This window comes from Solanum stenotomum, chromosome 9, assembly GCF_019186545.1.
Source record: "Solanum stenotomum isolate F172 chromosome 9, ASM1918654v1, whole genome shotgun sequence".
Classification (NCBI taxonomy): Eukaryota; Viridiplantae; Streptophyta; class Magnoliopsida; order Solanales; family Solanaceae; genus Solanum; species Solanum stenotomum.
Genome location: NC_064290.1, coordinates 36,649,992 through 36,722,080, shown reverse-complemented (window position 1 = coordinate 36,722,080; position 72,089 = coordinate 36,649,992). Strand labels below are relative to the sequence as shown.

Below are 72,089 nucleotides of genomic sequence, written 5' to 3'. Positions count from 1 at the left end.
TATTAATGTCAAGTGCTTAAAAGCATCAAGCCACCAATAGTATGTCTAGCGGTCAATAACAAATCAATGGTTTCTAGATAATCCCAAAAAACATGGCAGGAGGCTTTAGTGACCAACTTCCAAACATCAATAGCAAAAACATATAGTTGGCCAACATCATTCTTCAACGATATCACCATATACATGAATAAAAGAACAATATAATCAAATTTAAACTTTTAGATGAATTGACATAAAAGGAATAACATAAGGACAAGAACCACAGAGCAAGGGAGAAATTGTCGTATTTAATAATTTCATCAATGTAAAACAGTAAACATCACCAACAATTATTTAAGGAAAAATAGAGTAATAAAAAGTTGCAGCATGATACATATGCTCTGCAACAAATTTCAAATTGGCATTCTATCGAAATATAGTTTGACGATTGAAAGCCTATACTATTTTCAAGTTTGTTAACACAACAATTACAAGAGTTCAGATAAAATGGAACGAAAAATTCAAGAATGGGGGGTGAGAAGGAAATATTTTCTTGGCGTAAACACATAATCTACAATGCACATCCCAGGTGGAGCCTTTAAACTTATGAGTTTTTTCAAGTTCCATTCTAATCTAAATAATTTATACATATTTAATAATTTTTTTAATATAAATACAAGGTTTGGACTAATGCTACAATAGTAACTTAGACCTAAGCTTGAATAGTACTTTCCTTGTGAGTGCTAAAGCGTTAATGAAATAGCGGACTTTATGACACATAGGTTGTTGGAGTATTAGTAGAATAGTAGATATTCTAACACCTCGGCTCATGTTAGTAACTCTATATATCGCTCATTCGTATTTTGTAGTTCGTGGTTGTTTACATCCCTACTTTATTCAAATAAGGCAAAACATCCTTGTAACTCAAAAAATAATCAATTAATTCAATTTTAAAAGAATTTTAAGAATAAACGAATTTTAAAGGAGTCGCACCTAATTTTAGGAAAAACTAGTAAACCAATTAATTAGTTAACTAAAAGAATATCTACGAAACCAATAGATTCTAGATAAGGGGTTCAAGTTATTTCGAAGGGAAGGTGTTAGGCATCATTCGAAATCCACAATTATAGGTTCTGACTGAGTTTATTTTCCCAATTTGGGGAGGAGATAAAAATATTATACAAGTATAATAAACATGCAATATACACAAGTAATAAAATAAAAATAATAATATAAGAAACGGCCTAAGGTTTCCCTAACATCGAGATATACAAAATAATGAATAAAGACTATAATTCGAACTTTATTCGAATAGCTTCAACGGAAAGCAACTATGTGTACCTATAAAGACACTTAGTAAAAGTATTAGTAATAAATAAATATGAATAAAAATAAATGAATTACATAATAGCTTAAAAATAAAAATCCGTCTTATTAACATGGCAGGCCTTGGAATTCAACAGTAATTTTTTTATCGGCCAATATAAACAAACAAAATATATAAACTTAAACTAAATTTCTGTCTTTAATAATGGAGAGACGTCCAAAACCGAGGGAGAGATTTTTTTTTCATTGGCCAATTTTAATATGTGCAACAATAAAAACAACTATTAAAAGATAAAGTGGTAAAATAACAATTTGAGAATTCATGACCAGGGAAACAATAATATTCAACATGATGACAATTAACAATAACAACAAGTAAAAAAAAAACTAGCAGAAAGAGGTGTATAAGTAATAAAAACTTAACAATAATTAAAACCAACATGAAATTTATTGAAATAAATGTTCAAATCACTATCAACACTAGAACCCAACAAAAGATATATGAAATTAATAATAATACAACCGAAAACTAAACAGAAACCAACGCTTGTTACCCATTATTGGAACATTGAAAATTGAACACATTTTATTCTATCAAATCAACTAAACTCTTACGATAACAATAATCAAAACTAATTAAGAAGAAAAAACAGTAAAACAATCAACCAAAATATTAGCAAAAAAAGGAAACAATACACAAATAGTTCCAATAATAAGAAAATAGTATAATAGTAACATTTCAAAATTAAAAGGTAAAAATTGGAGACAAAACAGTGATGTCTTACCGGAGCTTGGTGTTCACCGATGGTGATTTCGCTTCCGATCTGGAGCTAGTTCGAACTGGAGCTCGGAGCTCATCTAGTCATCGGGTTTCGCCCAAAAAATGCAGATCTGATCGTATTTAGACACATGCAAAATAAGAAAAAAATCGTAAAGGAAAAAGAGGATGGGGATTAATTCGTTTTGGGTCTTGTTTGGAGCTGTTTTTACCGGAGCTTTGTATTTCGTGGTGGTGTCTTTAGTTGCTATCATTTCTAGGTTCTTTCTGGTGGTTGTTTTGGTCGGAGAAGAGGTGGAGGAAGAAGGGTAAAGGGGTTTTGATGGTGAAACTTAAGGATGATCTAGTGGTGTGAGCTTCGAGCTCGTTTTTCGATTGTTTCAGGGTCATTTTCTGTCGGGATTTGGCTGGAGTTGTTGGCTGTGTTTGGAGTTGGGAGCTGCTGGTTGTTTGAGGTTGAAGTTAGCTCACTGGTTCGCTGTTGTTGTTGTTGGTTTGATGGAGAACATGGAAATGTGGTTGTTTCCGGTAGCTTTTGGTCGGGGTTTTGGTGGTTTTAGGTGATTTCTCCGGTGGATTTCTTTGGAGCTGCTGGTTGCTATTATTGTTGCTGCTGGCAGCAAATAAAGAGAGAGGGGAAGGATGCTTGGGTTTTTGGGTCAGGGTTTTGCCGAAGCTTCACCGGATTCCGGGGTGGTGATAGCCGAAAATTTAATGAATAGTGAAACCCTTTATGAATAAAATCTGAAAATTTCCAAACCTAATATAAAAATATTTCACCACCCCTAACTTAATCACTAAGAAATAACTTAGATAGAAAATTGAAAACCACCTATAGTACAATACCACTATCTTAAAATCATGGGCCAAAACCACTAGCTAATAAAATATCTGTGTATGAAATCTTATTCATATTCGAATTAATTTCTACACGGTATAAAATATCAAAATGAATATGAACAAATGTAACAAGAAAATGAATATTAAAAAATGTAATTAACGTAACTAATGACATGTAAAAAATGCAATTTAACAGAACTAATATATAATCAAAATGAATAAATATTTGAACGTAGTCAATCAGTTGTGACAAAAAATAATGTAATTAAAATTAACTGATAAAAATTCTAAAATTTCCACAAATAAGGATAAATATTGATAAACTTTTTGAAAAATTATAAAAAATGTATTGTGAACTATTGAATAAATAAAACTTAAAAGTTACGAATTTTGAAAATGTTAGACCAAAATTGGGTGTCAGTAGTGGCCATCAGGTATGATGCTTCAAGCTGATCTACAATGTAAATCAAAAGTAATATGTAGTCTAGCCAAGCTATTGGGATACCCGGAATGGTACCTAGAACTGATAAGAGTATATGTAGCTAACAGGTGCAATAAATCAAGTAAAAGGGCCTTTTTACCACTTTTATGCAATAGTATTCTCAAGGAATTTCAACTCATTAAGAATAACCCCTTTTGGTAGATTTGCACTCATTTAAGATCCATTTAGCTCAATAATTGATGTCCTCAATGCCTAAATTTGTCCTTCTCTAATCAAATGTTGATGATTTGCAGCTATGAAGGCAATTGGACAAGGCAAGGACTAAAGTTTGAAAAATGGCCAAAAGATACAAATAGAAGTGCAAAGTGAACATTGTTGATCTCCTAACATGAATGGCTAATCGCCCATTGAGCATGACTTCACCTAAGCTGACAATGTATTAATTCATCCTTCAAGATTTTAGTGATATAAGAAGGGGTATTTGTTAGGATTTTAATGATCGTGAAAACATAAACAATCTAAACATTCATAAATCCTATCAATTATTCAGGATCGTAGAACTATATGATTTCCACATAAATTTATTACTATAATAATTCAGTCAAAAATACATACCCGAATCAGCCATAGTGTTTTTCGAGAATCTTCACTTGAATTGAGCGAATGTTTTTTCTTTGTTGTACTTCAGAAGTTGTTTCTCTCTCTTGTCTTACATCTTATGAATAGCTTTGATGGATAAAACTATAACTTTATGGCAGAGAAAGAACCTTTTAAATAAGAAATTTTTTTAAACATTATTCCCACTTTCCATCATGGTGAGTAGTGGAGATAATGGGTAGTTTTAAAACTACCAAGTAACTCCCAACTAAAGGGTAGTTGGAAGACTTAATGGGTAAATTACTTAATTAAGAGTGGAAAAAATTATTACAGAATGCAGATTTTAATTCATTTGATTTTAAAATATAGCAGAAAAGTGATCACAGATGGAAAAATATTTTAAAACAGTGAACATATTTTATTTAATTATTAGCTCAGATCAGTCAAGAATAGGGGCACATATTTTTAAAGATTTAATTGGTAATTATTCTCAACATGGATAGACTAAAATATGCAAAAAAATAGTTATTTTAAGTGGCAGAACAGTGTACAAAATGCAGAAAATAATTATATCAAGCAGATTTTATTTCAGATTTAAGTTCATGAGTTTACTATGTTGGTTTCTATTAAATATGCAGAAAACAGTCATATATGTTAATTTTATTTAGTTATGACATGGTGGGAATAGTTCGCTAATTTTATTTTAAGTGGCACAAAATGAATGTAGTACAAAAATAATTTAACAGTGGGTAAAACATATTTGCAGATTCATCTTATTTTCTAGACATGCTGAAAATTATTTAATAACTCCTATGAACATGATTTCTAGGTGATTAATATACTGACAAATATAAAATAAATGATTAACATGCTGCAATTTATTAGATCCGATTAATTAAGTCATATATGCATAATCTCTAAGTAAGGACACAAAATCTACAACCTATAGGCATGTTTTCTACAGCAGAATAATATATTAAAAATTATTTTAACCTGTAGACACGTAATTTTTGACCGAATTTAAGGTATTACACCATTTTTAGTACATAAATATTGTTTTTATATATAAATTAAATATTTTATTTTTCATCGTATTTTAGTAAGTTTATTTTAAAATATTGAAAAACTACAAAAAATATATGTTTTCTTCTAATTTTAATAAATAAGCTAGTATTTCTTAATTATATTTTTAGACTAGCTATTTGACTTTTCTCATATTTTATTAATTCAAAATAATTAATTAATATTTTTATTATTATGGTTAATATATATATATATATATATATATTTAATTTAATAAATATAACAACCTAAATTACACACACTACCTCACTAGCCCCACTACACCTACCCTAAACCCACATACTCCTCCACTACACCACTCTTNCCCCCCCCCCACATCCACACACACTACACACCTACGTACTACAACACCCATATATACATACATTTATATACTACCTACACTGGCCATAGAGACATAGAGATACGGAAGGAAAAGAAAAAAAAAACATTTTTCATCCCAAAAACAAAAACACACGAGCAAACAAAAAAAAAAAAAAACCTTCGCATCTCTTTTATTTTCTTTTAAAAATACATCAATTCATCCAGATTTTTGTTTTCTTTCTCATTTCTTTCATATAAATACAACACATATACCACTACATACAATCTATAAAAAGGTTCGTGGGTATTCTAATCGAGGTTCGATCAAGATTTTGCGGTACTTATTCTCTTTATTTAAGGTTCAACTTTGCCTTATTTATTTAATTTATTCATGGAATTTGATGTAATTTTATGACAAATTTTATTATATTTTGTTTCATTCATGAATTTGATAGAAATGATTCATTTGTTAGTTGCTATATCTCTATTTCATGAATGAAGTTAGCTTTAATTGATGATTTTTATTTATTTATTTATTTTTATTTGTTAGTTGTGATCTCTTAAAAATGAACAGGTCATAACATTGTTCTTGTCTTGATTTAGATAATAATGATAAAGCAGGTATAGTTAGGCTAAAAAATAAATATAAATAAATTATTGTTGTTTTATTTTATCAAACAAAAAATGAAATTTATTTTTTGCAATTCGATATTGTTTTCTTTGATTAGAAAGTGTACACTTAATTTTGACATCAACTTTAAGAAATTGTAAAAAATAAAAACATATGTAAAATAATCAAAAAAATTTATTCTAGAAGTTCAGTATTTTACTTTATTTGTTATTTTTAGGAATACATATTTTCTTTTAATGTTAGATCAAACACTTAAATAAATTAAAAAAATATTTGTTCCAATTAAGAATGTGGTTACACATCTTTTTTGAGATATTAAAATAAACTCAATGATGCGGTGACGCACCTTGTCCACTAATATAATTAGTTTTATTAATTTAAGGTAGTGATTTATAAAAATAAGGTTATTAAGTGTGATGCAAAGAAGACAGTTATGTCTTTAAAATGTCAAGATCGAGAATGCAGTTATGCATCCGATTTAAGACTAATAAAATTCAACAATTAAAAAATAAGTGAACCAGGGCTGTAGACACAAATTATCCAAAAACATATTAAAATAAGTATAAGTCAATAAAAGCGACCGTGCTAGAACCACGGGACTCGAGGGATGCCTAATACCTTCCCCTCGGTCAACAGAATTTCTTACCCGAATTTCTAGTTCGTAGACCAAAACTAAAATAGCCATTTCCTATTGATTAGGGATTCGAAAAGGTTACTTAGAACACCATAACTCAATTCCAAGTGGCGACTCTGAAACAATAAAATATAATCCCTTAATCAATACCGTTGCTTAAATTGGAAAAACCCTATCTTCCCACCGCCGTGCGCGAAAAGGGGTGTGACATCTATGGCGACTCCACCGGGGAATAACCAGAATTCGAGCCTTGTATATTTGACTTTTACTTTATTCTATTATATTATTTCATTGGATATATTGTTTTGATGACCTAATGTGCTACTTGTTGCTCATTTATCGCTTTGATATTGTTGAATTGTATATAATTTGTCTTCTCGTACACTATCTAAGTCTCTAAAAATAGGGTAGTAGGGAATGCAATTATGCATCCCAATTTTTTTTGAGATAAAGCTAGAGTGTCTAGGCACCCAGTGAAGGATTTTAGTCACACATGTTAGGCAAGGGTGGACCAGCAATGAAGTTGGAATAGCGTTACTACCAATAAGTTGCCCCTCCTTGGCTCGAGTTGTCTACTCGGGTAAGCTAGTCTAGATACCTATCATATTCCGGTTTGAACCTAGTAAAACTAGAACATAGACATGGTTATCCCTAGAAGACTCCGATTCATGTGACTTAGTAAGCCTCAAAACAAGAGTTGGGTTCGTCCAGGACAAGTATCCCTCTCTTACTTGACCACTTAACTCATTTTATGTGTTACCTGAAAAATGCATTTATTTGAAAGTTTCTATAAGTTGATTCATTTTAGTATGACTAATGCAATGAAATTTTTTATTTTCTTTTGATCTTATTTAAAAAAAAAAAAAAAGAAGAGAAAACACGAAAATATTTCTTCTTTTAAAAGTTATTATACATTTCTTAAAATAAAATAAAAAATTTGCATTACTTAATGAAAAGAATAATAATATTTTTATTTAGATTTTTTTCATAAAGTTTGTAAAAAGAAAATTCAAAATATTTTACTTTCATAATACTTTGAAAAGTTACATTTGTCAAAATAAAAAATAAAAATTTAATATCTTAAAGTTTTTTTTTACTGTCCAATCTGGACAAACTACGCACACCTGATCCTCACATCAATGAGATACGTAGGCAACTCTCTTTGGGTTCGGTGATATTTATTCAAAAAATAAAAAATAAAAAATCGTTTTTCAAAAGTTCAAAAAAAAATGGAAAACAAGAAGCTTTAATTTTTATCAAAAATAAGTTTTTATTAATTTTCTTTTAATAATTCAAATTTAAAAAAAAAAACTGAAGAATTTTATCTCAAAGTTCTAAAAAAGAAAAGCTTAGTTATTGAGTTTTTGAAAAAATATGCAAAGATCTTTGCAAGCGTGTTACGTATGCAATCTCAAACGGATTTGATCAATGCATTATTAAAAAAAAAATTATAACTGAAGAAGGTCTAACCCTAACAAGAATTATTATCTATGCACAGTTAAATTAAGGTGGTTGATTTGTGGTTAAGCTGGCATCTCATCCCTATAATACAAGGTCAAAAGGGAAAAAGAAAATGACTCACAAAGACGGAAATGAGTCGGACAATGATGAGGTCCAGAACCAGATGATGTCACAAGAAACAGTGTGAGCCGAAGAGATAATGATACTAAGACAGCAAATGACGGAGATGTACGAAGCTTGGATGAGTGGACAAGCTCCACCGCCTTCAATCCGTGACTATGTAAATACAAATATGTCACCCCCTGTCCAAGTATCGATAAGTGATTCAATTTATTCACCTGGATTCGGTCCCGCATCCAATGTAGTTGGAACTTCTACGGTGCACCCTTTGAGTACGCCTATGACAAATAATCCATTATTCATTTCAACTACGCCGACTAATGTCGTTCAACAACCTATAATGGAGCCAAAATCCAACAACAATCCTCTACCCAAAGTTCAATATGATCGAGATTATACTCCTGAATTGACTTTTAAAATTCCAAGCTCTTACCCTCACACTCATCAGTATAGTTCACATGTTGAAGCTGAAAAAGTTGTTAAGAACGAGGAACATGAAGAGATGGCCAGAAAAATGAAAAGTTTGGAACAGAGTGTAAGAGATATGCAAGGATTGGGAGGTCACAAAAGTGTCTCGTTCAATGATTTGTGCATGTTTCCCCACGTTCATCTCCCCATCGATTTTAAAACTCCAAAGTTTGAGAAATATGATGGACATGGAGATCCTGTAGCTCATTTAAAGAGATATTGTAATCAATTGAGAGGGACTGGAAGCAAAGTAGAATTTCTCATGCCTTATTTTGGGGAAGGTTTGATGGGAATTGCCTTAGAATGGTTCATAGACCAAGATACTTCTAACTGGTATACATGGGATGATTTGGCTCGATTATTGTTCAACAATTTCAATATAACATTGACATAGTTCCAAATCGCACTTCACTTGTCAACATGAAGAAGAAGACCATTGAAAATTTTTGTGACTATGCTATTAGGTGGAGGGAGCAAGCTGTTAGGGTTAAGCCGCCAATGAAAGAGTCTGAAATGATCGATATTTTCCTTCAAGCTCAAGAACCAGATTACTTTCATTATTTACTTTCCGTTGTTGGAAAAAAATTTGCTGAAGTTATTAAGATTGGTGAAATGGTGGAAAATGGCATCAAATCTAGAAAAATTGTAAATCAAGCTGCCTTGAAAGCTACAACACAGGTGATTAAAAATGGATCAGGAAATTTTTGAGGAAAGAAACTGAAGAAGGATGTAGCAAATGTTGTGTCAGGCACACAAAAAGGTCCAAGGGGTCCACTTTATCAATCTGCACCACCTCAATACCATCACTATCTCCCTAGGCAAGAAACTCAATATTCTGTTGTTCCACCTCAATATGCGGTTTACAATGCACAACAATATGCATACCCACCAAACTATCCTCAATGGCGAGCGCCAACATATCAAAATGTTCATCCTTCTTCTCAAAATTTTCGAGCACCTTATAATCTTTGTCCGAGACAGGGATTTGAAGGAGGTCAAAGGCCTAGAAACAATTTCACACCAATTAGAGAGTCTTACACAAGTTTATTTAACAAGTTGAAACATTTGAAGATAATAGAGCCGATTCCTCAAAATTATGTGGATCCACATGCAAAGGGTTTCAATTCTACAGCACGATGTGCATACCATTCTGATGCTCCAGGGCACAGTATTGAACATTGTCGTAATTTTAAAAAAAAGGTGGAAGAGATGATTCAAACAAAGATGATTGTGGTTCAAAATGATGACCCCCCAAATGTTACTAAGAATCATCTACCGGCGCATAGTGATGTACACTTTATCGAGATGATATGTGATGACAAAGAATGTGACAATTCTGAAGAAAAGACAATTGAAATTGGTAGAGCTTTTACGAAGGCTAACGTGCAAAGCAGTGGCTAAGAAGTTCAGCTTGGTGATTGAGAGACACTCTTCTTTTCTCTAAAAAGAGTGTATAGATAGTTTGTTTTGTCATCATTTCTGCTATACAATCATTTTTATTTTTAATTAAGTCAAATCTTTCTATCATTTCTCTTATGCGTTTGTTTTTTTAGTTTTGTCGTAGTTTGAGTTATTATAGAGTTGTGACCTAAATTTATTTTGTTGTCTTGTCACCAAGTTTTTTTTTTAAATCTTTAATATAATCTTTATTCTATGTCACTTTGATCCGTTCTATTTGGCATTACACATATACATCTCTTTTCAGTTCAATTTTGTGACATGATATGCAAAAGGATTTGGTCAGATCTTAAGATTATATCTAATCATAAAATGAATACATCAAAGAATTTTTTTTTTTTTTGAGGAAATGAATAAAGGACTTAGACACCTTGATACTTCCTTTAGTATCAACAAAAAAAATAAAAATCATATGACTTGACATGTCATTTGTTGTCAAGAAGGTATTGCTCTCAGCTGACAAACATGCAACAAAATGATATATATATATTCATCAATACATATGTTGCAAAGAAATATTGTATGATTTTCACTCCACATCTTAAAGGGAATTGCTTGTATTTGACATTTTTAATAATTGATATGACGAACAAATTTCATTCTACTATCCAAACACCGTGTAATCCTTTGATATCCCTTTTGAGCCTTAATTTTATTTTATTTCATACCCCTCTTTTGGAATCAAAATACAGTAAAAAAAAAAGCCAAGAAAAGAGAAAAGTGAAAAAGAGAAAAAAGAAAAAGAAAAAAAAAAGAGAGAGAGAAAAGAAAAGTTGGAGTGAAAAATAAAAATAAAAATCCAATAACGACAAAAAACAAAATTCATGAACTACGTTTGACCTGATTCTTGTTTCGATAAGATACGTAGGCAACCCTGGCGTGGGGTTCGGTCTAAACCAAATAAAAAATCCAAAATTCCATGTTTGTAAAAAACTGGGGTAAAAGTCATTTTATTTATTTATTTTTTTTTTTTTTTTTTTCTATCCCAAAGCTAAAGTCAATATCATCATTTAAAGGCGTATTTGAGCCTTCATCTTGTCATTTCTTTCTAACCTTGTATAAAAGTTGTGTTTCAATTAAAGAAAGACCTTTGGATCAACCTTTGAAATGTCAAGAGTAAGTATGATAAGGGTACAAATGATGAAACCATGAGAGAGTCTCATTGGTGAAAACCCTAACTAGGCATCATAAGGCGAATAAGAGTTTGAAATTAGTTATGACTCCGTCAAATAGTTGGAACTCCACATCAAGATTAGATGATCAATAATGGTCGATGAATAGATTGGATGGACAAATCAGGTAATCAATTCAAACTGCATGTCATGATCAGTAGAGTCGGCTACCACACTCAGATAAGTTTTTCTTTCTTTCTCTTTCTAAAAGAGAATCTTCATCGAATCATTTTCTGCTATTCTCGTGTAGTATATATTTTTCTTTCACTTTTCATCGCTTTGTTTCATATGTCCTTGAGTCGAGTTTATGTCAAGAAAGTAAGAAAGGATTTCGAGACTTGTTATCATCTGTTGGCAAGTTTTGGATTCAAAAGAAGTCCATGATTTGATGAAGGGTAAACAATGCGTGTCATGACATAAAGGCAGATATTGGATTTAAGTCCATCAAAATGAGCAAATTTGGGTGAAATTACAATCAATCAATAACGAGCATTGGGTGTTCGGAAAAAAGTAAAACACGATGAGTACTTGAGCAATCCTCGTCAAAAGGCAGAACCACAAACCAACCACCACGTTTTTAAACTCACAAATTTTCTTTGTTGAAGCAGGGGCACAAGTTATTTCGAGATCAAAGATCCAAAAACCTAAATGTTCAATTTAGTTTGGGAAGAGCTAAATGGCAACATTGCACACGAATTATAGTCCATATTGGATAAGTGTTTGTTTGCCTTATTAGTCTATGGAACATAGTGTAGCAAGGACCCTCCTAAAAAATTGGGACGTAGTGTAGCAAGGACCCTCCTGAATAATAGGACGTAGTATAGCAATGACCCTTCTGAATAATGGGACGTAGTATACCAAGGACCCTCCTGAATAATGGGACGTAGTATAGCAAGGACCCTCCTGAATAATGGGACGTAGTATCGCAAGGACCCTTCTGAATAATGGGACGTAGTATAGCAAGGACCCTCCTGAATAATGGGACGTAAATTAGCAGGATCCTCCTACATAATGGGATTACCAGGACCCTCCTACATAATGAGATTTCGATTAGCAGGACCCTCCTACATAATGAGATTTCGATTAGCAGGACCCTCCTACATAATGGGATTAGCAGGACCCTCATACATAACGGGGTTAGCAGGACCCTCCTACATTGTTGACACCCAATTTTGACCGACCTTTAACACCATTTTTGAGAATGCTATTCGATTTAATACGTATTTTAAAATATATCGCGAGTTTAAAATTGTAGTCAATTTTATCTTAAAATTACATATTTTAGTATGCACGATTTTTAAATTATTGTAATTATCATCAAAATTATTTTATTAAATTTTATTTATCGACAGTTAAACTCAAAATAATTACCTTATTTAAATGTTTTAAGAAACTTAGATGTGTATAATATATATGAAAATATTTTAACATGTATAGTATTTTATTAATTTGATAGCATTTCTTAAAATTTCCTCAAAGTCATTTAAATTATAGCCCATTTTATTCTAATTCATTCCAATTCTAGCCTATTCGATTTCAATTTTATTTCAATTATAGTCGTCTTTTCATTTCAATTATAGCCATTCTATTTCAATTCTAGCCATTACAACTCCTCAATTCAATCTGATTTTAATTTTCAGCATTTAATCTTGACCGTCCATCCTTTAAGTTAAATTCTAGATCGAATCCTAGCCACTCATCTAAAATAATCTAATGGTCCAGATTTATTAAACCCTCCTTTCCTATTTCAACTAAAAGACTAAACCCTAAATCTATTCACTTCACTCCTCCTCTTCTCCCTTGAAGAGCAGCCGCCGCCCCCACCCTCTCATTCTCCGGTGAGAACGACGGAGAAGCTAGCTCCACCGGTGAGCAGCCGGCAAGAACCGACCAGCTGACCCTGGCGAACCCTTTTCTCCCTTTCCTCTCTAAAAATCTGTCGTCTCATCCTTTCCGTCTTTCGGCGAGAATCGCCATCTCCGGCGCCACTTCTCTATCCTCTCTTCTCCTTCTCCGCCTCCTTTTTCTCTTCATTTTTGACCAGCAGCCACCAACGCAACCAGCAGCACTGGACAGCAGTGCCTGGCGAGGCACACAACACCAGCAGCTAACAGCAACAGCGGCAGCTCCGGCGAAGCGCGAAGTCAGCAACTCCAGCGAGCTCCGGCGGCAGCAGCAGCTCTGGCTGGATAGAAACCAGCAGCCAGCACCGAACAAGTCTGGCCAAACTCCAGTAGCAAACAACTCTGATGACCAGCAGCCATCGAGAGCTCCGACCAACAGCTTGGAAAAGCGAGCAGCAGCAGCCGACGACAACGCCAGCATCAACAGCAGCAGCTCCGCACAACCAACAGCGAGCTCCGACAAAAACTTTCAAGTTGTGTATAGACAGATCTTCAGCAGATCTGTCCAGGTTAGTTTAAATTGATTCCTAGGTCTGTTGAGCCTATTATTTGTTCTTATTTAACCGTTGTGATTTGAGTAGTTGGAACTACAAACATTGTATGATTTTCTTTGATATTGAAATGCTGCAACTTGTTAGTTAGGGCTGCCAGATGTCTTTGCTTTTTATGAAATATCTCTGTTAATTTTCTACTCTACGTGTTAATCATAAGAGACGAATCGTCATAGTTGTTGAATCATTTTTGTGTGCTTGCTGGAACTTAAAACTACAACCCAATTAGTATTCAATTGCTTTGTATTTGTGGTTATTCACTGATTTGAGGGGGTGTTCATTGTCTTGATTTGATCCTGCCAGGTCGGGTATGTGTTTTAATTTTAGTCTAAGTGGTTTCAATTATTTGAAATACCCAATTTTAGGATTACTAATGGTATATACAGATCTTTGTTCACTGTGATTTGACTTGTGGTGTGAGAATTAATTAATTGTGGTAAGTGCTTTTATCAAGGGAAATCACGTGATATTTTAGTGAATATTGTATCATGTTCACTTCTTTTCTATGACTCAAACAACAACCCTTTTCTTTTCCATATTTATGATATAGTGTAATTTGTTTAGTATGATTGTATTAATTTGTAGGTATTATCTATTATTATTGTTGGCTCACTTTTGAGCTATTACCTTATTTAAGTTATACAGATCCTTACTAATTTCAATTTTGGCAAAACCTTAAGTGATTTTGGTAAGAAACCTTTACTGATTTCGTGTCTTTTTAAGAGAAAAGTGATTCCTTGATTGGCTAAATTATTTCTTTACTTAATCATTTACTTGCTCAAGATCATTTTGAATTTAAACCGTGATTTAGTTGCCATAGATTGTGTGTTTGACTTACTCTACATATAGTAAGATTTTTAATTTAATAAGCAAAATGATGATCCGTAATTTAGTGTGATAATTATTTGTCTTTTACGGAATTCTTTGTTTCATATTATTATTTGATGGATTGCTTAATTGATTTAGTTTTGACAGATTTCTTACTTGATTACTTATGGTATTCTAGCAATAAGTGACTATTTGATTTGGGTGATTATCTCTTTCCTTATGCATGTTGGCCGGTTCGTACTTTATTATTGCAACTCTTTTATTCCCTTGTCTTATTTAGTTGCTCACATTTTTGGTAAAAAATATAAAAAAATAAGTCTGATTTTGGCTCTCCTTTAAAATAAGAAAAACTTATTAATTGACTCCTTACTTATTTCTTTTCCTTATGGTAGTGCCCCCTCACCTAGTATAAATAGGAGCCCTCCCTTCATTCATTCACACTCTCATCCGGACATCTCTACACATTCATACATTTACTCACATCCGAACCTGCTCACGCCTTACTCTTGAATATTTTAAAAAATATTGCTCTCCACTCTTAAAAAGAATTAAGATTCCGGTGAACATTCTAAGTATTTTTTACTCGGTATTGCTATGTTCGGATCTCGATTAAGTGTGGATCTTCATTGCTGATATTTTGTTTGCTTAACTGGTTAGTATTCTTATTTAGCACTTTTACTATTTTGCATCCATACATTTATATAAGTTGTAATGATAATGTAAGTCCCTCTACCCGCTCCTATGTGTATGCCATTTATTGTTCGTTGATATTGTATGCATTTGCCCTTCTTTGATTTAACTTGTATTGTTAATATGTGAAATTTATGTTATATTTACTGGTCATATTTGTGGAATGTTGCCTTCTTGGTTTAACAGGTTTGAACTTGAAGGTTCAAGATTTAGAAGAGTTGCCAGACAAGCCGAATTTACTCAATTTATATTTGTTTATATTTTTGTATATTATTATTTTTGCAATAATTTGTATAAACTCCTAACTCTAACTCTATATATATATAAAATATAACTTGGGGATCGTCTAAGGGGGGAGGGAATTTACGTGCTACGTGTTTATTTTATTGCTATTTGGTTGTGTTAGAAAGCATGTTGATAGTTTATGTCCGCCCATTAGCTCACTGATTTGATATTTCTCTGTGTAGACTAATTGGTTTTTTCTTAATTTTGATTTAAATACATGTCGTTTTCCTGTTGCATATATGAACATATATTATTGACATTTAGCATAAAACAAATGATAAAACAAAAATATAATATTGTAATTAATCATCTATTTAATCTTTTATTTATAGTTCAAAGACGATCGTGTCTTAATTGCTCACTATAATATGCTTTTGAATTAACTTTTAACCAACTTCTTAATTATTAACAATTAAAACATTGATACATGTCTACTCCTTTGTTCCATTTAATTAAACTGGCCCCCTTTTATATAAAAATGAATAAATTGTGAACTTCGGCATAATTCATTTAAAAATATATTTTCTGCCATTTTTCTTAGAAACCACATCTATATGTTTAAATAACTAAATAAATGATTTATATGTTCTCAAAAATTGTAAACCTTTCCAATAAATTGGTTATAGAATTCATGCTCATAGGATCTTCAAATAATTAAATTTGTATCTAAATTAGAATTTACGTGTTGAAATAATTTGTTAATTGTTTTATTTGTTATATGAAATTTAGAAATCATGCCTATAGGAGCTATAATATTTTCAATCACGTAGAAATCACGTCTATAGAGTTTAATGAATAAGATCATCATGTTAAGTAACTTGAGTCTTGAATTAATGATAACGTGTTAATAATCATGCTTAATAATGACGTGTTTTCACTTAGAAGTCATACCTATTTTTTTTTTAGCATTGTTCACATAGTAACCATGTTGATAGAATTTAACAAATAAGATCATCGGTTTAATTAAAAACAGCCTGCTATAATCTTTTCTTAGCACGTTAAATAATTAAAATAATTGTGCTGCATATTTCTGTCATTGCTAACATTTCTGTGATATAATTTGCTCCGCCATTTAAGAATAAACTTATATTCATTTGCCCGCATTCTATAATCTACCCCATTTAGATAAAAATAAAATTAAATCAATTTTGCTTGTAATGTGATTGTTTTAAAATCTGCTCAACTTAGCTAATTTTCTGTATCAGCTACTTGCTGCCCCGAATAAGATCTTGCTTGAATTAATTAATTTCTGCACCGTTTTACTACCTAAAATCAGCTATTAAATTAGTTTTTCTACATCCCAATTAAATCTATTCTGTCACTTGCTTAATTCAAGATTTTCCATTTAAAATCTGCCCTATATGAATTTGTTTAATCTAATTAATTAGTCATTGTTTTCCTAATAATATCCATGCTTGCTCGAATAACTGTCAATACTTGTTCTTTGTTTATATGCCACACTTAACACGGGACCTTTCATTTTATGTGTGTTTGCTAGCATGTTAATTAAAACCTAGAGACCAATTTGGAGACTGTATGTGCTAAATGTCGTCCTAATTGTTTGACTTGGTGTCTAGGTGGGCCTATTAAGAATTTTATTTTGTCTAAAACCACCTTATTAGTAGTCCAACGCCTCTTGGACCTTACGTGGGGACGCTAGACACCTTTTAGAGACGAAAGCATGCGGTGGTGGGGTAGGGGTAGTTTAGGCCCTATGGAGATGATGACATCGACTCTATCTAAATGACAAACCTTGGTTTTGTCTGTCCCTGCGAGAAACCGATCGAAATAAAGAAAAGTCGAGTGCTGATCCTAAAGTCCTTTAGAGTCTCACTTTCCTTTTCCCCCTTTACTTGTTATAATTATTTGGGGTAGTTTAATAAATATAAAAGTGTTTATTCTATCTAATTGTGCAAATTTCTATCCCCTCGCTTATCTTTTTATTTATTGCGTAATATTTATTTATTATTTTATCACTTAGTCTCGCATGCCTATCTAATTAACTAAAATAATGAAAGTGCCTTTAAATGCTTAATATTGTTATCACCTAGTTTTCGCATGCTTAATTCATTAAATATATAATTAAAATGGCTTTAACTGTTTAATAGTTTTTATCACTTAGTAACCATGCTAATTAAATAAATAATAAATGAAGTGACCAAATTTGCTACTTGTAACCCCCACATATTGCATGAGATACGGCCGGGACCCACATTTGTGGACCTCGAGAGATGCCTAACACCTTCCCCTCGAGGTAATTTGAACTCTTACCCTGATCTCTGGTTCGTTGACCTTAGCTAGACTTAGTTAGGTTAGATAAGTGCCCTAACGCGCCTTAATTCATTAGGTGGCGACTCTTCAATCACCCAAAGCCCTAAAGAGTTGTTAGGTCGTGCACCAGAACCCGTTTTGAGAAAAACAGGGCGCGACATACATAATGAGATATAGATTAACAGGCCCTCCTACATAATGGGATTAGCAGGACCCTCCTATATAATGGGATTTCGATTAGCAAGACCCTCATACATAATGAGATTTAGATTAGCAGGACCCTCCTACATAATGAAATTTAGATTAGTAGGACCCTCCTACATAATGAGATTTAAATTAGCAGGACCCTCCTACATAATGGAATTAGCAAGACCCTCCTACATAATGAGATTTAGATTAACAGGACCCTCCTACATAATGAGATTAGCAGGACCCTCCTACATAATGGGATTTTGATTAGCAGGACCCTCCTACATAATGGGATAACCAGGACCCTCATACATAATGAGATTTAGATTAGCAGGACCCTTCTACATAATGGGATTAGCAGGACCCTCCTATATAATGTGATTTAGATTAGCAAGACCCTCCTACATAATGAATTTAGATTAGCAGGACCCTCCTACATAATGGGATTAGCATGACCCTCTTACATAGTAGGATTTAGTTATTTTCTCCTAGGTAAACACTTCTTACTCGGAGACATTATTTTTTTTTCTCCTAGGATAAACGCTTCCCAGTCTGAGTTTATTTTTGAAAATTTACATTTGCTAATAACTCACAAAATTTTTCCAATGAAAACTGGGGCAAAAATTTTGTTTATTTCTTCTGTTTGTGATGGTTTTCAGGGTTCTTCAAGCGAAACATGGATTTGAAATTCAAGAACAAAGTTTCAACTCTTTTTCAGAATGATCAATTTCGTGATAGTCAGAATCAGCTTCTTCAATGCATATAACAGCCTGACTTCCTGACATCTATTTTTATTCAGCTTCTGATTAAGAAAACATGCAGTCATTCAAGAACATATTCAAATTGTCATTTTGAAGAGTACCAAAAACTCACTCTAAGCGGCAAGCTAAGCCTCAATTCAATTCAAGAACAAGATACTCACCCAAAAATCAAGGTGATATCTGAAAATAAAGACACAAGTGAAGACTCAAGAGAAGCTGTATATATAGGAGCTTGTACTTTTATTTTCTCTTTGACTATTAGCTTTCATTATTTTTATGTAAGGATAGGAACCGCAACTTGGAGCCTCGATAAAATCTCACTTAACTTCAAACTCATCACCTCATCTCTTTGAACTACATGTGACCTGATTCCCCTATAACCCGGAATATGTAGGATGTCCAAAACTAAGACTCGGTCGCATATTTTTCTATTCGAATAAGAGTCCATTCAAAACTTGTCACGTTGTCTACTTCTTTGTCTGAAAACTCTTCGCGTTTCCAGTCAAAAAGGGGCAAACTGTAGACACGTAATTTTTGACCGAATTTAAGGTATTACACCATTTTTAGTACATAAATATTGCTTTTATATATAAATTAAATATTTTATTTTACATCGTATTTTAGTAAGTTCATTTTAAAAGATTGAAAAACTACAAAAAATATATGTTTTCTTTCAATTTTAATAAATAAGCTAGTATTTCTTAATTATATTTTTAGACTAGCTATTTGACTTTTCTCATATTTTATTAATTCAAAATAATTAATTAATATTTTTATTATTATGGTTTTTATATATATATATATATATATATATATTTAATTTAATAAATATAATAACCTAAACTACCCACACTACCTCACTACCCCCACTACACCTACCCTCACCCCACATACTCCTCCACTACCCCACTCTTCCCCCCCACATCCACACACACTACACACCTATGTACTACAACACCCATATATACATACATTTATATACTACCTACACTGGCCATAGAGACATAGAGATACGGAAGGAAAAGAAGAAAAAAACATTTTTCATCCCAAAAACAAAAGCACACGAGCAAACAAAAAAAAACCTTCACATCTCTTTTATTTTATTTTAAAAATACATCAATTCATCCAGATCTTTGTTTTCTTTCTCATTTCTTTCGTATAAATACAACACATATACCACTACATACAATCTATAAAAAGGTTCGTGGGTATTCTAATCGAGGTTCGATCAAGATTTTGCGGTACTTATTCTCTTTATTTAAGGTTCAACTTTGCCTTATTTATTTAATTTATTTATGGAATTTGATGTAATTTTATGAAAAAATTTATTATATTTTGTTTCATTCATGAATTTGATAGAAATAATTCATTTGTTAGTTGTTATATCTCTATTTCATGAATGAAGGTAACTTTAATTAATGATTTTTATTTATTTATTTATTTTTATTTGTTAGTTGTGATCTCTTAAAAATGAACAGGTCATAACATTGTTCTTGTCTTAATTTAGATAATAATGATAAAGCAGGTATAGTTAGGCTAAAAAATAAATATAAATAAATTATTGTTGTTTTATTTTATTAAACAAAAAATGAAATTTATTTTTTGCAATTCGATATTGTTTTCTTTGATTAGAAAGTGTACACTTAATTTTGACATCAACTTTAAGAAATTGCAAAAAATAAAAACATATGTAAAATAATCAAAAAAAATTTATTCTAGAAGTTTAGTATTTTACTTTATTTGTTTTTTTTTAGGAATACATATTTTCTTTTAATGTTAGATCAAACACTTAAATAAATTAAAAAATATTTGTTCCAATTAAGAATGTAGTTACACATCTTTTTTGATATATTAAAATAAACTCAATGATGCGGTGACGCACCTTGTCCACTAATATAATTAGTTTTATTAATTTAAGGTAGTGACTTATAAAAATAAGGTTATTAAGTGTGATGCAAAGAAGACAGTTATGTCTTTAAAATATCAAGATCGAGAATGCAGTTATGCATCCGATTAAAGACTAATAAAATTCAACAATTAAAAAAATAAGCGAACAAGGGCCGTAGACACAAATTATCCAAAAACATATTAAATTAAGTATAAGTCAATAAAAGCGACCGTGCTAGAACCACGGGACTCTAGAGATGCCTAATACCTTCCCCTCGGTCAACAGAATTCCTTACCCGAATTTCTAGTTCATAGACCAAAACTAAAAGAGTGATTTCCTATTGATTAGTGATTCGAAAAGGCGACTTGGAACACCATAACTCAATTTCAAGTGGCGACTTTGAAACAATAAAATATAATCCCTTAATCAATACTGTCGCTTAAATTGGAAAAACCCTATCTTCCCGCCGCCGTGCGCGAAAAGGGGTGTGACAGCTATGGCGACTCCGCCGGGGAATAACCATAATTCGAGCTTTGTATATTTGACTTTTACTTTATTTTATTATATTATTTCATTGGATATATTGTTTTGATGACCTAATGTGCTACTTGCTGCTCATTTATCGCTTTGATATTGTTGAATTGTATATAATTTGTCGTCTCGTACACCATCTGAGTCTCTAAAAATAGGGTAGTAGGGAATGCAATTATGCATCCCAATTTTTTTTTAGATAAAGCTGGAGTGTCTGGGCACCCAGTGAAGGATTTTAGTCACACATGTTAGGCAAGGGTGGACCAGCAATGAAGTCGGAATAGAGCTACTACCAATAAGTTGCCCTTTCTTGGCTCGAGTTGTCTACTCGGGTAAGCTAGTCTAGATACCTATCATATTCCGGTTTGAACCTAGTAAAACTAGAACATAGACATGGTTATCCCTAGAAAACTCCGATTCATCTGACTTAGTAAGCCTCAAAACAAGAGTTGGGTCCGTCCAGGACAAGTATCCCTCTCTTACTTCACCACTTAGCTCATTTTATGTGTTAAATGAAAATGCATTTATTTGAAAGTTTCTATAAGTTGACTAATTTTAGTATGACTAATGCAATGAATTTTATTTTTTTATCTTTTGATCTTATTTTTTTTAAAAAAAGAGAGAGAACACGAAAATATTTCTTCTTTTAGAAGTTATTATACATTTCTTAAAATAAAATAAAAAATTTGCATTACTTAATGAAAAGAATAATAATATTTTTATTTAGATTTTTTTCATAAAGTTTGTAAAAAGAAAATTCAAAATATTTTACTTCCATAATACTTTGAAAAGTTACATTTGTCAAAATAAAAAATAAAAATTTAAAATCTTAAAGTTTTTTTTCACTGTCCAATATGGATGAACTACGCACACCTAATTCTCACATCAATGAGACACGTAGGCAACCCTCTTTGGGTTCGGTGATCTTTATTCAAAAAATAAAAAATAAAAAATAATTTTTCAACAGTTCAAAAAAAATGGAAAACAAGAAGCTTTAATTTTTATCAAAAATAAGTTTTTATTAATTTTCTTTTAAAAATTCAAATTAAAAAAAAAACCTGAAGAATTTTATCTCAAAGTTCTAAAAAAGGAAAACTTAGTTATTGAGTTTTTGAAAAAATATGCAAAGATCTTTGCAAGCGTGTTACGTATGCAATCTCAAACGGATTTGAGCAATGTATTATTAAAAATAAAAATTATAACTGAAGAAGGTCTAACCCTAACAAACATTATTATTTATGCACAGTTAAATTAAGGTGGTTGATTTGTGGTTAAGCTGGCATCTCATCCCTATAATACAAGGTCAAAAGGGAAAAAGAAAATGACTCACAAAGACGGAAATGAGTCGGACAATGATGAGGTCCAGAACCAGATGATGTCACAAGAAACAGTGTGAGCCGAAGAGATAATGATACTAAGACAGCAAATAACGGAGATGTACGAAGCTTGGATAAGTGGACAAGCTCCACCGCCTTCAATCCGTGACTATGTAAATACAAATATGTCACCCCCTGTCCAAGTATCGATAAGTGATTCAATTTATTCACCTGGATTCGGTCCCGCATCCAATGTAGCTGGAACTTCTACGGTGCACCCTTTGAGTACGCCTATGACAAATAATCCATTATTCATTTCAACTGCGCCGACTAATGTCGTTCAACAACCTATAATGGAGCCAAAATCCAACAACGATCCTCTACCCAAAGTTCAATATGATCGAGATTATACTCCTGAATTGACTTTTAAAATTCCAAGCTCTTACCCTCACACTCATCAGTATAGTTCACATGTTGAAGCTGAAAAAGTTGTTAAGAACGAGGAACATGAAGAGATGGCCAGAAAAATGAAAAGTTTGGAACAGAGTGTAAGAGATATGCAAGGATTGGGAGGTCACAAAAGTGTCTCGTTCAATCATTTGTGCATGTTTCCCCACGTTCATCTGCCCATCGGTTTTAAAACTCCAAAGTTTGAGAAATATGACGGACATGGAGATCCTGTAGCTCATTTAAAGAGATATTGTAATCAATTGAGAGGGACTGGAAGCAAAGTAGAATTGCTCATGGCTTATTTTGGGGAAAGTTTGACGGAAATTGCCTCAGAATGATTCATATACCAAGATACTTCTAACTGGCATACATGGGATAATTTGGCTCGATGTTTTGTTCAACAATTTCAATATAACATTGACACAGTTCCAGATCGCACTTCACTTGTCAACATGAGGAAGAAGACCACTGAAAATTTTCGTGAATATGCTATTAGGTGGAGGGAGCAAGCTGCTAGGGTTAAGCCGCCAATGAAAGAGTCTGCAATGATCGATGTTTTCTTTCAAGCTCAAGAACCAAATTACTTTCATTATTTACTTTCCGTTGTTGGAAAAAAAATTGCTGAAGTTATTAAGATTGGTGAAATGGTGGAAAATGGCATCAAATCTAGAAAAATTGTAAGTCAAGCTGCCTTGAAAGCTACAACACAGGTGATTAAAAATGGATCAGGAAAGTTTTAGGGAAAGAAAATGAAGGAGGATGTAGCAAATGTTGTGTCAGACACACAAAAAGGTCCAAGGGGTCCACTTTATCAATCTGCACCACCTCAATACCATCACTATCTCCCTTGGCAAGACACACAATATTCTGTTGTTCCACCTCAATATGCGGTTTACAATGCACAACAATATGCATACCCACCAAACTATCCTCAATGGCGAGCACCAACATATCAAAATGTTCATCCTTCTTCTCAAAATTTTCGAGCACCTTATAATCTTTGTCCGAGACAGGGATTTGAAGGAGGTCAAAGGCCTAGAAACAATTTCACACCAATTGGAGAGTCTTACACAAGTTTATTTAACAAGTTGAAACATTTGAAGATAATAGAATCGATTCCTCAAAATTATGTGGATCCACATGCAAAGGGTTTCAATCCTATAGCACGATGTGCATACCATTCTGATGCTCCAAGGCACAGTATTGAAGATTGTCATAATTTTTTAAAAAAAGGTGGAAGTGATGATTCAAACAAAGATAATTGTGGTTCAAAATGATAACCCCCCAAATGTTACTAAGAATCATCTACCGGCGCATAGTGATGTACACTTTATCGAGATGATAAGTGATGACAAAGAATGTGACAATTCTGAAGAAAAGACAATTGAAATTAGTAGAGCTTTTACGAAGGCTAACGTGCAAAGCAGTGGCTAAGAAATTCAGCTTGGTGATTGAGAGACACTCTTCTTTTCTCTAAAAAGAGTGTATAGATAGTTTATTTTGTCATCATTTCTGCTATACAATCATTTTTATTTTTAGTAAGTCAAATCTTTCTATCATTTCTCTTATGCGTTTGTTTGTTGAGTCTTGTCGTAGTTTGAGTTATTATAGAGTTGTGACCTAAATTTAGTTTGTTGTCTTGTCACCAAGTTTTTTTTAAATCTTTAATATAATCTTTATTCTGTGTCACTTTGATCCGTTCTATTTGGCATTACATATATACATCTCTTTTCAGTTCAATTTTGTGACATGATATGCAAAAGGATTTGGTTAGATCTTAAGATTATATCTAATCATGAAATGAATACATCAAAGAAATTTTTTTTTTTTTTTGAGGAAATGAATAAAGGACTTAGACACCTTGATACTTCCTTTAGTATCAACAAAAAAAATAAAAATCATATGACTTGACATGTCATTTGTTGTCAAGAAGGTATTACTCTCAGCTGACAAACATGCAACAAAATGATATACATATTCATCAATACATATGTTGCAAAGAAATACTGTATGATTTTCACTCCACATCTTAAAGGGAATTGCTTGTATTTGACATTTTTAATAATTGATATGACGAACGCATTTCATTCTACTATCCAAACACCGTGTAATCCTTTGCTATCCTTTTTGAGCCTTCATTTTATTTTCTTTCATACCCCTCTTTTGGATTCAAAAAGAGAAAAGTGAAACAGAGAAAAAAAAAGAAAAAAAAAAAGAGAGAGAGAAAAGAAAAGTTGGAGTGAAAAATAAAAATAAAAATCCAATAACGACAAAAAACAAAATTCATAAACTACGTTTGACCTAATTCTTGTTTCGATAAGATACGTAGGCAACCCTGGCTTGGGGTTCGGTCTAACGAAATAAAAAATCCAAAATTCCATGTTTGTAAAAAATTGGGGCAAAAGTCATTTTATTTATTTATTTATTTATTTTCTTTTTTTTTCTATCCCAAAGCTAAAGTCAATCTCATCATTTAAAGTCGTATTTAAGCCTTCATCTTGTCATTTCTTTCAAACCTTATATAAAAGTTGTGTTTCAATCAAAGAAAGACCTTTCGATCAACCTTTGAAATGTCAAGAGTAAGTATGATAAGGGCACAAATGATGAAACCATGAGAGAGTCTTCTTGGTGAAAACCCTAACTGGGCATCATAAGGGGAATGTGAGTTGAGAGAAATAAAATGAGAGAGTTTTATTGGTGAAAACCCTAACGGGCACCATGAGACGAATGTGAGTTGAAGGATTCAAAGTGAAGGAGTTTTAGTGGCAAAAAAAAAACTCTCGTGGACATCATAAGACGAATAAGAGTTTGAAATTAGTTATGACTCCGTCAAATAGTTGGAACTCCACATCAAGATTAGATGATCAATAATGGTCGATGAATAGATTGGATGGACAAATCAAGTAATCAATTCAAATTGCATGTCATGATCAGTAGAGTCGGCTACCACACTCAGATAAGTTTTTCTTTCTTTCTCTTTCTAAAAGAGAGTCTTCATCGAATCATTTTCTGCTATTCTCGTGTAGTATATATTTTTCTTTCACTTTTCATCGCTTTGTTTCATATGTCCTTGAGTCGAGTTTATGTCAAGAAAGTAAGAAAGGATTTCAAGACTTGTTACCAATTCTAAATTTGTACAATGCAAAGCATCAGTCCAATGAGTTATCATCTGTCGGCAAGTTTTGGATTCAGAAGTAGTCCATGATTTGATGAAGGGTAAACAATGAGTGTCATGACATAAAGGCAGATATTGGATTTAAGTCCTCAAAATGAGCAAATTTGGGTGAAAATACAATCAATCAATAACGAGCACTGGGTGTTTGGAAAAAAGTAAAACACGATGAGTACTTGAGCAATCCTCGTCAAAAGGCAAAACCACAAATCAACCACCACATTTTTAAACTCACAAATTTTCTTTGTTGAAGCAGGGGCACAAGTTATTTCGAGATCAAAGATCCAAAAACCTAGATGTTCAATTTAGTCTACGAAGAGCTAAATGGCAACATTGCACACGAATTATAGTCCATATTGGGTAAGTGTTTGTTTGTCTTATTAGTCTATGGAACATAGTGTAGCAAGGACCCTCCTGAATAATGGGACGTAGTGTAGCAAGGACCCTTCTGAATAATGGGACGTAGTATAGCAAGGACTCTCCTGAATAATGAGACGTAGTATAGCAAGGACCCTTCTGAATAATGGGACGTAGTATAGCAAAGACCCTTCTGAATAATGGAACGTAGTATAGCAAGGACCCACCTGAATAATGGGACGTAGTATAGCAAGGATCCTCCTGAATAATGGGACGTAAATTAGCAGGACCCTCCTACATAATGGGATTTCGATTAGCAGGACCCTCCTACATAATGGGATTAGCAGGACCCTCCTACATAATGGGATTTCGATTAGCAGGACCCTCCTACATAATGGGATTAGCAGAACCCTCATACATAATGGGGTTAGCAGGGCTCTCTTACATAATGGGATTTAGATTAGCAGGACCCTCCAACATAATGGGATTAGCAGGACCCTCCTACATAATGAGATTTCGATTAGCAAGACCCTCATACATAATGGAATTTAGATTAGTAGGACCCTCCTACATAATGGAATTTAGATTAGCAGGACTCTTCTACATAATGAGATTTAGATTAGCAGGACCCTCCTACATAATGGGATTAGCAAGACCCTCCTACATAATGGGATTTAGATTAGCAGGACCCTCCTACATAATGGGATTTAGATTAGCAGGATCCTCCTACATAATGAGATTAGCAGGACCCTCCTACATAATGGGATAACCAGGACCCTCATACATAATGGGATTTAGATTAGCAGGACCCTCCTACATAATGGGATTATCAGGACCCTCTTACATAGTAGGATTTAGTTATTTTCTCCTAGGTAAACACTTATTACCCGGAGACATTTTTTTTTTCTCCTAGGATAAATGCTTCCTAGTCTGAGTTTATTTTTGAAAATTTATATTTGCTAATAACTCACAAAATTTTTCCAGTGAAAACTGGGGCAAAAATTTTGTTTATTTCTTTTGTTTGTGATGGTTTTCAGGGTTCTTCAAGCGAAACATGGTTTGGAAATTCAAGAACAAAGTTTCAACTCTTTTTCAGAATGATCAATTTCATGATAGTCAGAATCAGCTTTTTCAATGCATATAACAGCCTGACTTCCTGACATCTATTTTTATTCAGCTTCTTATCAAGAAAACATGCAGTCATTCAAGAACATATTCAAATTGTCATTTTGAAGAGTGCCAAAAACTCACTCTAAGTGGCAAGTTAAGCCTCAATCCAATTCAAGATCAAGATACTCACCCAAAAATCAAGGTGATATCTGAAAATAAAGACACAAGTGAAGACTCAAGAGAAGATGTATAGATAGGAGCTTGTACTTTTATTTTCTTTTTGACTATTAGCTTTCATTAATTTTATTAATTTTATGCAAGGATAGGAACCGCAACTTAGAGCCTCGATAAAATCTCACTTAACTTCAAACTCATCACCTCATCTCTTTGAACTACATGTGACATGATTCCCCTATAACCCGGAACATGTAGGATGTCCAAAACTAGGACTCGGTCGCATATTTTTCTTTTCGAATAAGAGTCCGTTCAAAACTTGTCACGTTGTCTACTTCTTTGTCTGAAAACTCTTCGTGTTTCCAGTCAAAGAGGGGCAAATTGTAGACACGTAATTTTTGACCGAATTTAAGGTATTACACCATTTTTAGTACATAAATATTGCTTTTATTTATAAATTAAATATTTATTTTTCATCGTATTTTAGTAAGTTTATTTTAAAAGATTGAAAAACTACAAAAAATATATGTTTTCTTTTAATTTTAATAAATAAGCTAGTATTTCTTAATTATATTTTTAGACTAGCTATTTGACTTTTCTCATATTTTATTAATTCAAAATAATTAATTAATATTTTTATTATTATGGTTTTTATATATATATATTTAGTTTAATAAATATAATAACCTAAACTACCCACACTACCCCACTACATTACCCCCACTCACCTCACATTTTCCTCCACGACCCCCACCACAATTTCACACCCTACACCTATATACTTCTACACTTACACAATCAGAAAGAGGAGGANAAAAAAAAAAAAACCTTCACATCTCTTTTATTTTCTTTTAAAAATACATCAATTCATCCAGATCTTTGTTTTCTTTCTCATTTCTTTCATATAAATACAACACATATACCACTACATACAATCTATAAAAAGGTTCGTGGGTATTCTAATCGAGGTTCGATCAAGATTTTGCGGTACTTATTCTCTTTATTTAAGGTTCAACTTTGCCTTATTTATTTAATTTATTCATGGAATTTGATGTAATTTTATGACAAATTTTATTATATTTTGTTTCATTCATGAATTTGATAGAAATGATTCATTTGTTAGTTGTTATATCTCTATTTCATGAATGAAGGTAGCTTTAATTGATGATTTTTATTTATTTATTTATTTTTATTTGTTAGTTGTGATCTCTTAAAAATGAACAGGTCATAACATTGTTCTTGTCTTGATTTAGATAATAATGATAAAGCAGGTATAGTTAGGCTAAAAAATTAATATAAATAAATTGTTGTTGTTTTATTTTATTAAACAAACAATGAAATTTATTTTTTGCAATTCGATATTGTTTTCTTTGATTAGAAAGTGTACACTTAATTTTGACATCAACTTTAAGAAATTGCAAAAAATAAAAACATATGTAAATAATCAAAAAAAATTATTCTAGAAGTTTAGTATTTTACTTTATTTGTTTTTTTTAGGAATACATATTTTCTTTTAATGTTAGATCAAACACTTAAATAAATTAAAAAATATTTGTTCCAATTAAGAATGTGGTTACACATCTTTTTTGAGATATTAAAATAAACTCAATGATGCGGTGACACACCTTGTCCACTAATATAATTAGTTTTATTAATTTAAGGTAGTGACTTATAAAAATAAGGTTATTAAGTGTGATGCAAAGAAGACAGTTATGTCTTTAAAATGTCAAGATCGAAAATGCAGTTATGCATCCGATTTAAGACTAATAAAATTCAACAATTAAAAAAATAAGCGAACCAGGTCCATAGACACAAATTATCCAAAAACATATTAAAATAAGTATAAGTCAATAAAAGCGACCGTGCTAGAACCACGGGACTCTAGAGATGCCTACTACCTTCCCCTCGGTCAACAGAATTCCTTACCCGAATTTCTAGTTCGTAGACCAAAACTAAAAGAGTCATTTCCTATTGATTAGGGATTCGAAAAGGCGACTTGGAACACCATAACTCAATTCCAAGTGGCGACTCTGAAACAATAAAATATAATCCCTTAATCAATACCGTCACTTAAATTGGAAAAACCTTATCTTCCCGCCGCCGTGCGCGAAAAGGGGTGTGACATAACCCCTATAGGCATGATATCTAAAATGGGCGAACATTCCAATACAAAACAAATTATGATAATATTTAAATATTCATTCTTTTTATATAAAAGGAGCTTTTGTTGAATTAGATGAAACAAGGAGCAAATATATTATCTATTGTTATCATATAGAAGGTGGTCACAACACTCCAGTAATATGCACAATCAACTTTAAACTATAATTAGATAATATTAAACAGGTGATTAATGGCGATAGTGACTTATTTTATTTTTTAGACAGATCTCGAATGAGTATTATAAGAATAAGAACGATAAAACAAATCACAATCCTATAGGCATGCTTTTCTAACACAAATAAGTTGAGATAAAGTAACAAGTAGCACGTATATCCCCTCCCCCGTTTAGATGATTCTCCGAGTTATATCATATATATCTAGAGAGTTAGAGTTATACAAATAATATTACAATACCAAAAATGAAACAATACAAATATAACCAACAATAAAAGCAGAATCTCATCCGGAAACCCATCCTAGGCGACTCTTCACGTCTTGAATCTTTAAATTCAAAAACATGTTAAACAAAGGACTGCCAACACACATGTAATATACCAAAGACAAGATTATACAATAGTTATATACGTAAAACATAAAAAGTCATTTTGATCAATCACACGAACTTCAAACAAGTCACAACACATATAATACCACACATTGAGAAAGAAAGTGATAAAGAAACTAACCCGGATGCTTCCTTTTATTTATTTCAAACATACAACCATGCAACATTGCAAAACAAAATTACACTAATGAAGAGAACTAACCAATTAAGTAGAATATATTTGAGCAATGAAGTATTAGCAGCTTCAATCGAAACAACAACACAACAAATAAAACACACTTTGAGAATTGCAACAAACTCCTTTTATGAACATAGTACTTTTTAATGAGTTTTTTTTAAAAAAAGTGTTAAACTATCCCAATAATGAAAGGGGTCATCTGTTTATATAACAAATAAGAGAGTATATAGCCAGAAAGGGGATAGAATCAATTAGAACCAATCAAGAAATATTATTTTCCTTTAAGAAAAGGAAGAACCAAATCAGTAAAAGTCAATTTTCAACCGAGTAAAGATATCACCAAGTATGTAAGAATCTTCCAAGTTTTAATGAAGGTAAAGAGATCAATCAAGAAGTCACTATATACGGTTTCAGAGACTAATTAATTTCAACATAGCTAACAAACATGCATCATTTAAGGAAACCAATCAACATAAAATCAGTTTATCAAAACAAGGAAAGTAAAACAGGAATTTGACTAATATTTATAGCAAGGTCAAATTAACACAATCAACTAATAAGCATTATTCCCATTAATCAAGGAACCATCAATAAAGGAATCCATTATAACATACAAGACTGTTAATAATGCTACAAGTAATATCATTAGTAAAGGGAAATTAGCAAGCATTTAGGGGGTCAAAACAGAGCAATTAGCACAAGAAAAGTTAAATTCTAAACAACACAATTGTTAGGGGGACAATTAAGCTAATGGGTGAACATGGCAATCAAAAGTCAGAATAGTTCATATTAAAACGAGAATTACAACGATTATCGACTTTTCTCAAGAGCATGCTATAAGTTTAACTAATCATGCTAAGAATCAAATAAAAATCAATACGGGAGAACGAACCTGGATGAATCTTGTTGTGCAAAATTTCAAAAATTCGAGCCTCGCCGAAGATGAGAGGAATGGAAACTCGAGGATCTTGCTGGTTCCTTGTTGTCGTTGCTGATGACCAGGTTCTCGCCTGGCTACTTGTTGGTGTCGATCGGTGTTAGAGCCTTAAGGCTGCTTCACCCGAGCTACTGTTGCTGCTGCTTTTATCCGGTGGCTGCAGCTACAGGTGGGGTTCGCCGATCGGAGTTGTTGTCTAGTTTTGCCGGAACTTAGAGGAGAAAAGAGGAAACGAGGGCGGCGCTCGCCGGTGGTGTCGGGTGGTTGTTGTCCCCGTGCAGCTATTGCTGCTTCGCGCTAGAAAGAGGGAAGAGAAGGGAGAAACGATGGCAACCAACAGCTGCTGGCTTCACCGGCGATGGCGATTCTCGCCGGAAGACAGAGAGGATAAAGGGGAAGGGGAGAAGAAGAGGCGGCAGAGTTTTTAGAGGAGAAGAGAATGAAAATAATTTGGGGTTTTGGGGTCTTTTGATATTAAAAAAAGAAGGGAAAAGGCTCAAAATGCCCTTAACGTATTAGAAATGGTTCAAAAATGCCCTTAACATTTGTTTAGGTTCAAAAATACCTTTAAGTTAATAGAAATATGACATGGAATTTAACAAAACAAATGATCAATTTTCATTGGTCCACATCATTTTTTTCAAATAAAAAGACCCAGCCAATTAGCTAAACCCAAATCCTTTTTTATTAGTCTTTGCATCTTTTACCCGTTCCTTGAGGGATTGTGTTTTGTTTTTCGAAATTGGGGAATTAGAATTTGAATAGTGTCGGAACAAAGAGTGAAAGAATGAGTGAGGTGGAAATTAGGTGGATGAAGCAAAAAACGATTTCGGTGCTTTGGCAAAGAGATGAGAAGACTATTTCTTGATTAAGCCTGATTATTAGTGGATTTCATTGACCTCTTTTTCAGTTTTCGTAGTAACTTTATCACAGATGCTTTAGTAAATCTATTAATTGCTTGTGATATAGCTACAACATCAGTTTTCTTGTATGAATTTGCTAAATTTTAGCTACACCATTAGTAGCTGGGTTCGAGATCAACTTCGCTTGTATGTTGCTGGCAGAGATTCATGAGAGGGCGTTCAAGACCTCCACTACTTACCCTTTTTCGTGCCTCATTTTTCAGCTATGCAGGGACTCTGGAGTGCCGATCTGGCATTGTGACAAATTGATACAAGCAATGGGGACCCTAGATATTCGCCTGATTCGGGACGATGCAAATGTGGCAGCACCACACAGAGGGTCGCAGATCGATGTGCCATTGGGTATTGCTTTAGTACAGATGCAGAGCGATGAGCCTGCCCTTCCAGCCCACACTGATGATTCCTCGGCCTCCTCTTCTCAGGCCGCTAGTCATTCCCCAAGCTCATCTAGATTCACCCCGCCTTCTGGAGCCTTTGTTGTGCCGTTAGCTCGAGTTCAGAAATTGGAGGCGCAGATGGCCACACTGCTTCACCATGTGAAGCCATGGATGCAGAAGTCCATTGCAGAGTTTGAGGCTAGGATGGAGAAGAGGATGGGAACCATGGTGGATCAGAATGTTCAGGCCGTTCATAAGCGCCTGGATGCCTTCGAGTTGAGAGTACTCGCACGGCCATCCCTCGTCACAGATTTTTCCTCCATTTGGACTGAGTTGGACAGTCTTCGGGCCGACATTGATTCCATCATTGCTATGCCCACAGATGAGCCAGAGTCTGCACCTAATGTATTAGCCGATGATACTTGGAGCTTTATTCAGTGAGGACATAGCACAGCCCGAGCCCACCCATGCTCGTGGGAAGAGGCACCGCTCCAGCCACAATTCTGACACTACTAAGGATGCTCGAGCAAAGAAGTGGGAGCGCCAGTAGACTGAATAGGCTCGAAAAGCCTCTATTATAGATGAGGATTTGCGCCAGCAAAAGGTTAGTGAGAGTGCGCTTGAGGCTTCGAGTTCTGTGCCCGTTGTCGAGGTTCTGACTGTTGAGAGGGAAGATGTGAGCACCACTGATGGTGTGGTGAGCGTGATTGATAGCACTACTGAGAGTGCTAGGCTACATGATGTGGACGCTACTGAGGATGACCCAAGTGTTGTTCCAGCGGGCTTCAGGAAATCGGACCCACCCGCTTGTTGATAGTTCGTCGGCGCTATGCGCCACAGGTTTGCTTCACCCAATCCATTACTTTTTATTGTTTTTGTGTGCATTGGGGACAATTGCACCTATTTTTTGTTGGGGATGGGGTAATCGGATTGTGAGTGATAGGGTGACGTCTGAGTAACCCAACTCATAATCCTCTCTTGGGGTTTTCTTGCATATGTTCTTTTCCCCCAAGAGACTTTAATTTTTGTTGAACCGACATGTGTTAGGACTGTATGTGTAGAAGCATGAGAAATAATGAAGCATGATGGCAAAAGCTTTTTGAAAAAAAATTAAAAAAATGATACCCGTTGAAAATTTGTGATATGTGCTAAAATCTGTAGACTAGAATGAGTTGAATGTGTTGGCTTTGAGTATGACATGATAATGAACCAACTTGATGGCATGACTTAAGCTAAAAATTGAACTGGGTAATCTGATAATCTGATAATGAAACTATGTGCCAAGAGTGTGTGAGAATAGTTGATTGTTCAAACAATCTTTGTGCCAATCTAGAACTTGCCCAATTAGTCCTGCTAAGATAATCTACTCTAGAGGCTATGAAATGATCATAGGCCCTTGTTCTGATAAGTCCACAAATTGCCTAAAAAGAATCCAACCAAATGAAATTAATGCTCCCTTTGATACAAATGTTTTGAGCCTAAATTAGACCATTTCTTTCTAAACCCCTAACTCACCTTCCCATAATCTATTGTGTTGACCCCGATCCCTCCTTGAACATGTGCACCTCGAAGCCTAAGTTGAGGATGGCTAATGTAAAAAGTGACCTCAATCTTGGTCCTGATCCGACATCGGGTATTGTGCACCTCAACCAATGGAAAATCTATAAGTTGAGCGTGGCTATGAAAGAGGAAACCGAAAGAAAAATGGGTATAAAAAGAGTTTGGTGTTGAAAAAGAGAAGAAAAAAAAAGAGGAGAGGATGTGGCTTTGTGCAAAAGAAAGCAAACAAAAGTGTTGAAAGCTAAAGAAGAGAATAAAATGCAAGAAAAAGAAGGAAGGGAAAAATAAAGAGCTACAAAATCGAAAGCCACATCCATGGTTGAATAGAATCAAGGGAAAGAAGAAAAATGGTAGGATGTCAAAAATAGGGCAAAAAGAGGTAGAAAGCCTAATGTAATGCCAAGGACTCACAAATGAAGAAAAAATAGAGACCAAAGAAAAGAAAATAATAATTGTAGTTCTTGGTCAAAAAGATATATCACTAAAGTATTTTATATTTTAAATTTTAACAAAAATAAATATGATAAGATGAAAAAAAAATATGTTGCTTTAATTTTTGTAATTTCAACAAATAACTTTACATTTTTTTCTATGGACTCTGATCATAACACTGTTATATCAATTGTTCTATTTGTAATTTTTAGATTGATACAAATTTTTAAAAATGTAATATTTAAGCAATAAATCAAAATATACACTTGTTTTTAATATATATTGATTTCACTTCTATCTATTTTCTTGTGTATTATAAGTTATATCTTAATTTAATAATGAATTTAGAAAATGCCACTCTTTTTTATATGAAAGAAAAATATTAAAAGAACATGTTTTTAGCATTATATAATTTCACACACTTTCATAGTATATCTCTCACTATATATTTTAGGTGGAACTTATTAAAATTATAGATAATTAAAAATAATTCAATGAATACATAGGAATAAAAATGTAAAACTAAAATTAAATGTATAATTATTCAATGAGTGTGTGTCTATATATATATAAAAAAAATAAACAAATAAAAGGTTAACTTCTTATTTTTACAATAATAAGATAATTTTATTTATCTTTTTCATCAAATTTCAGTCATATCTTCCAAAAATTAAATGGATATATCATGAAAATTATATTCAAATAGGAGTTTGTAAAATTAGCAAGTCAAGTATTTCATTTTTGATGGATATATAACAAAGAACTATAATAATTTTACTTGTATAAACTTTAATAAGACAATGTACCAGAATAAAAGAACTTAGGACAAATATCAAATTTTATCTCTAGGTAGATGCTGCTTTGTTTAAGAATTTCATCTTCCTCTCTGTAGGAACGCCAAGTGAGCAAACATGGTGTAGAGGAAATTGAAAAATAAATAACTTTATAAGATAATAATATTTTGACAAAAAGAAATATCATTTACATATTTATGATCAAAATAAACAATAACAATAAAAATAAAATAAAGCCAAATATTGTTCTCAATTTGAGTATTGAATCCTTCTTCATAACCTTTATGTTGCAAATCTAGTTGGTGGCCTTGGAATAAATGGCATAAAACTATATTTGCTTCCTTCAAATCATAATTAGAAAAAGAAGAATACATATCATTATGATTACCTTCTCCTATGTTTTGAATTTGTGGAAAAAGATTGCAGAATATATGGATGGTTAAGTTGAATGATTGAGAAGTAATTAAAGGGGTTTAATGAGTTTAAATGAGATATAAGTTACAATTGAGGGAGAAGAAGATGTGTAATTAAAAGAATTCAGTGGGTAACTTTTCATTAATTTTGCAATTAGAAAAAAAAATATTGAACTTCCGTAATTAGTACAAATTTTTAGTCAATCAATTATGTTGAAATAGCAAAATTAACATTCATATTCTAGTTACTGTCATTTTCATTGAGTTAATTAATCAATGACTTAATTTTAATATTATTTAACAACAATTTTATTGAAGAAATTATGTTTATGATGTATCCTAATTGTACCATTATTTATTTTGCCGTTACACAATTTCTTAATTATTATGTTTATGATGTATCCTAATTGTACCATTATTTATTTAGCCGTTACACAATTTTTTAATTATAGGAGTTAAAATTCTTTTTCTTATATCATGAATACAATTTTAATTTGTAATTAAAAATAAGATAAAAGCTCAAAAAATTGACAAAATAGATAAATACTAATAGAGGTCATGGGGAGGTGCCACATTAGTGTTTTCATATGATATCCTTCTTCATAACCTTTATGTTGCAAATCTAGACATTTTTTTATTGGTGGCCTTGGAATAAATGACATAAAACTATATTTGCTTCCTTCAAATCATAATCAGAAAAAGAAGAATGCATATCATTATGATTACCTTCTCCCATATTTTGAATTTGTGGAAAAAGATTGCAGAATATATGAATGGTTAAGTTGAATGATTGGGGAGTAATTAAAGGGGTTTAATGGGTTTAAATGAGATGTAAGTTACAATTGAGGGAGAAGAAGAGGTGTAATTAAAAGAATTAAGTGGGTAACTTTTCATTAATTTCGCAATTAGAAAAAAAATATTGAACTTCCGTAATTAGTACAAATTTTTAGTCAATCAATTATGTTGAAATAGCAAAATTAACATTCATATTCTAGTTACTGCCATTTTCATTGAGTTAATTAATCGATGACTTAATTTCAATATTATTTAACAACAATTTTATTGAAGAAATTATGTTTATGATGTATCCTAATTGTACCATTATTTATTTAGCCGTTACACAATTTCTTAATTATTATGTTTATGATGTATCCTAATTGTACCATCATTTATTTAGCTGTTACACAATTTTTTAATTGTAGGAGTTAAATTTCTTTTTCTTATATCATGAATACAATTTTAATTTGTAATTAAAAATCAGATTAAAGCTCAAAAAATTGACAAAATAGATAAATACTAATAGAGGCCATTGGGAGGTGCCACATCAGCATTTACATATTTGGCTATATATATATATATATAGACTGTACCATCAATTATTTAGCTGTTACACAATTTTTTAATTATAGGAGTTAGATTTCTTTTTCTTATATCATGAATACAATTTTAATTTGTAATTAAAAATAAGATTAAAGCTCAAAAGATTGATAAAATAGATAAATACTAATAGAGACCATTGGGAGGTGCTACATCAACATTTACATATTTGGCTTTATATATATAGAGAGAGAGAGATTGACAAAATAGATAAATAATAGAGGCCATTGGAAGGTGCCACATCAACGTTTTCATATTTGGCTTTATATATATAAAGATTTTTTTAATTATTTAATTTCTTAATTAAAAGTAAGATTCGAAATCTTAATTATTATCTATGATAAACTTAACTAAATTTGATGTATATATATATATATATATATATATATATATACACGTTCAATAAGAGTGAGTAAAATCATCAAAAATTATATTGTAGAATTTTTTTGTCACCCTTAATTGAATCACCTAGGTAGGTGAGAGGGTAAATTGTAATAATCCCAGTATATTACGCAGACAGTCATCTAACGGTGGAAAAGAGAAGTTTAGATGCTTCTATGAATTTGAGCCGTCTGTTTAACTGTGGCGATAAATACCGTAGGATGAGATTTGCGTACCATAATTACCAATTGAATTTCAAAAGGTAGAGAGGGAGGAGCGAGACCCAGGCTAGTTCAGTTGCTGCTTCTTCTCTATACATACAGCGAGGATTTATACGCAACACATATGTATCTGTCATCTGTGAATCTCACTGTTTGATATAGCTTCTGTTCTCGGTTTTTGAATTTCTTGAATTTGCCGTCAGAATTTCTCTGGTGAATTTTTGAGGATTTTTTTTGGTTTTGCTTTTGAATGGAGAAAAGTGAGGGAGGGCATTTCCCTCCAAAGATGGCTGAATCGGAGCCGGCTAGCGTTCAGGTGGAAACGGATAATCCGGCAAAGAAGCTAGCGAGGCAGCTGGATTTCACGGGTGGTGTACCGGGGCAAGCCCTGACGGTGTCTTTGCCGGAACATGCTAACCAGATTATTCAACCGGAGCTAATCAAGTCTAGTCAGTTAACAGTGTCCATGAAGTCAACACAACTGATAAGGCCACAGCCGCAATTGCAGCAACATATACTGTTGATGCCAATGCAACAAACTCCTGTCTTGCCTCCGCAGCCTTTAATACGACCTTTGTAAGTGTAGCCCTTCAATTTGCTAGAATTTTCAATCTTCAATAGTAATAAATATGTTCTTTTCAGCTAAATTCATTAGTAAAGGTAGATGCTTGAAAATACAAATTCTTATGGATTTGTTTGAATTTCACCCAAGCAGCCTTTGAGCATGTGCTAACAGTTTCTCTAGTTTTATTATTGACTATGCATTCTATGACTTCAGAAACAGAAAAGGCCATTTCTTGCAAGCTAGGGAACTAGTTTTTAGTTCCTCCCTTGCCGATTTTTGTTAGGAAACACCATTCTTTCTCTTGTAGTATGCTCTAACTAATGTAATTTCCATCTTTGCATGTGGTTCTAATTTTCCAGTTGATTATACTTTCCGGTTTACATCCTTTTTCTGCTTAACTATGCCAAATTGTGCGGCAAGGTCTTTAAACGATGATGTTTCAATGACAACATTTCTGTCACTTTGACACCTTACAAAACTATGTAATAGTCGTCCTCTTCCAGTGTTATGAAAAGTAATCAAGCAACGGTGCAATGTGAAGTGAGGGTTCATAGCTTCTCATATGAGTAGAGAGTGATCCAAGAGGGAAGCAAATGCATGTCTCAATCTAACTAAAGATGAAAAAATGGGGATAAATTAGAGCTTCGAGCCTTTCAACATATGAGTTAACAAAGGAGTTCGCTACCTTTGTCTGCTGTCCTTCACATTTGTTTTTAGCTAATTCTGTACTTATAAACTGATTGTTAGGAAATAAAAAAACGAGACTTGCATTTGTAAGCTAACTCTTAGTACACTATGTAAGCAAGTAAAAAAATGAAAGTTAACAGTAGAAATATGTTCTTTCGATCGCTAATTAATTAAAAACTGAAAATCAATTTTGTTAGTGAAGTTATCTTTTTGTGGGTTTATGGAAATTTTGTTAATGTTATTTGTTTTGAAATGTTCGGATTCCTTTGTCATTGTTGTCTATTGGATATTGAAATTAATGAAGTTAGTTGCATTTTGATGTTATAAGTACTAAATTCCCATTTTTTTGGTTAATTTTTGTATTCTTCCTTAAAATTTTTCTCTCTACTTTGAAGAAGTGTGTGCTTTGCTTCTCGACTCCTGTCTAAAACCCTAGGAGGTTTGTTTCTTATTACACATTTCCTTTTCAAATCACTGCTCCTTTCACTGATTGAATTATGAATTTTGTCCACTAATGCTAATCAAATAGGATTTTATGTGTGGTTGTTATGTTTTATTCATATTCAAGGCTATCCCACTTGTCTCACTTCCTACATGTATAGCAAAGAGGGGTGCGGGAGGCATCAAATTTTCTCTTTAAACACTTCCTGAAATTTGTACACTCTCTTTCCAGGTCAAGGCAAAGTTCCGGTGAAGCAAAGGATGGTACACCTAAAAAGCCAAAGCAGTGTAACTGTAAACATTCTCGATGTTTAAAGTTGTAAGTACTTCCTCCTTTTCATGCACAATATATGTAGAATCTCCCACCAATATTTATGGCTAATATTTGAAGGTACATTCAATAGCACCCAGATTAGAAAGGTCATTATTTTGTAATGATTTAAATTGAACCTGATAGGCTCTGCAATAACTTCTTTTCTGTCCTTCTCTCATACCTCATGCAGTTCTAGGAAGTTAATGAACTTGTGATAGGGACAGCATAACGCCTTTCTAGCTTTTCAGTATCTACTGTCTTTAGCCTGAGTCCTGAGACGGGATAATTGGTTGTTCTGACTGCAGCTGGAGATTCTCTATCAGAAACTAGGTGGACTTTTCTTAGTGTTGATTGTTATGTTTTGCTAACCATCTCTTAAGAGGCAAAGCTCCAAGTAGAGAAGCAGTGAAAGAAGTAAAGGCTCCAAGTACAAAAACAATGAATTAAAGAAGGAAAAAGCTATATATTAAGTAAATATTTTCTTCAAAATCTATGAAGAGGCAACAAAAAAATTTTACTCATCATCTATAGAAAGAAAAAAGCCCTGTTTTGCAGGTAATCTAACAAAAGAAGCACTAGGAAATCTAGGTGGAAGTTCTTTTCTTAGAAAAGATGACCATTGAGAGGTTCTTCCTATTGGTCTAATGATTTGTCGCTTGGTTTAGTATGCTTAGCTTGGGGTGCAGCTATATTTTGCTACTGAACTCTTCGACATTTTTAATTCAAGAACTTAACAAATTATTACTATATCTTAAGAGATTCTAGAAAATATGATTGAAGATTTCTTTGTTACTTTTGCCAAAGGCTGAATGGTTAGTCTATCCTACCAATCAACTCTTTTCATCAACTGGATTAGATGCTTTTGCACAGCCTAATTTGGTGAAACACTCAAGTGTGGTAAATTTGCATTTGCAGCAGTCTGTGCACATTAAATTCTTTTCCATCATAGTAGGGACTGATTGTATTATCTTTTTATTTATCTATGTGCACATGTGCACAGTGACGGGGATTTTCTGAAATGGATTACTTACTCTTTGTGATCAATAGTCACTCGATTTCTCAGTGTGTTAAATTTGCATTTGCAGCAGTCTGTGCACATTAAATTCTTTTCCATCATAGTAGGGACTGATTGTATTATCTTTTTATTTATCTATGTGCACATGTGCACGGTGACGGGGATTTTCGGAAATGGATTACTTACTCTTGGGGGATCAATTGTTACCCGATTTCTCACGCTTTTTAATTGACAGGGATTAACATTCTCTCGTTATGAAAGATCAGCTCCCTGTAATTGACATCATTTTTTAAGTGATATTCAATTTTTGAATTGTTATGAATTTATTATTCATGTTCACTTACTCAGGTCCTCCATTTTTGGAAGGCCAATGATTAAATTGACCCAGTTCATCTTAGTTAAAGTCACATGAGGACTTCTCCTGTGTTTTAATTCTCCCTTGGATTAGCCAAATGAGCTCCTTTGAGTACATTAATGATATCCATGTTCCATACATTATTTTCTTCCATCACTGAAGGAACGTAAATATCAAAAGCCAAACCTTTTAACAAACGATGCTTTTGTATAATCCTTCTTCATCTGTCCTTGTTAGCCTCAAGCATCTTATCTGAACATATAAAGATGATGTTACCTGTTGCTGATTCTGATAAATAGAGGTCTCAATATAATCTGTTTGCCATTGCTTCTAAGCTTTTTTATTTTTGACATTCCAGTTTGTATATAAAGAATATGTAGGTTTTTAAAAATAAAAAAAGAATATTATGTTTTTCTTCTTTAGGTATGGTTAAGTGTCGTCTAGACGACTACTTTTTTAGCTAGATGATTTATCTTTTTTTTTTTGTTCTTTACTTTTGGCAGCACAGTTTCCTTTTCTTTTTCACTTAAGTTGCTCAGCATTTGTCAAGTTCTCTTGCTGAAAATGTTAACATGAGTTCCAATCCTTCCTACAATTACATATGCAGTGTGATTTTTTTTATTGCTTCTAACATATACCTTTATATATGTATGTACTTGTTTTCATTTTCCTTTAATTTTGGTTCAGGTATTGTGAATGCTTTGCTTCTGGCATTTTCTGTGATGGGTGCAACTGTGCCAATTGTCATAATAATGTCGAAAATGAAGCTTCTAGGCGAGAAGCTGTTGAAGCTACTCTAGAGCGTAATCCAAATGCATTCAGACCTAAAATTGCCAGCAGTCCCCATGGAACTCGAGAGAAAAGGGTATTCTTTTGAATTTAAGCAAATTCATGGATGATGCATCATTAAGATCTGAAGCACTGGTGAAGCTATCCTTATTTTAGTTCTGTTTTAGATTTGGAAACATCTTTGATATATGGTTTTGGTTGATTTCCGCATGGTCTACATTTGCTTGTCTATGAAACTGTTTCAATATTTCGAGGGGATAGGGGGGTAAATGAAGTTTCATTCATTATTAACAGACCATAATGGTGTCCAAGACCAAAACTATATACAGGTTATGAAAGTGGTTTTACCACAAATATCTATCAAGCTATCCCAGTCATCTATACATGTGAAGTGTTCTCTTTACACCAAAAAATAAATGAAATAAAGAGTACTTCCTTAAACTCTTAACTTCCTTTTCATTGGAAAAATCTCCTATTTAATTTCTTCCAAATATTCTTAATGCTCCAGCTGTAACAACTTTTCCGACATACTTTAGGTAGGACCCAGGATTTTAATAACGACAATGTAAGACTCCAAAGCTGATTAGTGATCTGAAGCGATGTACCAAAAGATGATTCCGTTTTTCCGCTATCCTTTCCGTATTGTATCCTTCACTACACACCATGTGAAAAGGCCTTTCTTTTTGGCGCCTTGGCATCCTCTACACACTTCCACATCTCTTTCGTCTATCCTTCATAAACTTTAAGTAAAATGATTTAACAGTAAGTGCTTTAGTCGTATTCCCCTTAGGATGGCTTGTCGGGCGGTCTAGGCCTAGTGCGACCCCTAAGGGCCAGCTGCTTAGGGGAGGGGGGAGGGGGAGCGTCTTCCTTAAGAGTTGGGTTGTTGGCTGGACCATTTTGGAAGTTGTTGAGCCTAGCTCAACCCTGCACCCCTAAGGATGTGGGTTGGGGGGGAGGGATGAGTGGGCCCAATGTAGGTTGATTGTTTATTTTATATTTAGTAATATTACTTCAAATTTAAATTCAAAAACAATGAGTAAACTAAAGTAATGGACTTAGACAAAAATTTGGAAGTCTCATCTAATTAATATTCATCTATTCCTATGTTTTCTTGGAGCTGTTAGAAAATGTGCAGGCATTTCCTGTGATTGTGTAACCATTTACAAAAATTAGGAGATTGTTAATCATAGAACTACCAACTTGTGTCTTACCTTCATCATTACCTGTCACCAACCAAGTAAACCACTATGCAGATAACCATAGGAAGTAGACATTATGCAAATAAAATAACAAATTCAAAATTTTCAGAATAATCAAATATTTATGGAAATTAAACCACTTAAGTAAGAGTTGGAACGAGTATACAAAAATGGCAAATTGAAAACAAAAATAGATATAACCGTAAATTATTGAAGTTTGTTTTTGCTAGTTGCTAAGTTAATAACATCAAACATCGTTAACTAATTAGGAATTTTGAGAGGAAAAAAATAATTGTGAGCTTTTAATCTTTGATGGCAATTTAAGAGAGAAGAAAATTTAGAGATTGTATGATTGAAAAATGAAGAAGGGATTAGGGATATATACAGTTGAAGTTTGGGGGTCAAAATGCAATTTTTTTAAGAGGGGGGGGGGGGGGGGGGNGGGGGGGTGAGAAAGATATACTTTATGAGAGTGAGGCTGTTTTGGGGTGACCTGATGGGAAGTATTTAAAAAAATAAAATTAATTGGTGTAATTGGACAGCCCTGTAGGCGTGTCCTGGGTTGTTGGCCAGTTATTGATGCGAGTCCAACAACCTCTCATTAATGTGACCCGCCAGGCCCTAAATAGGTTGTGTTAGGCCATGCTCTTAATGGGCTGGGTGGGGAAGGAAATGGGTTGTCCCCGCCCATACGTCCTGCTCTATCTTCTCTCTCACCCCCTACTAGCCATTCATAAAGTTCATGTAAGAACTCTTCGAGCACCTCTGGGTGGCCCTCCTGAAAGTGATATCTCAAGTAATCTGCTGATCCTCTCCTCAAAATAAACGCTATTGTCCATCTACTTAAAGGTTAAAAGAAAAGAAGGAAATAGGTGTTTTCCGGTGATCAGAAGGACCATGGGACAATAGTTCCACAAAGTAACTTTAGTGCATTACCTTGGGAAATGTGCCTGGGAGCTTTTCGTAATAATATAAGAACATAAAAAAATTAAGCTTCAAAAATTTAAGACAAAAGTGTATTGAACTATACTTAGCAGTTACATAATATGGAATTATAGACGTCTGCATCCAAATCTGAATGAAAAAACAAAAGAGATCTCTAAGGCTTACAATCAAGGATTCAAATGGGAACGAATAAATAAACTGTTTTTCCTTATATTTAGTTCAATAAGGCCTACTGTTATTCTCACCCACAGGGGTTAGCTCAATTGACAAAGATTGAAGGACTTGTGTCTTATGTCCCAAGCTCGAGACCTATGCCAAGCAAAGTCAACCCAGTATTTAAGTGGAGAAAGATAAAGGAGCGGGCCCATCATCTACGAGTTTTGAGGTTTGACGTTTGCCCAAAAAGTTGGCTCCAGATAGATTTCTCGATCATCCAAAATAAGGCGGGCTGTTATTCTCTACACTTTGAGAAATTAAGTCAAATATCAGTCTCCGAATTTGTTCACTTTATGTGGGATGGGCTCCAGATAGATTTCTTGATCATCCAAAATAAGGCGGGCTGTTATTCTCTACACTTTAACAAAATAAGTCATATATCAGTCTCCAAATTTGTTCACTTCACGTGGAATGGGCTCCAGATAGATTTCTCGATCATCCAAAATAAGGCGGCTGTTATTCTCTACACTTCTGAGAAATTAAGTCAAATATCAGTCTCAGACTTTGTTCACTTTACGTGGGACGGAGTATTTTTCCTAGGAATCAAATGAAATGAGTCATTAAAGAAATAATATTTACTTTTGATGATAAAAGTGTTCGTCCTAGTTTCAGGTATTACTGCAATACTTATACATGTTCTTGTTTCTCTTTATGCTTCTTGCTTTGTGATATTAGTCCTGCTCTTTTAATTTTTTATTTTTGTGGTACTGTTGCTTTCCAAGGTGACTGAAGTAATTTTTCTCGTCTTCTCTAAAATCTTGTGGATTATTTGAAATTACTGTTTCATGTAAGAAGTTTCGGGAGATATGGATCTTGATGTGTGTTTGCTTGTAATGTATTTACAAATAGCAACTGCAATCTGTTGCTTCAATGAAGAAACTTGCATGTATCTATGCAGGAGGAAGCTGGGGATGGCTTAGTACTGCCAAAGCATAACAAAGGTTGCCACTGCAAGAAATCAGGTTGCCTGAAGAAGTACTGTGAGTGCTTCCAAGCCAATATTCTTTGCTCTGAAAATTGCAAATGCATGGACTGCAAAAATTTTGAAGGAAGTGAAGAGAGGCAGGCACTTTTGCATGGAGATCATGCCAACAATATGTCATATCTCCAGCAGGCAGCAAATGCTGCTATAACTGATGCCATTGGATCCTCTGGTTATGGATCTCCTCCAGTGAATAAGAATAGAAAGCCTCAGGAGCTGTTCTCTGGGTCAATGATTAAAGACCCTGTTCATAGGCTCGGTCAGTTTCAACAGGTAAACATAAACTGTTCTCCGGTTCAACTTGACTTGTATTTCAATTGTGCATTTATCTGCATATTCTGGCATGGGGTCTGTTCAATAGGATTTTAATTTTGTAATGAACAGTTATTATTCTTGATTCTATGGTCATTGATCAGTGTTTCTATGCTTTCTAACAAGCAGGAGAAACAACTTGCTTTAGCTCTTGCTGAATATTGTGATAATAATTGATTAATGAACTCAAATCGTATCATACAGGAAAACCAGATTAAAGCTTCAGTTCCACCATCTTTGTTGTCTTCCATTCCTGGTCCCCGTGTTAGTAATGCTGCAGCATTAGGTCCTCCAAAGGTTACCTACAGGTATTGCTAACTATCCTTGAGAAATTAAACGCCCACTGCTCCTTCGGAAAACTAATTGTTCTGTCATTTTGTAGGTCTCTGTTAGCAGACATAATCCAGAACCATGACATCAAGGAGCTTTGCTCTGTTTTAATTGTTTATGCACAGGAAGCGGCCAGGATGCTTTCAGGTATACATGGATGTTTTCTGAGAAACTAGACTTAAGTTTACATCTTGTCGCATCACCAATATTTTAAGTAGTATATCTTTTCATCGTTAAATTTACTTTCCAGATTTGTTTAAGTTCGTTTAATTGATATTTCCACAGGACATACTTACAATTGTGTCCAAGTTTTTTTATTTTTGATATACAATTGTTTCCAAGTCTTTTCTTTAATCATTACTGAAGTGCTTTCTTCTGTTTTTATTTATTTTTTACTTCAATCAAGCCTTTTTCCTTCTTAATACCTTGGAGCTATGACCCAAGTAGCTCCAGCAATTCCTTCAATTTTTCTATGAATTTAATTCTAAGCAGTGTTATCAAAAGTAAAAAGCGCTATAAAGCTCTAAGGTCCGTAGGGTCAAGCACAAATAAATAATGAGCTTTAATGAAAAAAGGCAAAAAGGGAGAAAAAATAAGAAATATTTATGTTTAGTCCAAGGCTAATAATTCTAATCATGAATGACAAATATATGAACGAAGAAATCAATTTTTTTTTACGATAAAGTGAAATATCAATTGTTTAGTGTTGCCTCTTCGGAAGAGGATCATTGGCAGGGAAAAGTATGCCTCAGGACCTTGATGACGACACTGAAGTGTACATCAAGCGAGGCGAATCACTCAACACGTTTTGAGCCTTGCTTCAGGGCTTAAGTGTGCCTTTGACAACACCGTTTCTAGGTAATAGTTTAAATGGATGCGATAATGTTTACCTTCTGAACTAAGTATAGATAAAGTGAATACATTGCCCCAAACTGAAAACGTCAAACTTCAAAAGTATGGAAACTTTAGCTAAATGGGTTATGGATCATATGTGTGGCATGAATAGCTCAGGAGTGTGAACATTTTTGGACTCATTTATGTGTGTAGTGCTTTATTCATTACTAAGGATTTCCAGAGACTGCAAGTTTTGTTTCTGATTCTCGTTTGCTCCTTTTAGCGATTTCTGGTAGGGGAGTTTGGGATACATAGGCAATACCTTAAAATAACCTTCACACATGATACTCGAGTAATTTCCATCATGTCAAAAAAAAAATTTGTCTCTATTTTTCTCCTTACTTGATTCATTTTCCTTCCCATCTCTTTTCTTCTGAACAGAACCAAGTAGGAAGAAGATAACTTTTTTTTTTAGAAAAAATGGTATAGAGGAAAAGAAAAGGCACAAGAGAAAAGAGACGGTGGGAGACATAGAATTGGGCTGTTGTGGGCATGTTGCTGAAAGGGATCTACAAATTAGAGAACTCTACCTTATGTATTGTTAGATAGTTAATGTACATCGTTAAAATGTATATAGTTCTACCTAGTGGTAGTTTCCCACACTCAGAAAACATGATTATGTACTATGTAAAGTGTAAAGGTTCAGTGCAAGACAATTGTGATATGCTGCATCTCCATAATGTTTTCTCCAATGTCTTCATTGTTCACATGGTATCATAGATTTGGAGTCACCAGCATTATCCAGAAGAGGAAAAGATAGTCATCACGCATTTTCCGGTTACTTTTAGGGCTGTTTGTATCAACTACCCGTTTTGTGAGTATTGTGCGAAAACCAACACCACCACTAGGTTCAGGACCTTCCGGTGGCCAAAGTCCAACAAACCTCTCTGGTGGCTGACTTCCCATATGTCACCATGTACCGGCAAGAGTAAGATCTTCGATGTCACATCAAGACCATGCGCAATCATGTAAGGCACTTGTGAGAAATATAGGAAAAGAATATTATTGAATTGTTGTTTTGTTTACATTATTACATTGAGACCCTAGAATACAATCCTTTACCAAGTAGGATACTATTTAGTATTCCTATTTCTATTTCTATTACTATTCCTTTTCCTTTTCTAATAGAATTGTATATACCTATTTCTATTCTAATAGGATTGTATAAACCTATTCCTATTCTAATGGGATTGTATAAACCTATTCCTATTCTAACACTCCCCCTCAAGCTAGTGCATACAATTCATGTACCTAGCTTGTTACAAATGTAATTAACACGAGGACCGATGAGGGGATTGGTGAGATATCTGCAAGTTGATCACTCGACTTCACAAAATTGACAATCAATCTCAATGTGCTTGGTCTTCTCATGAAATACTGAATTTGATGCATAATGCCCATAAAATACAGAGTGATAAAATTACAGTGTTGGAACTTCCCAAACCAAGCTTGCAAAGACTGTTTCAGACCATAGAATGACTTACGTAATCAACATACAAGGCTACTAAACTTCCCCTGAGCAACAAAATTAGGTGGTTGCTCCATATATGCTTCTTCACAATGCAACGGTCGTTGCAAGTGCTCAAAATCTAGTATAAAGTATATGGATTATGTTGAAATCAATAGACGAGTCGATATTAAACAAGTCACCGAAAAACTGGCCGAAACATGCTCATATGTCGGAGTATTAGATTTGATGGCTAAAAGTGGTCACAATCTAAGAAATAAAATTATATGGGTAGGGTCGGAATGATGTCATGACCCAACTAGAAACTAGAAATTATATAGGATAGTTTGAATTGATGGAACGACCCATTGAAAAAGAGAAATAATAAGGGTAGGGTCGGAATGATGGCACGACCCAGCTGAAAAAGTAAAATTTATACGGGTAGGGTTGGAATGATGGCACAACCCTACGCAAATCAGATTTGAGGAGTCACCGGAAAGACAAATGGAACTATGCAAATCAAATCTGAGGAGTCACTGAAAAGACACATGATGCTATGCAACTCAGATATGAGAAAATAGTTCGAAAAAATCCACGATACTACACAAATTAAATATGAAAAGTAGTCCGAAAAGATGCACGGTGCTACACAAATAAGATATGCAAAAAAAGGTAGTCACCAGAAGGATGGCATGGTGCTACACAAATTAAATATGAAAAAGTAGTCACTGGCACGGTGCTACACAAATTAAATATGAAAAAAGTAGTCGCCGGAATGATGACACGGTGCTACACAAATTAGATATAAGAAAGTAGTCACCGGAATGATGGCACGGTGCTACACAAATTAGATATGAGAAAATAGTCATCGGAAAGATACACGGTGACTGCTAACATAATCGTTGGCCAGACGGGCAACATATATGGGTGCCACCCGTCGGCAGCGGAAGCGCTTTGATTTTCTATCAAAATCGTAGAGGCTCTGATACCATGTGAGAAATATAGGAAAAGAATATTATTGAATTGTTGTTTTGTTTACATTATTACATTGAGACCCTAGAATACAATCCTTTACCAAGTAGGATACTATTTAGTATTCCTATTTCTATTTCTATTACTATTCCTTTTCCTTTTCTAATAGAATTGTATATACCTATTTCTATTCTAATAGGATTGTATAAACCTATTCCTATTCTAACATCACTTTCCAGCCATCTCCATCGCAGATGGGGTTGCCTGGTCATCCCAACGCATCCAGTTTCTAGCCAATTAAGACCGCTGGTTGTTGAGATCCATCCTTTCCAGCAAACTGTCCTGCACCTCCTGGAGTTTAAGAAGGCCAATCAACAACAAGACCACCATGCTTCAATGGTAAATACTGTGGCTGGTGGAAAGCAAAAAATGCAAGACTTCATCATAGGAAAGGATCTCAGTTATGACACATCATCATGGAAGGCCCCAAAGTCTCCCATGCCACAGTTGACAAGGAAAGAAGACCATCCCAAAGAGGAGAGATAAATACAATGATGAAGACATCAAGGCCTTCCAAAAGAACGCCAAGGAAAAAAAGTTGTTTATTTGTAGCACAGGTCCTATGAATCCAACAGAATCTCATCATGTGCAACTATCAAAGAAGTATGAGATACTCTACAAACCACACATGAAGCAACGAGTCAGGTAAAGAAGTCCAAAGTTCTCCTCTTAAATAAGCAGTACGAGCTCTTTAAGATGAATGGGGGAGAATCTCTTCAAGAGATGTTCCATAGGTTCGCAAATATAACCAATAAACTTCTTTTTCTTGGAGTGGTTATTCCTCAAGCACAAAGAGTTATGAACGTGCTAGACATATTACCCGACTCCTGGGAGAGCAAAGTGAATGCCATTATAGAAGCAAGAGATCTGGAGAGAATGACCATGGAAGAATTCTGGGAAATCTAAAAACCTATGAGATGGGGAAGCTCCAGACACAGAAGAATATTCCCCCAAGCAGAGCTGTGAACCTGGTCCTTATAGCTACCCATGACCAAGATTTTGGTGAAGAGGACATGGCATTACTCAACAAAGGTTCCAAAGAATAATCAGGAGATGAGGGTTCCTGAATAGAGGAGGCGCGTCAAGGCCTAAACCTGAAAGAGGCAATCCAGAAGGTTGTAGTAGATGTGGAAGCTCAGACTACTTTATTTGAGATTGTCTAAAAAGATATGACGAGAGAAAGTTGTTCCTGACAAAAGAACGGGCAGCAAGAGAACAATCAGATTCAGAGAATATCTTTGCACTAATGGCCTTTTAGATCAGGCACATATCTCTGAGTCCAAGGATGTCTTTAAAGATCTCCATACTTCATAGGAGAACGAGGAGAATGCATACAATTCTGTTGAATTAGACTTAATGATCATGAGAGCCTGGAAATTGAGGATCTAAAGGAGCAAGTTCGCTCTCTAAGTTATGAAAAGTATTCACTGGAGATGGAGAAAGAGGAACTCACAATTGCTCTCTTAAAAGCTAAAAATTGGGCTAAGGAGATATGTAGGGATCAAAGGACTGCTCAAAATCATCAAAAGAGAGCTGCTGCTGAGCTTAAAAGAAATAGTGTGCTATAAGAAGATCTGAGCAGAGCAAGGCATGAAGAAAAGAAATCACTTAACAACAGGGTATTCATATCTATCTCCTGCAATCATCCTTGCACCAGGCGCCCAAAAGACATGCTCGACCAGGTACAAAATAAGACACAACGAAAGAAAGGAACTTGGTCCGTCATCAACAAAAGCAAGTAGCTGGAACAGGTGGAGGGTATTCAACTTACATTCCCTACATAATGGGCCCAGGAATGCTTGGGTTACTGGTTTCAACCATTGATCAAGTTGAAAGGGCCAAGCTAGGAGGAAGCAAGCATGAGCGTGTGTAAAAGTCTTAACACATGACATAAAGAAAGAAAATATTTTCTGCGACTGAAAGTCAATAAAGAGAGAGATCAGGGTATACAAAAAGGAAGGAACCCACTCCCGGAAAACAATGATAAGAAGACCAGAAATGAACAAGTGCCTTAGAAATATGATAAAAGAAATAGGCTCCAAGGTACTGCAGAGCTGAGGAATCTGTTTTCAGAGGATAGGAAAAACAAGAAAGAGAACTGCAAAAGAAAATAGTCATAATTCATTCATGTTGATGGCTATAAATTTGGAGAATGTACTTCTTTGAGAAACCAGATGAAGAAACTGGTTCTCTGAGAAAAAGAAGAAGATAGGTGCAGAACAAAGAGCTGAAGCAATATGAACCTAGTTTGAAGAGAAGCAACACATATGAGAAACATAAGAGGTTGATCAAGAACACTCTTTGATTACCTTAGAATGTACCCATGGGTTTATCATCATCAAAAAAGGGAAAGATTCAAGATCATATGGTGTTTTGATGATTGACAAACTGTTACAAGTGATAATCTACATTGGGGATGAAGACTGAAGAATGGAGAATAAAGAATAAAGAATCAAGAACCAGGTCCTCACATATTTCTTAGAAGAAGTGAAGTTATTAACAACACTACCCGAGGAACTCATCAGAAAACCTGTTCTTCTGAACAAAGGAGATTATCAAAGATAGACGATGAAGTTGTTCATGTGTGCACCAAGATTCCTTGGAAGAATTGCAATACATGAGAATTCAATTCAACAACGAATTGGATTTCTATACAAGGGAAGTTCTCATAAAATATGCACATGGAATTAGCCTCAAATAAGGAGATCAAGAAACCCACATGCATGAAGAATAGGAAGACCAAGTCAAATTAGGAAGACATAGTGAAAACTTTCTTTGAAGGACACGCTTTCGTAGAGCTATCATTCACACTAACTTGGTTTTACTACCAAAGAAAGCAATCATTCAGTCGTTTGCATATTTGATGCCAATCAGTTTGAACACCTTTGTTAATAAGGTCATCTCTAGAGTGGTCATGATAGATTGGAGGATATTCTACCTCAAGGAAAATCTTCCAACCAATCAGGTATTTGTGAAAGGGAGGAACATTATTGAAAATGTGCTACTGGCATAAGGAAAAAGGGTAAGCCAGCAATGTTGTGATCAAGTTAGATATGGCCAAGGCATATGCTAGAGTGTCATGGTTGTATCTTACTTAAGTTCTCAAGAGAATGGGTTTTGCAGAGAGCTTTATTGATATGATATGAAGATTACTAGCTAACAACTGGTATTCCATACTATTCAATGAATAGTCTTGGGGTTTTTTCACTCTACCAAGGGAGTGCAACAACGAGAGCCACTTTCTCTTGCACTGTTTATTCTATTTGCAGTAGTGCTCTCTAAGCTCCGAGTCTTTATTGGATACCTATAACTATCAAGAATTTGACATGCCTAAATGGAGTACTAAAATTAATCATCTTGCGTATGCAGATGATGCAATTATTTTCAGCTCAGTAGAGAGGAACTCTCTAGCGATGATCAAGGAAGTTTTGCATGAGTCTGAGGGTTTCAGGCAAAAATACGAAGCTTCCTTTCCTAACACTTGGGAGTAAACACTGTCATCATGGTTAAAGATGTGTCTACCAAAGCAGGGGGTGTGGGGTGTGGGTGGGTATGTGTTTCAGGTCTATCCTTGATGTCTCCAAAGATAGTTTAGAACTTTAGCAAACTTATGGATCAACCTGTGAGAGTATTATAAGAAGCAAATACCCACAATGATCACATGGAAAGAATGCTCTTAACTCTAGAAAACAATGCTTGAAGCAAGATATGAAACTTAAAATAACATTTGGTGGGAGCCTAGAAATGACACTGCTAATTTGTGGTTTAACATTTGGTTAAGGTTAGGCTCCCTGGTTTATTTGGTGCCCTCAAATTAGCTAGATGCCAACATTGAAGAGGTGAATTTCTTCATGCAAGAGGGTCAATGGAATGTGGAACTGATGAGATAAACACTACCTATATACCTAGTTGATCATATTATCAGTGTTTTGCCTAGAGGAGAACAATCTAACATATGTGATAAACCTTTTTATCACTAGTAGTGGCAAATTTACAGTTAAAAGTGCCTGGGGGAGACTATGAGACAAAAGGCGGATCGATAGTGGTATTTCAACATATCTAGGATACCCTACAAAATTTCTTTCTTCCTGTGGAGGGTGTGGACGAGAAAGCTACCAATAGGTGATGTTTTAACCAAGAATGATATTGCCATTGTTTTAAGGTGCAGGTGTTGTGAGAATCCTCAACCGGAAACTATAATCCACCTGTACCTAATTGGTGAGTCTGCTAAAAGCTTTTGGAGTCTATCTACAGGAGCAAGTGCGGTTTAGGGCCCTTTCATCCAGTTAAATCAGGCAATAACACAATGGTGGAATGGAGATTATGCTACTAAACTGAAACCACTATATCAGGTTGCTCAAACCATCATTATGTGGCAATTGTGGAAGAGGATACATCATTGTCCATGGAGAGACAATGTCCAGGAGTAAGGTTGTCTATGACATCAATCAAAACCTCTATCGTTTGGCAATGTGAGGTTTCCATGGTTGACAAGCATTCCTAACACTTGGTCATAGATAGTACAGAATTTGGAAAGTTACAATCCTTAGTTAAGGTGCAAGTTTACTACAAACAAGTTTTCAAACACTCATGTACAAAACTTGCTAAACCAATCTAATGCAAAACCAATCTAATCAACTACAGATAAAATAACATGTATTTATATCACCCTTAAAATCAATCTAGGTTTAAATCAAATACATTTGAACCCCCTAAAAAGATTTTTTTTTTTTTATTCGATTTGTTAAACATCAATCTAGGTTTAAATCAAATCCATTTGAACCCCCAAAAAAGGAAAAATATATTTTTACTAATAGATCCTTTAATTATCAATCTCAAATCTCAAATCTCAATCAATTAACTACATCTAAGAGTCGGCATGTCATATATCTTAGTTGTTGGCATGATTGGACAGATTCTAAATATTTGTACATATCTGTGTTATAACTCTAAATATTTGTGTAATGATGATAGGAGATAGCATAGATTAATGTAGCATATTTTCAGAGATATTACAATTTGGAATAGCATATATTTAGGGATATATAGCAGATTTTTAGGCATGTAGATCATAATTCTTTCTATTTAATGGAAGAACTCTCATTTGAGAGCACTCATTCAGCAAAATTGACATTATTAATTGTTCAATCACTGGTGGATCAACTTTTTTCTCTTCAAAATTATCGTCATCGGTGTCGAGGATGATGACATGGAGCACATCATCAGCTCCTCTTCATCTTTCCAAAGAGGATAATGCTCGTCTCAGGTGACCTCCATTAGTGGCAACACCACTACGTCCATTCATCCTCTCTTTTTCCTTCCCTCTCACTTTTTTAGCTTGTTCCCAGATTCTCCAATGAGCAAAGCTCAAATATCTCTCTGTGAGCTCCGCCATCATTATTCACCTCTCTTCCTCACAAGCCCAACTTCAATGAATTTTTGGTGTTTGCTGTGATGGTGAAAATGGTGAAAGTATCTTTACTGTATGAAGGGATGGTGAGAATATAGGAGAAAAGGATAAAAAATGAAAAAAAAGAGAAGAAAGAAAAGAAATTTAATAAAATTTCCACATGTCAAACGCGTGAAATTCATAGGTCAACATAGATGTGGTTGTGGCTTTTTAAGGGTGTAATTATTATAGTTTGAACACTCTAGGGGGGTGATAGGACCCCCATGAAATTGAAGTGTGTAGTTGGAAATCTGAATATAGGTTGAGGGGCTTTTAGCAACTTTCTCTTTTGTAGACTATAGCTTGTTTCGATTGGGTTTAGAAGATCTATGATCAATCTAGACATTTTAAGTGAGAACAATGTCGAGTTAGAGGCTTGACCAGATATTTGGATAATGTGCATGCCAATTAGTAAGGAAAAAATCTAGGTCAATTATTTTGTTACCGCCATTATAAAATTGAATTTTCTTAAACTTTTCTACAAATGATAAAATACAATAAGTGAATTGATGTGGAATTGTTTTTCTTTGGTTCATTGGTTGTACTGAATGGAAAGGAATTGAAAGGGAAGGAAAGGGGGGTGTGGTGGGGGTGAGGACCCTTAGAGGGTGAGATTCTAGTTTACTTTAATCATAAAATTTTGTGCAAGCCTTTGTCACGGCTTCTTCTGTTTCTTTCCTAGTCCTTCTTTCCAATCTAATGTGATGTTACACTTCTAAGATCCCTCCTTGTACATTTTTTAACCTTAACCTGCTTGATTAAAGATTGATCGGCTTCACGAGAGGATAATTCTCACCTCCTTCATTGTGCCGATTCGGCTTGTTTCGCAAACATGACACATCACTTGCGAAGTATTAAGAACAAGAATGGGTTGTTTTCTTAGCAAGATAGGCTTCACACATTGAGCCTTCAACTCTATGGCCTGTTTGGAAAGCCACAATGTAATTGTGATTAAGTGTAATTGAGTGTTGTTTACACTCTTTGACATGTTTGATAGACCAAGTAATTACTTGGCGAGAGAGGTATTGGGTGTAATTGAAGGGGAGTTATTACACTCCTCAATTCCCAAGGGAGGGTTAGGAATTGGGTGTAATTACATCAAAAATTTTAAAATTCTTTTTTGTCTTTTATTTATATTTGTATTTTTTGTTTTAATTATTTTAAAAAAAAATTATTTTTGTTATTTTAAATTAATTTCATATCCTTCTCATTCCCCAACCTTTACTTTTTCATGTGATTCCACTCAATTTTTCGTATTATTTATTTATTTATTCTATTTTTTTTTCATTAGCATAATTTTGTTAGTATTCTAATTTTTAAATTAAGATACAATTCATTGTTGAATATGGTTATAGAATTATATTTATAATATTAACATTTTTGTAAACATGTATTTCATGATGTTCATAGAAATATTATACTTTTAGTTTTTATGATTAATTTAATTAAAATATACTAATTTGGAAAATATAAATCAATTATTTTTATAATATTAATTAAGAACATATGTTTATTAATTTGTATATTTTCAAAAGACAATATATGTCTTAAATATTTAATTTAATATTATTTATAAAGGCCCTTATTCATCTAATTTAAAATTTTAATTTTAGATAATTAACTTTTATTTTTTAAAATTAATACAACCTTATGATTGCACTTGTTCATCCAAACAGTACACTTGTATATTACAATATAATTACATTGTGGCAAACAAACACGCCATTGTAATTATTAGGCCACCAAATCCAATTACCAGGTGGTTTTCCAAACAAACCCTATGTTTCGGCTTGATATCCATTAAGACTTAAACTCCGTACCAACTCAAAACCAAACAAGCAAATTGAAATGAAGGGAGTATCATTTTTTTTCACCATGGAAATATTTAGCATCTAGTATCTGTACGTTTTTCCATGTGATTTGCTTGATTTTAGCCGACATTTCCAATATCACATGATGTTTTAATTGAATACTCATGCTTTCAGATGAAAAAGATGCTTCATTAAAACAGGCCAAGCACCACAGAAAAGCTTCTTATCCCTCCTCAGGTGTTGAGAAGGTTATGCCTGATGATTGTTCAACAGGAATCCAGGCCGAGAGTATCAGGGTGGATGAATCTAGACTGGATGGTGCTGATGTATCAGCAGAAAGGCCAATATCTCCGGGAACGTTAGCTCTCATGTGCGATGAACAGGATACGATTTTTACTGCTGCTGCTGCTCCCCCTAATGACCTAACAAGCCTAAGCAATAATACGTCTTTCCAACTGCCTCATGGGCAGGGCATGGCAGAGATCTACCCAGAACTGGAGAGAATTGTGTTGGCACAGACTCGTGATTGCCTTAAAAAGCTGATCACTTTAGGAGAAATAAAAGGCAAGTTTCTATTTTTTTCCGTCTGAAAATCTGATTCTGCTTCATCAATTGATAGCACTGGTCAAATGTATCTGCATCAATGAAACCACAAATAACCCATAAAATTGATACGACAAGAAAGCTTCAATCAAGCAACCAATCAACTATGCCTCAATTTGAAGCTATGTTGGGAACCAGCTGCAATAATCCTCCTGTAACTATTCCGCTCTATGCATTCCTAACTCATTCATATATTATGTAAGGCAAACTTGGAGCTAACTAAAATAGAGTATATCTCACATTTACTTGCATCGATATTATAAAACTCTAACCAGGCTTAAAGGACTTGCCAATTACCAGGCTTAAATTGTAAAAACAATACTTAGGCCTTTATTCCAACTAGTTAGTCCTATATGGATTATTTTCTTCAAGTATGCACAAGTAGTCTGATGGAACATATATACTTTTGAGATTTGAGAAAAGAAATATGAATAAAAAAGATCAGAGTTTTTGTACTGAAATATTTTTGGATTCCTGTCTCTATGCCGAGGGTTGCGAAAGTGAGGTAGGCCAAAGAAGATTCCATTAACTGAACCTTCTGTTGGTTAGGTAGTCTCAAAGCTGAGATTCTGCACATAATCAGTTGCCAAAAGCTGAAAATTTGGAATTTAGATGAGAAAAATAGCCACACAAAACTGGCACAAGTCTTGTGAGTGCTGGAGTCAAAAGGCTTACCGATTGAATGTGGTACTATCATAGGATGATAATCTCACTTTACGAAGGCAGTTTATTCTCTCATTGGTAAAAGTTTAGCTGAAGAAGTCAAGTTGGTGTACATACTCAGAACAGAAAATACATTGATCCCAGTAGACCAGACCTTAAAGAGTGGTCCACTGGACTTGTAAAGAATTTACTTTCCTGTTCCCTTGCCCGTAAAACTTGAAATTTCCTAGAACTAGTTAGAAACAAACTTGAAATGTGATAGCCTGTCAGTCATCAATATTCGTTCTTTCTGATTATGTTTAAGGGGCGAGGGGAGCTTTAAAACTTCAAATTATGATTTGGTTCATTTGCAGTTCTGTTACCCCTCCCCACTTCACGAGAGGAAAACAAGTCCATATGTAGGTACTGCTACGTTTCTATTGGGATGCCCTAATTGTTTATTACTTAACATGTCTATTTTGATTACAGAAGAAAAATGTTCTTCAATGGTGCGAGATACCGATTCAGGTAGACAAAACAATGTGAGCAGCAATGGTGTTGCCAATACTGTTCCACCTCCTCCACCACCACAGCAAAAGGTTGACTCTGGAACTACTGCTGCTAATAACGCATGTCCTAAAGTTCATCCCCCAGATGGAAATAGGGACGTGAAAGAAAAAATCTGAAATAAACTGTAAAAAATTTTAGAATGAGATTTTGTCTATAGATGCTGAATCTTTGTAATATTGGGCTGTTCTTCTTTGGGTTTCTCTTAGATGCTGTGACAAGGTTATTTCAGGCCTCCCGTTAGAAGTAACCAGCCCCACTCATATAACTTTTACTACAATTTTTCCTTGGTATAAGGAAGGAAAGGTACACAAAATACCGTATGGGCCTATTTAAGTACATGTTTATTGAGAAACTTCGAAAATGACTTGGCATTTAAGCATAATTAGTACTCTAAATCTCTGTCGCCACTCTTCTCTCTCTTGCCTCTCCCACTTGGTATTTTGTATTTTCACCCCTATATCTCTCTCTTTGTATTTTGTATTCCCCCCCTTGTATTTTCACCTCTCTCTCTTTGTATTTTGTATTTCTTCCTCTATCCCTCTTTGTATTTTATATTCATACATCTCTCCCTCTTTGTATTTTGTATTTTCACTTCTCTTTCTCTTTGTATTTTGTATTTTTACCCTTTTTGTATTTGTATTTTCACCTCTCTGCCTCTTTTTATTTTGTATGTTGTATTTTCACCTCTCCCTCCTTGTATTTTTGCCTCTCTCCCTCTTTGTATTTTGTATTTTTAATTTTCACTTCTCTCTTTCTTGTATCTTGTATTTTGTAAGTTCAGGTCTCTTTCTCTTTGTATTTTGTATTTTCACCTCTTTCTCTGTGTTTTGTAATTTCACTTAAAGTATTTACCTATTTTTTTGAGGTATCACGTGAATGTATATGTTGTATTCTTGCGTGCATTTATGTTGTATTCCATATTTTCACCTCTCGCTTTATGTATATCATTTGTATTCATTTGCTCTCGTATCATTTCAATTTAATCTCTCTTGTATTCAAAGTTATGTATCACTTGTATTTGTTTGTTCTTCTATCTCTTGTATTTAACGCTTTTACATCACTAGTATTCAAAGCTACTGTTTGTTTGTTCTTCTATCTCTTGTATTCAAAGCTCCTGTGTCACTTGTATACATAAAGAGGGAGAGAGAATATACAATTTATATAAATACACGAAACAAAATATAATAAAAAGTCCATATATATGTATAGAGAGAGAGTATACAATTAATACAAACAAAATAAAATACAAGAAAAAAGTCTATAGTGGGGGGGAGGGGGGGGGGGGGACACACAAAAAGAAAATATGAAAAAGGCTAAAGAAAAAGAGGCAGTGAGAGAAGGTGCGGGATAGAGCGCAACTACCCAATTAATACGATACACAAAGCAAAATACAAGAGAATAGCTACAGAAGGAGAGATGAATAGGAAAAAATAGAGTAAATACAATTGATAAAAACACACAAAGAAAAAAAAATGAAAAAGGGAGAGGGAGAGAAAAAAAAAACAATTGATACAAATACACAAAAAAAAATACGAAAAAAAGATAGAGGACGAGAGAGATGAAAAAAGAACAAATATACAGTCAATACAAAACACATGAAATAAAATACAAGAAAAAAGATTATAGAAAAGAGGCAGTGAGAGAGAAAATATCCAATTAATATGAACACACAAAGAAAAATGGCTATAAAGGATGAGAGAGAGAATACAAATATACAATTGATACAAACAAACAAAGTAAAATACAAGAAAAATAAAATAAAAGAGAGAGGCAGAGGAGAGAGGTGAGAGAGGGGAGAATCCGGAGAGAGGAAAGAGGCGAGTGAGATTGAGAGAGATGCTAGAAAAAATTAAGTTTAGTTATACTACGTATGTTTTTTTAAGGATAGTTATAGACAATAAATACATACCACATATTTGCTATATTATGTAACTTTTTCATGTTTTTATCCATATTGCACGTATGTACCAATTGACATAAAGTCATCACTAAAGTTGTCTCGTATTTGCATAAAGACACCTTAATTTTGGAAGTGTTTTATCACCCCACAGAACTAATTTAATATCTTTGTAAATGGGTCATTTTGACCCATTTCCTCGTCTTGGTTGTTACCACGCACATGAGGCGCGTGACTCAGTCTTTTCACTGCCATTAACCAGTTTTAAAGTGCCATGTGTCGTTTTATTTCTTTATTATTAATTATTTGATTAATTTACATCATCTTCCCCATTATCTTCTTCACCCAAATTCAAAATCCAATTATCTTTTCTTTATCTTCTACAACTTAGAAGATCATTTACTTCATCCATTTTTATCACCTTTTTTCTTGTCTCTTTGCTTTTCTTTGTTTCTTTTTCTTCTTTTATCCTCTTTTTTTTTTTAAAAAAAAAAAACAAATGTGAACTCCATTGATTAGAGAGTACTATGAAACTTCATTTTTTTTTTGGTCTCATTACCTTGCTTTAGTAACTTGAGAGTTGAATTGATTTTTTTAGTGATGTTTTAGTGGCGGAAATAGTGTTGTAACAGGGAAGCATCACGGAGGCTACGTTGAAGGCGACAATGGCTGCTACTTTTGGAGGATTTACAACAAAGAACAAAGGATTTGAGTTATGAAGATTTAAGAAGAAAGAGGGAAAAAATGAAAATAAAGTTAATAAAAATAGAAAAATGAAAATGAAAATGAAACTAAAAATTAAAAATTAAAAGAATTTAATACGTGTCAAACAACAATTGGTGCGTGATTACACCTCTTTTCTTGCAATTGAGGTTGGGTGAAAAGTAGGATATTTATAACACTCTTAAATTGTTCAATGGGAAAATAGGACACCCACAAAGTTAAGGTGTCTTTTTGAAAATTCGAGACAACTTCAGTGGTGACTTTATGTCTTTTCTCTACATAAATTACATGAACTTATCAATACATTACATTAGATGATTATTATTACATGAACTTATCAATATAGTACATTAAATAAATACATTGTTTTATGAAAAATTGTGTAGCTTTTACCTCTAACGATAATACGTATCATGTAATTATATAAAAAAATAACTCATTTATTCTTGTAAGCCAATGATGGATTTCACGTCACTAAATGAATTGCAGAATTAAGGACATTTTCAATACTGATAGCAGCTCCTACTGAAGCAATTGCATTGCACAAATTTATTATTAAATAAATTAGGAATAAGGAATAAATACCTTTTGAATTATACTCAAAAATTTCAGCGACACACTTAAACTTAACTAGGATCCTATTATTCCCCTCTCAGAAATTATTTATTTTATATTTTCGTTCTCCTTTTATGATGACTTGACACCTTTACAAGACTACACTGTATTGAGGTGTGCGAAAAACATTATTACGGCAACTATAATCAATAAAAACTGATCACGTGTCATTAACAAGTTGGGAAGAAAACTCTCTATTCAAAATATGAATGTTTCTTCTTTTTACCCCTTAAATCTCCATTAATGAATTCTCCAACTTAAATCTTAATTTCCTCAAACTGCTCATGGTTTAGAAAATGTAAGCTTACTTTTGTATATATTCCTTATCTTTACAGTTTTTCATGTTGGATTCTTTTGTTCCGATTTTAAGAATTTCTTCCACAATTTTTATGTATGAAATGTTAGGGGTCGTCTCGTAGCTAGATAAAAAAGAAGTTATTCATATATTAATTTCCGTATAATTTATACGATGTTTGGTTGGTTGATAGAAAATAAGTAATTCATTTATAAAGTCAATACGATGTTTGATTGACAATTTAGAGATCCACATAGTTAATACATGTATAAGTTACGAGAGAATTTTTGCATCATTTTATGCAGGATAGAAAGTGGAATAACTAATAAATCTATAACTAAAATATGAATAACTAATCCTTACATAATTAAAACCTGCTTAAAATAATACATAAATCTACTCATAACTAATTCCTACATAACTAATACATGCATAACTCTAACCAACTACCAAATGACCCCTTAGGGTTAGAAATGGAAAAATCCGAATTGACTAAGTTGTGTATGAATGAGAATGATCCACTGATCAATGCTGAAGTGCGATGCATGCATGACATTTTGTTCCAAATTCAGACCTCTTGGTTAGATCACAATTCAGAAAAAAGATTTTGATCTTGTCCTCACTATGAGGTTCATGTTTTCGTTTTTATATACCAAACTCTTCTTATTGATTAATCTTAATGTTGGTCCTTAATTTTATGTCATGACCTGATTTTTCAAGTCATGATGACACCTACTATAATCCACCGGTAGGTAAGCCAACATGTAATCCGAAATGGTAATTAATGAGTGTAAGGATAGAAACAAGGTTTCTACAACAACTTAAAATCAACAATATGAGAGAAACAGAAGCAAACCAAAAAATATATAAAATAATAAGATCCCTCCCAATACTTGGAAGTCACAAGTACAAAGCTACTAATATAAAGCGTACAAGTTCCAAAAGTGGACCCAAAATACAAAGGCTGTCTCAAAATACAAAACACAAGTCATCAAAATACAGGTGGAGATAGGTAAGGTCCAGGACACCATGTGCTCACCCTAGCCTCCGAATCCGACAAATGTAGGCTTGATCTTAGTGTTGATAACTGGTGCGAACTTGCATTACATAATAGATGCAGAGTGTAACATGGGTACCAAAACATTATGTACTTAGTAGGCATCATAAGCCGATTGTGCAAGAAAAGTAAAGGCAATATGAAATGCTAGAATTTAAACACAACAAAGGTCAAAGAAAGAGAAGCTAAAAGGAATGCACACGAGTGTACTAAGAACATAAAAGAAGTAAGTACATCTAACTAAATCTTACTGGCCCTCATAAGCCTAGAAGCTACACTTGTGCGTAAGTTTATAAGTAAAACCCAAGCGAATCCCCATAACCCTGTACTTAGAATAACAAAGAACTAATAAGAGAACTTGAGGGTATTACCAGAATTGCCAAGAACTTTCCTGGACTACAACCATGATAAAGGCATCCAAGAATCCAATGAAATCACTCATTCATAACTCTAGTCGGATCTAATGGGATTTTACAACAGAGTCGCCCAATCAGAATTTTAATTGGATCAAATGGGACTTTAGATAGAATCTCCCAGTCAGAACTTGAATAGGATCAAATGGAGTATGATCACCATGACTTAAAACTGATCAAAGAGGTAATTCAAACATGGACTAAACTCGAGTGGAGAATATGCAAACGGGAACCTCAAAATAGGAGTAATAACAGGGTATACAGGCTCGAACCGTAGAAACTTAACTCCAATACCTCTAAGAATCCATTGCCAACTCAACATTGGTCCAAATCATAGCACATGAACACCTCAGACTCTTCCAGGACCTAATCCAGTTCCAACTCCACAATTCGATGCCAATCACCGATAAGCCCACAATAGACCGCATATACGCCAAGTCGATTATTATGATAAATCCAAGAAAGAAAAGGGAAAGTTGAGCTGAGTTATCGCCTAACTAAGGATCAAACTATCAGACCTGGTCTGCTATAACAGTCTACAAGGAGTTAAGCCATCCGAAGTCATGTCGAAGAGATTCTAATGACTATGGGCTTAAAACTACACAAACATATGACAATCACTAGTATAAGCCTAGACTAAGGCCAAACATGCTAAATATCAATAATAAATAACAACAAAAACACACGACAACGTAAAGATGATCTAAAACAACAATCTAGCATGCTCTAAGTCCCAAAATCCTAATAAGATAGCCTAAAATATGATTTCTAATAAACTAACCATGAACAACTAGATACTAGGCCCAAGTTCACACAAATCAATACAAATTTACGTATTCAAGCTCAATCTAAGGAACGAAAAGTCCTAACCTACCTTAAGGCAGACCACACACACTTCAAATCACTATTCTAGAGATTTTCCCTTCCGAGCGGCCTCTGAACACTACTACACTATTAAAAAATGAATAACAACATTAATACAATCATTTAGACACCAAAACACACAAAATGGAGATGGACCCAAATTGGTGTTGAAACGGGAAAAGTGGGAGCCGCATCCAAAATTTTGGAATTGACTCCGTCAAAAGGTCCAATTTACCTTCCTGAATTTGTACAAAAAAAGGGACACAATTATGGGCTTATAATAGTCCAAAATCAGATCAAGCAACAATATCACCATTAAAGATCAACTTAAGACAGAGGGCAATCCCTTCAGGGGGGATTTACCTCCAACGAAGGTTCCCAGGTGATCCCAGATCATCCATCCACGTGGCCCCGAGCTCCCGGATCACGCAGGACTTCAAATCACCTCAATCAGAGTTGAATTTAAAGGAGAGAAACATAAGACAAATATGATGATAATAGAGATATAATCTGGAGAAAGGGAGCAACACTTTTCATTCAGCAAAAGCTTACTACATTATATACATAAAGTGGTGTCAAATCCCTTAAATCCTGGAAATTGACTCCCTATTTTGTGCTTAAATCAAGCTCCACCATATATTACAATATCTTCTACATTCTAGAACTTTGTAGTAAATATAAATCAAAAGTTATATAAAAAATATCCAGACAAAAGTACTAACATGACAACACTTAGCATCACATACAAAAAATATACCACCCTTCATCACTTCTCCTTGATGCAAGTGCTGTTGGATACTCCAAGCTTAGCTCTAAGAAGCTCAAATCTTTGTTTATGTAGCACTTTTATAAAAATATCACCTAGTTGATCTTCACCACAACAATGCCAAATATGAACTTCATTTTCCCTTTCAGCTTCTCGAATGGAATGGTATTTTATTTTAATGTGTTTAGTCTTTCCATGAAAAATTGGATTCTTTACCATGGCAACATATGATTTATTATCACAAAGGACTTCAGTTGCTTTGCTTGGATGAAACCCCAAGTCAATCAAGATTTTTCTCAACCATAAAGTTTGATTAACAACACCAGAGGCAGCAACGTACTCTTCTTCAGCTATTGATTAAGCCACAAATCCTTGCTTCTTTGTGCACCAGCAAATAACACCTGATCTGAGAGTGAAACAATATCCGCTCTCATCTCAGCCATTTGTGCTTTCAAAGCATCACCGTCTATAGAACTTGCAACCTGTAGTTAGCTGTTTACATGGGCTTCAAAATCATCCATTCGGTTCTTCAGCACCGCAAGCTCTTGCCTCATTTCATCTTTCAGCCGCTTCTCCGCAACCAACACATCTCTTTGTACTACCTGAAGTAGTTTGACCACTATCTAGTCAACTATGGACCGTGTTTGCCTCTGCTCTGCAACCAATCGCTCTAAAATTATAGTTGGGATAGACATGAAGGTACTTGTAGCATGTGAAGATGAAATTGGTGGTGGTGGCGCTCCTGCAGCTGGCTGTGAAGAATCACCCTGCTCACTACCTCCCTCAGCTCTCAGAATCTCAATTGGCACATTTGGTACAACTGCCAAAGGTCCTGCCGGCTCTGCTCTCAAACCATGAAGATGGTTGGACACATTCTTTATCTTTGATGCCGCGGTGACCTTGGATGCATCTACCCACCTGCCTACTAATTTATTTGGGGGGGGGGGGATATTTTCTTGCAAACAGAGTTTCCCTATAAAATAGGGAAACGACCTATGAGGCAGTGCCATGTCCTGTATTTCTGTGGAAATTATCCAGCCCACATTCACTGGGTAACCACCCATGAGGCAAGCGACTATAGATGCAAGTGAATGTTACAACATGTTATCATTAACTGTAGGCCGCAACTATGCACGATCGACTGCCTACTAGACCTTGGCTGGAAATGACATCGATGCCTTTGTAATCTGTGCTTGTACCCCTAACACCCATGTTATAGCCTCTCCCTTTGTGGCGATATATCAAGCAATCCATCACAAGACACGCTCCCGCGAACTCGGATCATCCATCTATGTATCACTGGTTATTACATAGTGCCTACCTTCAAATGACCCCATGAAACATGTGTGTATACTCTGGGTCATGTATCATCCTTTTTATAGTGGTTTCTGAGATATCCACAAACTTACCCCTCACCAACACTACATCTAGCGGTCCCCATATAGCTACGAAAGCTTTCTGCCCTTTCTTTGTCGATTCAGTGTCGGCAACAAAGTTCATTAGGGTTGCTACATATGAGGCATACAATTCTCTAGTTGGGTAGAGTGCATATTCTCATGGCATGTTGTTCATCCTATCAAACTGATGCAGTTTGAAAAGTTTGTGGATTTTTGGGAATGCCTGGATATCTGTCTCTACCACTCTGGACTCAAGTATAATAGGTAGCCCGTCAAAACCTCCAGCCTTGGATACTATGCCATGCTCAAAGAACTCATCTGATCTAGGTACTGTCCACATTCGGTGAAAGCAATCGATTATTTGTTGCCTCACAACCGGGTCAGACTCACGCTGGTGAACATACTGCACCATCGGATCCCCGGATCTATCATCAGCGTTATCCTCCTTGGCTTCATCTTCTTCCTCTTCACCCTCTTCTAGTTGAGGTTCATTTGGAGATGCTTGGTACTCATCATAAGACTCCTGACCGCTCCCACACTCACTGCCTTTCTCTTTAGACAGGGAAGGAGTGCGCTGCCCAGTAGTTGTAGCTGTCTGAGATCTAGTAGCTGGGGTGAATTATCTTCGATCTCCGTAGTTATCCTGACCTCGGAGCTACTAGATTCCTTCTCATTTGAACTTTGAGCTGGAGAAGGAGGTGGTGAGACATGCAGTTGTGCAGTCTTTCACCTTGGTTCCATTGTACCTGAGAAAGTAGAGGGTTAGTAACATCTATTAATTGACACACTAACGGTTACTCAGACTTACCCTGTGTAAGTATACAATGTGACGCCTTACCTTAAGAATGCCGTCACCCAATCTATCATTGGGAAGGGCCACATATGAAGCTAAAAAGAATGAAAGACCGATATATATATATATATATATATATATATATATTTGAGATGAGGACCTGTACAGTCTGTGGTGGTACCACAACCCGTCTAGGTCTTCGTGAACTTGACACAATGAACTTTTAGTTTAGACCATCCCACTGGTTATGGTTCACGGAGGGCTTCACGGTCTGTTAAGTTTACCACGAGACATTTAGGCCCTCGTGAACTTAGCCAGTGACTTATCTATCACCTTGGTGTGGTTCACGAGAGGTTTCACGGCTCGTGTCTCCTTACACAGTCCGTGAAGCCCCTTGTGTACTTACACTTAGGCCAGATTCGTAGGTAATGTTTCACGCAACACACTTTTATCAATTCCATCAATCACAAACACTCAAAAACAATTTGCCGAGCCTTTTCATAACATGATTTCAACGTCTTGACTCAACCCAACAAAATCTAAACATCAACCTGTTCCACACATAAACTTCATACAGACCTACAACCTATGAACACCCATTATCAATATTTCCATTTACAAGCACAACCCATGACAAATTATAAGTAAGATCAACCTCGAATCATGAAATTCCATCATTTAAACTCATACCCACAACAAATAACCCACAAAAATTCAATCATCATACAAATATACGAAAATGGGAACCATAATTAGTAGTTCTAACTTGATTTTAGATAAGATCAAACTTATATCAAGTGGGTAAAGGAACTTACTTCAAAATTTGCTCAAATTTTCACACATAATTGAGTAGATGAACTTGAATATAGGGCTTCCTTGCAATGCACACTTAGGATTTGGGTTTTCTTTGATTTGGAGTTATGGATGATCAAAAACTGTTTTATACTCTTAAAAGGGTGCTACAAATGAGAAGAATGGGAAAGAACCTAACCTTTGGCTCTAGAAATTCTTTTAAAACAATTAATTTTGGGTTTGCGGTCGCGCGGGTCGGGTCAGGTTCATCAATGTCGACTTACCTGTAATGGGCCGTGAAGTGGCTCGTGAAGAGCACCACGACCCGTTGAACAAATTCCATTTGATAGAAACTAAATGAAAATGCTTTTGAGAAATTTGCTTTGTTTTTATTTTTTGAAATAGATTTTTATGGTTTAATATTTTTTTGGTTAAAGGGATAGTTTTGATGATATCTAAAATAATTTTTTTTATTAGTAGTGAAGAATTATATAGCAGAATAAAAAACCTAGCTTTCAATCCAATCTTAGTCTAGAAGACTCTCACTGACCAACATACAGTTTTATCTCATATCATATACATTAATAGCATTTTAAACATGGAAAAAATTTAGAGTCTTGAGCTTCAATTCAACATTTTTTGATGCATCCTCTACGGTTAACCTATTGTATATTTAAAATATTAATAATTTTAGGAAGGATGGGTAGAAGATGTACTAAATATGAAAATAAATTTTAAACATTAAAAAATGATCCCTCATTTGAGATTTCTTGTCACAATTTTAAAAAAATATTTGTAATTGTTGTATTTTATTACTCATTACATTCATGTATTCATAGAATTCTAATTGTTCTAACGAATCTATAAAAATCAACTTGGGACATAGGTGCAATAAACGTGTCCTAAAATTAGTATATAAAAATTATTGAAAATCTTTCTAAGAGAGGGATAAATTACTTTTCAAAGTTTGGTTGATAAAAGTTTAAAACCCCCAAAATTTATCAATTATCTTAAAACCTTTGCCAATTGTCTAAAAAATTGAGGATTGAGACAATCTAATTTATTTCTTCACGCTAAATGGATTGTGATAATTTGTTTATGTGTATATATACGAAGACATGAATGATTATTTAAGTTTTGAAAACCCTACTTCCTTGTGGAAAAGGTATGGTGTATTTATCTTCTTCCTCATATTTTTTAAACCTTAAACATATATGTGAAGTTTTCATTTGAATTCACTCTTTTTTAAGCATACATTTTTTTACATTTTTCTTTTCTCAAGATTGGTTATGTCTATCTCTTTAGCTGAATGGAGAATTCTAATACAATCAATTTTTGTTATAACACTTATAAGGGTTGAAGAAATTCTATTAGAAAGAAACTATATGAAAATGCTTTTGAGAAATTTGCTTTGTTTTTTATTTTTTTAAAAACAGATTTTGATGATTTAATTTACTCTTGGATGAAGGGGTAATTTTGATGATATCTAAGATAAAGAATTGTATGACTAGGTAGGAATTATATAACAAAATAAAAAACATAGATTACAATCCAATGTTAGTCCAGAAGACTTTCACTGACCAACATACTTTTTGTCTCACATCATATCCATTAATAGAATCTTAAATATGGTAGAAATTTAGAGTCTTTAGCTTCAATTCCATAATTTTTTTGGTGCATCCTCTACGATAAACTTATTGTATATTTAAAATATTAATGCCTTTAGGAAGGATGGGTAGAAGCTGAACTAAATATTAAAAATAAATTTTAAACATAAAAAAATGATCCCTCTTTTGATATTTCTTGTCACAATTTTAAAATATTATTTGTAGATGTATTTTATTGCTGTTACATGCATGTATTATGAATTCAAACAGTTTTAACGAATCTATAAAAATTATCATGGGACACACGTGCAACACCCGTCTCTAGAAATTAGTATTTAAAAATTATTAAAAATCTTTTTAAGAGGGAGAGAAACATGGTGTGACAAACACTAAGAAACAAGAAGTAAAGACTCAGGTAGACAAAAAAACTCATCTAGCTATCAATATTTTTCAAAGTTTGGTCGATAAAAGTTTAAAACCCCCAAAATTTATCAGTTACCTTAAATCCTTTGTCATCCGACTAAGAATTTGAGGATTGAGACAATCTCATTTATTTTTTACACCAAACATATTGTGATAACTTGTTTGTATGTATATATACGAAGACATGAATGATTAACTAAGTTTCAAAAATCCTACTTTCTTTCGGCAAAGGTATGATGAATTTATCTTCTTTCTCTTATTTTTTCAGACCTTAAACATATATGTGAAGTGTTTATTTGAATTAACTCTTTTTTTAAGCATACATTGTTCTAAATTTTTTTCTTCTCAAGATTTGTTATGTCTATCTCTTTGGCTGAATGAGGAATTCTCATACTGGCAATTTTTGTTATATCAGTTACAAGTATTGAAGAAATTCCATTCGACAGAAACTAAATGAAAATGCTTTTGTGAAATTTGTTTTTTTTTTCTTAAAAAAAATAGACTCTTAGGATTTTTTTTTTTAGTTGAAGGGGGGTAATTTTGATGATATCATAGATAAAGAATTATACTGCTAGTGAAGAATTATAAAGCAAAATAATAGACCTAGATTACATTCCAATCTTAGTCTAGAAGTCTCTCACTGACCAACATACATTTTTGTCTCACATCATATCCATTTATAGCATCTTAAACATAGTAGAATTAAATTAGAGTCTTGAGCTTCAATTCCACATTTTCTTGGTGCATCCTCTACAGTGAAATTATTGTATATTTAAGGGATAAGGAACAAGTACCCCCTCTAAACTATGACTGAATATCAGAGACACATCTTAACTAAACTAAGGTCCTATTAGCCCCTTAAACCCATTTTTTTTTTGTAATTTTGTGCACCATTTTGGCTTACGTGACATCCAAATATCTCCCACGCGCCTCAACTGCGTGGAGTCATGGAGTGTGCCACGTAAGCCAAAAGGTGTACACAATTACAAAAAAAAGGATTTTCAGTGGGGGAATAATAGGACCTTAGTTTAATTAAGGCGTATCTCTTGAATTTCGGTCATAGTCTAGGGGGTACATGTGCCTTGTCCCTATATTTAAATTATTAATGTTCTTAGGAAGGATGGGTAGAAGCTGTACTAAATATTAAAACTTGTACTAAATATTAAAATAAATTTTAAACATTAAAAAATGATCCCTCATTAGATATTTCTTGTCACAATTTAAAAATATTTTTTTTATAAATGTTGCATTTTATTACTCATTACATGCATGTATTAATAGAATTCTAATAGTTCTAAAGAATCTATAAAAATTAATATGGGACACATGTGTCTAGAAATTAGTATTTCAAAATTATTAAAAATCTTTCTAAAAAGGGGAGAAACATGGGTGTGAAAAACGATAGGAAACAAGAAGTAAAGACTCAGGTAGACAAAAAAAACTCATCTAGCTATCATTTTTCAAAGTTTGGTCGATATAAGTTTAAGACCCCCAAATTTTATCAGTTACCTTAAAACCTTTGCCAACTGTCTAAGAATCTGAGGATTGAGACAATCTCATTTATTTCTTCATGCCAAACTGATTGTGATAATTTGTTTGTGTGTATATATACAAAGACATATTATTTAAGTTTCGAAAACCCTACTTCCTTCCGGAAAAGGTATGGTGAATTTATCTTCTTCCTCTTGTTTTTTCATACCATAAACATATATGTAAAGTGTTCATTTGAATTAACTCATTTTTAAGCATACATTGTT

The 72,089-nt window shown here is 33.9% G+C and overlaps 1 protein-coding gene across 2 annotated transcripts; it reads left to right on the top strand.

Annotated features, from left to right (window-relative positions):
* Positions 1–38,122: 38,122 nt before the first annotated feature.
* On the top strand, positions 38,123–59,051 carry LOC125876864 (protein tesmin/TSO1-like CXC 5). 2 transcript variants are annotated; one of them, XM_049558121.1, is made up of 8 exons: positions 38,123–38,666; positions 40,016–40,102; positions 42,154–42,331; positions 45,517–45,873; positions 46,117–46,220; positions 46,295–46,389; positions 57,050–57,439; positions 58,610–59,051. In XM_049558121.1, the coding sequence occupies exons 1-8, from the start codon at positions 38,341–38,343 to the stop codon at positions 58,804–58,806; spliced, it is 1,734 nt and encodes a 577-aa protein (XP_049414078.1). In that variant the 5' UTR covers positions 38,123–38,340; the 3' UTR covers positions 58,807–59,051. The 2 variants fall into 2 exon arrangements, with proteins under 2 accessions (XP_049414078.1, XP_049414079.1); XM_049558122.1 differs by having other exon boundaries at positions 38,124–38,666; positions 57,050–57,443; positions 58,613–58,832.
* The last annotated feature ends 13,038 nt before the right edge of the window (positions 59,052–72,089 follow it).

Coding starts and splice junctions, on each gene's coding strand:
- LOC125876864 (XM_049558121.1), top strand. CDS start 38,341: ATGGAGAAAAGTGAGGGAGGGCATTTCCCTCCAAAGATGGCTGAATCG. Junction 38,667..40,015: donor CAGCCTTTAATACGACCTTT/GTAAGTGTAGCC, acceptor CTCTCTTTCCAG/GTCAAGGCAAAGTTCCGGTG. Junction 46,221..46,294: donor CCTCCAAAGGTTACCTACAG/GTATTGCTAACT, acceptor GTCATTTTGTAG/GTCTCTGTTAGCAGACATAA.